Source organism: Oreochromis aureus, linkage group 2 (genome assembly GCF_013358895.1).
Source record: "Oreochromis aureus strain Israel breed Guangdong linkage group 2, ZZ_aureus, whole genome shotgun sequence".
Classification (NCBI taxonomy): Eukaryota; Metazoa; Chordata; class Actinopteri; order Cichliformes; family Cichlidae; genus Oreochromis; species Oreochromis aureus.
In genome coordinates, this window is record NC_052943.1 from 1,905,031 (window position 1) to 1,977,119 (window position 72,089).

Here is a 72,089-nt window from a genome sequence, read left to right on the forward strand (position 1 = left end):
CTTAAAGTTTAAAAAAATGCACCTCAGGTCACAATTACATGTATAGTATGAGTGAAACATAACCCGTCATGTAGTCTGATAAAACAATACATCTGAGGTACTGATTCCATCAGACACACTAAAGTGACAACTGAAAACATCCCTAAATATCCGGCCAAGACTTTAGTGCTATTTATAGAGAAAACACAGCTATAAATGTTTCCATTTCGATGTCATTGCTCAGGGCGTCATTTATTCTACCAATATAAATTACGATGCTGGGCTTTCAAACTTTAATTGAGGGTCATAGAGGAGAAAGGTGGAAGCACTTACTGTTTATAATGTATGTGTTCAGTGGACTGTGGTTTATGATACATTTTGTAACCCTTACTAAGGTGGAAGTTATATTTTGTTGACACCAGTTTCAGTTGTCAATGTTAGGAAGCATGAACAGAGCTGAAGAATTGAAACTGAAGAGCAACTTTCCCTTTTCCCATCTCATTCTGGCCTGACAGTATAACATATATCATCTCATGCCCCACAAGATGTCAGCAAGGGTGGACCTCAGGGCCACTCGCTTGCTCTTACCAGGAGCATTAAATATGGGCAAGCAAGGCAGGAAGTGCCTTGCTTAGACTGCATGCAAGTCTAAGCAAGGCATAGACCTCAATTAAAACATAATAAATTAAAAGTGATGTCTTTCTTTACGTCTCAGAACACCGGGCAATATGAGACTATAAACCTTCTCTAAATTATTGCCATCTTGCCATTGCCATCAAAACAATTCTAATATTTCTTTTTGTGGCAAAAGAATATTAGAACTACATGCCATAAGGATTCTGAGCTGTGGTGTCAGTCAGAACAAGCAAATTGTTGCCACATTCCTCTGGCTTTTGTAGTTTGCAGTCACTGCTCTACTTGCGATGGTTGCAGTGAGGGTGTGGTTGGTCTAAGATACACTTACATGTCAGATCCACTCACATATGCATATAATAATACTCATATAAGTGCAGCAACATTTAAAAGAAAATTGTGTGCAGCAGATCCAACAATGTCTTCGATTAACAACACATACTGGTTACATAGTAATTCACCAACAGCACCTATTGTACAGATCAGATATTGCAACATTCAGACAGACCAAGCAGACACACTGGCTGCGATGTTATTATTCAGAGGAGACACTGGGACCTGTCATAACAGGAACAGGACAGGTATTACTAACAATGGCTCTGTCTTTTCAAGCATCCCAGCGCACCTTGACAGCAGGATAGTGAGCCAGCATGCACAATACTGGATATATTATTATACTGCATAATGACATCTAATCTAATGGGTCCACAGTAATATAAAGTAGGGACGAGTCGATACCACTTTTTAAGTGCAGTAGTGATATTGATAAGCTGCCCAAGCATCTGCCAATGTCAACACCCATGTGATCATTTACAACCAAGATTTGAACAATGCATGTGTCTGGACAGATGTCTGAGCTTCAGATGCTCAGAACATTATCCGAGCATCAACTGTGTCAACCAAATGACTAAAGACAAGCAGCATAGCAGAAAAATGTAAATCAAATGTAAAGAAATGTTTACTGGGGGCATTTAACATAAACATGTGTACACATAGATTCGGGGTTTGAGATTCTGAAACGTGTCTCTCAGACCACCGTCTTCCTCAGGGGGTCTCTCAGTGGGTTCTGAGCATTCTTGTATAAAATCCCAGGCAGGCTTTTCTCCTCTGTCTCTGATGCTTCAGAGAAAGAAATGCTAAAACTGAGCAAAAGGGAGGATTCCACCAGTGAGACGATATGTTGCCAAGTATTATTAAGTTATATTTAATTGGATGTATAAAAGTGACTGTCCTCACATGAAGTTAAGCTAACAGTTGCTTCTGTTGGATAAAGAAATATTTTAGCAAACTGAGCGTATCAGAAGGATGTGAAGATATTTTTACACAGGCTACAGGTGTTGTGACCTATGTGTGTCTGCACAGCTCTGTTCAGATGGACTTGTTTTGTATCTAGTCACAGTGAATCTGTCATGCATGGACACCTTTATTAACCTGTATTCACTGTCTAGATAATAGTGGCTTACACATTGACCTAACAAGCAAAAGTTTCTTGGTTAGTGGAGGAGATTCCTTTGGGGTTGTGTCAGGGAGAGCATCCACTGTAAGAATCTGCCAATTCACAGCATGTGAGCTCCCTGCTCTGGTGACACCCTGTGAATAAGGGAGCACCTGAAAGTAGGATTTTATTCAAAAAATGCAAATTAGATTCCCAGATATTAATCAGAAGCAGCTGCACACAAATTAGCCATTCGTCACTTGATTCACTGAATCAGGACAGCACTGTATCCTTCACCACAGCAGGAGCATGCGACTGAAATGGTATGCTAAACCCTGAGGGCCCCAGCGACACAGTTAAACCATCTTGACGTCTTTCTTTTGTCTTTACTGATTCATTATATTTGAAAATCTGTATTTACTCTCTTTCAGTATTCTGTGTGTTGTATTTGTTGTGTTAATTTGTGCACTGGGTGAGTGGATTTAAGTTGAACTCGGCTGAATTCACTAATAAAATGGATTTGAAATGTTCTGTCAGATAAATTAGGGATGCATCATTGAACACATTAGAAATGAGCCCTTCTGGTAATAGTGTTCTGAAGGGAGTCGGTCTGAAATTCAAAATTATAATCACCCTGTTAAGAAGTCCGGTTTTACATCCTCTATTATTCTAATATAGTCTAGGTTCTTTAACATTGCAGAAGCAACATCTTCAGCATTTCTCTGAGTAGACAGAGGGATTAAAATAGTGGATCATATTGGTATTTAAGTGACAAATAAGATGTACAGTGGCATGCGGCCAATCTCTGCAATCGCAGATATTTAAAAGCCTCTGATGCTGGGAGAAAACTTGGATCGAGGGCCAGGAGACACAAAGCAGAACAAGAGACGTTTCCTTAGTGTGAGTATGACCAAGGCAGGGAAAGGAACAGGCTGAGGTCGGAGGCTTCACCAGTCACGAGACAAACAAAAAGTGACAGAACAAGAAGTTTAGATGATGGATGCAGAGTTAAAGAAAGAAACAATACCACTGAGAAAATGTAGCTAAATGTAATAAGCACACTACATGTGCTTATTACATTAGGAGGGGGGCTAAACCGGCCACAGGATGTTCGTATTGAAGAGAGAGGGAAACAAAGAATGATAGAAAGCACCTCTCGCCTGACTGTACGGTCCAGTGGATGACTGCTGCTGACAGGAGAAAGGAAAAAGCAGGACAGGATTTTCCACTCTCTGAGAAACAACAGATACATAAAAGTAAATTAATAACGCGATGGGCCATCTGTTCTTTTTGTGACCTTTTGTCCCTGTCCAAGGGATTTGAAGCCTCAGTCAGGTGCAGTTTGTTGTTGCCCCCTGCTGTAATAGTGTCGCCTTTCACTGGCCTTGTTTCTGCTGAGATTAAAATACTTTTTCCTCTCGAAATTCGCTCCCGAGGCGTTTGATTCAGGGACTGTGGGCCATCTAAGCAGTTCATGGTCTGGTCACACATCACCTCATGGTCCGCTTCATGGTCCGTGGTCTTCTGCACTTGCTTTCTCAAAACTGCAATGACCTTTAGCCTCGCACACTCCTGTCAGCAGAAACACCCCCTCCACACACACAGACACACCACCACCACTATAGATTCATTTTGTCAAGAAGGCCCTCGTGCATCCTTTCCAAACTGAATTACATTCGCTCACAGGTCCTCAAAAATCACCTGCCTCTGTCCTAGATGTAATCTCATCTCCATGTACTTCTAACATGAGAGTCACAGAAGTGAGGGCACTGTGACCTTGCTCCACTGAGTCTATAAGAGCTTGTGTATAATGAGTTCAAGTAATGAGATCTTGTTCTGCAGTGCTGTAGGACTCATTTCAACTTACTGTGGTTCAGTATGTGACGGGAATGCGTGGCAACTAGTAGGAAGTAGGCAGAAAGCTGTCACTGCTGTGGTGGCACCTCGCCTATAAACCTGTAGTCATCTGTGTCAAAGGTTTCACTACTGACTAATCTGCTGACAAGGTAGTTCATACCTACCAGCAACCAACCAACCAGTAAAAAGGCTTTGAGCCACCCTTCAGTATATTTTGCTTTTTTAAAGTTGAAACTTTCTGAAGCTCTTGAAGACTTTTCTTTGGACTTTGGCTACTTTTCACTTGTTTTCACTCCAGTTCTTGTACATTCATTTTCAGAGGAATGTCATTTAACACTGATTCTCTGAATCATAAAAAGGCATCTAACTCAGGGAATGAACCAGTTACACATTGGGTTTTAGGATTTGTTACCAACAGCCTGTCACTAAATATGCCGTTTGTTCTCCTTTTTTTGTTGAATATATGAAAAATTCAAAGTTAACACAATTTGACATGTACAAAGTTGTATTTTTTGCACAAATAAGGTGATTCCCAAAGAGTTGTTAACCCAAAACTTTGCCATTAGCTTGAAAGCAATGTGTGACCAGCGATGGTTAGTTTCAGATGTCTGCTTGAGGACTTTTTACCTCTCAGTCATAAAACGCTGATGGGGTACAGTCACCACCTCTCTGTTTGGGTGGGCAGGCGGCATGACCACTCAAGTATATGAACACTATAACTCGAGAACAAGTCAGTGTAGGTTTTTCAAACTCATACCATATCTTCTAAAAATTTCGGACCTGTTTGAATCCTGGTGACCTTAACCTCAAGGTCGAACTCAAAGGTCACGTTTTTTGACAATCTTGCCAACACAGTATTTTTGTACCTGATGTTCAGTGTTTCACTTCTCAGTCCCAGTCCAAGCTACACTTGCCGAGGTGATCGTCTAATATATTTCATCACTTCGTCACTAATCTAGGCCAGTAATGTTGTGGGGATGGAGCTGGACTCCCTTAAGGTGGTGTTGGAGAGGCGGATGTTGTCCAAGATAAAGACAATGTTGGATAACACCTCGCACCCACTCCATGACATGCTGGTCAGTCACAGGAGCATGTTCAGTGAGAGACTGAGAGTACCAAAAAGCACCACTGAACAACACAGGAAATCATTTTTGCTTGTGGCCATCTCCCTGTACAACTCATCCATCTAACACACTGTATACTGCAATAGCTACACCCTTTTTGCACACGCTCTTCTTCTTATTCAGCTATTTATCAATAAGTGACTTTTATGTATATATATATGCATGTATGTATTGTATATATTGTAGTATTTCTTACTTAGTGTATTGTCTGTCTTGTTACTGTTTGTACTGGAGCACTGTAACCAAAATAATTTCCCCTAGGATTAAAGTATTCTGATTCTGATTCTGATTGAATCTGAACGTTTGTTGGTTCCTCCCCATTTAGCATTCCCAGTAGTTATCACGCCTATGATTGGTTGCAGTTAAATGTCATTCACTTTCTATAGTCCCGGGTCGCCTGGTCACCATGAATCGCTTCCAGTGTGTACTGTTGTGGAAGTTTTCCATTTAAATAAAGCCTGCAGACGATCGGTGAGCGGTAGCTAACATTCTTTAGTCAAAGCACACAAAGAACAGACAACCAAGCTTGTGGAGAGCCTGCATGTCCACGGGACAGACGGTCAGCAGAGTCTCACCTAACATGGCTCTCAGTTAAATACCTTCTCCAGGAACAAAAGGCAGTACACAGCTGTTTCACACCTTAAGGTTCACACTCCCTTGCTACCTCCCAGAGTCCTCAAAGAGACAAAAGACTCTTCCTGTGGAGTTGTCTGTTTCCCCCCAACTTCCTAACTAGACCCCCCACCATTTGTCTTACTGTATGACTGTGAGACATGTTAAAAATCCAGTGGCACCAAGGCATTATACAATAAAATAATGTGATTAATACATAAGTAAAAGAAATTCCTATACAGTACGGAGCTTTAGCGTGGAATATTTCTGTTTTTCATATTTGGTTAAGAACATTTTGCTCCAGTGTTTCAATTTGGGACATTTGAAGATGTAACTTCAAACTCCTGACAGTGAAACTTTTCAGTAAACCAACACAAAAACACCACACTGCTTCCAACATTAGTTCTTTTTTTAAACCAATAGATGCATGACCAAAAATGTTGCACTTCTAATTTAGATACTTTAAGCTTTGAATAAACCACACTGATATTTGAACTTTTCAGTCACATTTCATATATGACACTTGTCATTTGCTACCAGAAACACTGAGAACAGAATTTTAAAAAGAAGTCATTCTGTGCTGTACAGTATTAAGTACACAAAGTACTGCTTGAGATGGTATGCAGCCAGAGAGTTTTTAGATAATGAGTTTTAAATCTCATCAGAAACTGCCTAGAATGAAAATGTGACACTGTGTCCTGGCAGACAGGTTTTGTTAAAGTTGACATCTATTCCAAATCACACAGATCAAATCCCCAGATTACCTCATCTATCAGTTTTTTCTTTTTCTATCTTTCAATCCTGCTATCAGCCTGTGGATTTGCTTACAGCTTCTTGACTTAGGATATTATTCCAATACTTTCCCAGATGCCTCCATACATGTCTGTGTGCTGTTGTGCCGAAAGGTCTCTGTTCCTTCCTCCCCAGGCTAACAGTTGGCTTCTCACTCACCACCCTTTATTTTTCTTTTTTCACATTTGCCACCTGCATTGACCAATTTACATCCCTGCCAGCAGGTTTTAGGGTTAATTAAAACGGATATGCCAGATGGTGTGAATGACAGAAATCCATTGGTTCTAGTGTAAACAGTTGGTTGTTGGTATGTTAATAGTCCCGGAGTGAAATCAACCATTTTGCCCTGAAAACAAACAAAACATTTGTAAGACAAGACAGTTTTAGAAACACTGAAATTGATTTATTAAACCACCTGAGAGATTTGATTATTAGAGGGCTGAATCCGTGAGAATGATCGAACTGAAATACCGGCTAAGATAGCCCAAGGTAACACATATTCATAAACGAGTAATGATCTAAGTTTATTTAGAAGTTTAATGTAAGAAAAAGTGGGGAAACTCTGTGCAGAGTTAAAGTGGCTGCATTAAAGGGACAGATGGGGTTAATCAAGTGAAAGCTCTTATCATTGATTTCATTCAGTGAGACCAGCTTGAACTGCAGTAAAGAAGTGTGGATAAGACAGAGCAGTACAATGAGACATTTTTAATCTATAAAGGGAAGAATAGGCTAGAAAGACTCACAACTTCACCCTACAAAATTAGATTTTTATGTCAAATACAATAGAGAAACTGCACTAAAGCTAAAAAGAAACAATACATTTTTCTTGAAGGTTGCTGTGAAACTTAAGTCTGACTACAGAACGGATTATCCATCTGCAGTCAGACTGATGCATGTTGCATTACCGTGTAACATGTTGCAAGGTAACACATCACTGTAATCACATTACATTTTTCAGTAACACAGTAATGTAACTCGTAGCACATCAGACAGACCCTTTTGTTCCTGTGCACTTGCACTGCAATCAGCTGATTTCAGTTCGTCTGCAGAGAACAGGAACAGTGGCAATAAGGACATTAATCTATATATAAGAGCACGACTATAAAGAGCAAACTGAAACAACTGCATTCCACTGCTGACAGAACTTTGGCTCTTTACACACATCTGCACGGACAACATGCTCACGCAGAGCGATTTCTAACAGCTAACAAAGGCAGTGATGAGCAGTCAGACTGGTAGCATTGTAGTTTTCATTTTTATTTGTATATTTCTGTATTTATTCTGTGAGTAGAGCACTTTGGAATCTCATAAGGCTGGATTTCAACTTTGCTTCATGTTGCTGTTTTTGTGTTCATGCATTTGTTGCTGTTGGTACTGCAACAAATGTAGCAAATCTTCTCCAAAGAGGCCAAAGAATCAATCAAAGAATCAGTTTTTGCCCGTGTGTCTTCATTTTCAAAGTCACTGAAGAACCAAAAGTTGAGCCCAGTGACTTTAATGTACAACAACAATCTCTCATGTATGCCTGAGAGGACAATCATGGCTACATGACCAGAAAGGTCTACCCAAACAGTTTCTCTTGAACTATTTTGAGGAACGACAACATGCTATGATTATGACTTATCAGGAGGTTTTTAATTATGTACTCTAAACACAACAACATAACATACTGCTGAGGACTTACTTTTCTTTGAGCTTAACTTGTGGACAAGTTTGGACCTATAAGGATGATTTGATGACTGTAACAATAAAACTGTCTTTCACTCTTTGTTTATTCTGGGACTAGAACTATTCACCTTCTCTAAACATTTTGGGGCACTCTATGATTGGACGACAGATACAGATGATACACTTGGGGAGGGAGGTGCATGTAAGACATAGGCGTCAGGTACCGGACAGACTCAAATCAAATTTAATGATTTTTTTCTTTTTCCAAAAGAAAAAAAACATGCTCTCCTTTTTTTCTTTTTTCATCCTCTCCTCTCACCCCTCACTCCTCACTTTCCTCCTTCTCTCCCACTTCTGCATGATGCTGTGAATGTTCTATAGAGTTGGGAGTGTTCTGCTAAGCTCCCCATAAACCCTGGGAACAGCAGATAAGGAGGAGGAAGACGAAGATTCCTCCTTGAGGTCTTTTCTCTCATACTCATCTCAAACCCTATGATCTCCCTCTCTGCACAGCTTCGAAGATTTTTAAACTTTCCTTTGCACTCTTTTTTCTTCTCTATTTTGTTTTTACAAATTTTTCATTGTGCAGAATTTCTCATGCATGTTTTCTTCTAACTTTGACGTCCTTTCTCTTCATATCTATGTTATCTCTTTTTCTATCTCCCCTCCTTCCCTGCATCAGTCTCCTTTACGATTGTCTCTTTCTTTTAATCTCCCCCCTCACTCTATCTTTCTCTCTGATCAGTGCAGTCGCCCTACGCTGTAAGCCATGTGATGCTTCAAAAGAGTAACAGCAACCGTTCTTTTCTCCCAGCGGCGACGTATTTCTTACGAGCAATGCTACAGTGGAAGACTTGGTAAGAGTAGGGGGAAGAAGACAGGAGAGAGCAAAGAGATGAGCAGAAAGATGAAAAGACAAAGTGACGGACAGGGAAAGCTGAGAGACAAAAAGGGAGAGGAAATCCAAAATAACAGCACAATGTATTAGAAATTCTCTCTTGTGATGATGTATTTGAGGATCACAGCAGGAGTAGCACTGAAATGTCAGCGACGTCTTTCCCCCTGCGAAAGTAACTGAATAAATCAGAAACACTCTTTAATGAGAGGCCATGTGGAGTTCAACATGATGCAGTCACAACACTATATGTCTTACAGATGCATTCTGTCCTTTACAGTGCTGTGCCCTTTGCTGCATGTCTTCTCCACTCGTCTCTTTCTCCACTTTCCTGTCTGTCTTCACTGCTTCACTATCCAATGAAGCCAAAACAATCTTTTAAAAAAGTAAAGAGGTGAGAAACAAACTCATCTATCAGTCAGGAAGGGTAACAAAGCTATTTCTAAGGCTTTAGGACTTTTAGAGCCGTCTTCTACAAATGCAGAAAACAGTGGTGAACCTTCCCAGGAGTGCACGGCCTACTAAAATTACTCGAGGAGCACACTGATGACTCATCCAGGAGGTCACATGAGGACCCAGAACAACATCTAAAGAGCTGCATGTCTCAATTGTTTCAGTTAAATTCAGTGTTCATGATTCAACAATAAGAAGGAGACTGGGCAAAAATGGCATCGTGGGTATAAATCACTGCTGACCAAGAAGATCACAAAGGCTCGTCTCACATTGGTCAAAGATCCCCAAAACTTTTAGTAAAATATTCTGTGGACTGATGAGAGAAAAGTTCAACATTTTGAAAGATTTGCATCCTGTTACATCTGGTGTAAAACTAACACAGCATTTCATATAAAGAACATCGGCCCAACAGTCAAACATGGTCATCGTAGTGTGATCGTCTGGCTTTGCTGCTTCAGGTCATCTTGCTGCAATTGTTGGAACCCTTCATTTTGCTTTCTACCACAAAATCTTGATGTCTGGCCATGATTTTGTGCACTGAAGCTCAAGCACACTTACACACATTATACAGCAAGACAATGATCTTTAACACACCAGCAAGTCCACCTTCTAATCTAATCTAAATGCTCAAAATAAAAATATAAATAGAGGTTTTGGAGGATACTAGTCAAAGTCTGAAATTAAATCTGATTGGGATGCTTTGGCATAACCTTAAACAGGCTGCTTATGTTTGAAAACCCTCCTGTTTGGGCGAATTAAAACCATACTGTAAGGAAGAGTGGGTCAAAATTCCTCTGCAGTGATGTGAAGGTCTGCCAAGGGAGTTATTGTTATTGGGTTTGGAGGGCAGTTACTTTCATAGGGTCAGGTAGGTTTGGATAGCTTGTTTCCCTTAATAAAAGAAATCATCAGGTAAAAACTGTAATTTGTATTCACTTGAGTTATCTTTATCTAATATTTAAAATTGTTAATCTGAAACATTTTAGTGTCTCATATAGAAAAGAAACCAAGAAAGCTGGGTGTAGATTTTGAGTCTGAATATTGAAGAAATGGGTTTATTTTACATTTCCTTTATTCAAATTAAAAATTCGGGCAGAGGAAGGCATCCAAGGCACCAGTTTGTCTAATTTTCTCAGTCACATCAATTCCTTGTTCACAATCAGTTTCACTATAATAAAGACCCTTTTCCATTAGTCCCTACTCGGATCAACTCGCCACGGTTACCCACAGTTTCCAGGGTTTTCCATTAGGTCATAGTTCCTGCTCGGCCGGGGGTCCAAGCGATCCGAGCAGGTGCTTAAATCGTCAAACTGCATCCAACCAACTGGCTGGTCATTTGCGTCACTCAATGCGTCACGAGAGCATCTTGTTAATGAAAATCAAAACCACCATTTTTGAAACCTGGCAACGAGGAATATGGCTACAAAAAACGACGCCGTGGTCCCGAGTCTGAAGAAAAGCACCACCAGGTCTATCCTCGTCTCGACGTCCATCTTTGTTGTAGTGTTCATGTCGCATGTTAATTAAGTCACAGGACGCTCGGACGCGTTGCTATGACGACAACCTTGCACATAATGAAGTACTCAATTGTAATGGAAAACCAGTAGTACCCACTAGGTAGTAATGGAAAAGGGGTTAAAGACAGTAATGTAAAAATGGAGTAATGTTCCAGCCTTCACATTGTCCTCTTCCCCAACCATCGGTGATGTGGCCACATCCATGTTTTATATATAGTATATGTTCTCCCTACATTTAACATCTGCATGTTAGTGACTCCCTGTGAATATGGTTAAAAAATGTATTTTGAAAAATGGAAACAAAGTAAAGAAAGTGGTCATTTGCTCGAATTACCTCCCACAAGGAGGCCGTGTTTTTGATAGCATTCGCATTCTGTTTTGTCCAATTCATAATTCTGTCTGTAAACACAACAGTCTGATAATGTTTGAGGAGTAGAGTGGGGTTGTGTTAATGATCCACTCAATTCTGGCTCACATCAACAAAGGTCTTCAAGGTCAACTTAATGATTTATTGGTCAAAGATGGACAAAAAGCTTTTAGGTTAGAAACTTTGGCTGTTACAAGTGTGGTGTGTTTTTTATAGAAAGTACCACATAAAGATTTAAAATGTCACATTCGGCCTCCGACTTCTCATTGAGCTCCTCTGATTAATCTCAGAGCCACAGTGCTAATAATGCTACAGTATATAGAGTTATAAAACTATATCTTATTGCCATTATTTGCATTGACAACATTGGCATATACATAATGATATAGAGGAATTGTAAATCTCACATTACTTTGGACCTCTGACCTCTTCTTCAAATTCAAACTTTCATAAAAAATGTTTTTATTTTTAAAACTATGGTAAAAATTCAACACATTTGACCTCAGATACTCAATTTCACATCTGCCTTTCTTTCACATTAACCCACAAATCTGTTATTTTTACTGCACTACAAACTTTTTAAAACAGCTTTAAAAATAACAAAGAAAACAAAATGAATATAAACAAATTATCATAGTAATCGCTTAAAAATACATACTCCCCAGAGAGTGAGCTGCCTTGGGAGATGTCTTGTTCTTACTGTTAACACACCCTCCTGAATCCACATTGGAAATATAAGGAACATACTAGGACGATCTCAGGAAATGTGGCAACAATCACAAAACAAAGCCTGTAAATATCTGAGCTCAACATTTTCATATGAAAACTGTGAGGTAAAGAAGAAATACAGAAAATCTATTAAACTCACGTAGCCTTTAGTGGATGCATCCTCTGTCCCCAAGGCCAGAAGTTTGAATTAAGAACAGGAAATGTAAAATAAGCCTGCATAATCTCTTTGAGTTCCTATGTCTGTGCCTAAGCATTTAGAGTCGGAAATGTCCCCTGCCTCTCTTGGAGTCAGGCTTTAAAGCAGCTCTCCAAAGTTTGACACTGGGAGGTTTAACTGTGACTGGGAAGTTGGCAGAACCATGTTGTTCTTCCCTAAAGCCTTGCTGCTGTGAGGTGAGTGTCACAGACAGAATTGTTCATTAGTAGGAGAGTCGCTGACTACACATGACTGGATTATGATGAGAGCCTGAAAAAAAAACTGGCAGGGGGAGAACCGGAGAAAACTATCAAAATTAGCTCTAAAGGAAAAAATCTGGCATTTTTTGTTAAGATAAAGTATACTGGCCCACACTAAGAATTATGAACTGCATTATGATCATCAACCAACTGAACATCAAGTTACTTTCAAGTGAAAAAAAACCTCTTGTGCAGCAAAAAGACACATGGTGTGACAGAAGGTCCTGTCAGGAGGAGGTCTGGGTTGATGGACTGACCCAAAAAAAGTCATATTTTTACTTATGTAGCCGGTGTTTCAGCCAAACTAAGACCATCACTACCTCCTAATCTTATGTGTGTGGATGTCTTTAAAACCATGGTTACTTTTGCAAGTGAAATAAACAGCTTTGCTGAAATAATAGCTTCCACTTGCTCATTCACTTAGCAATAAATGGGACGGTAGCCAACATGTTACAGTATCATTTGTTGACTTTTATTTTTTCTCTGCCACATATCCATTTAAGGATTGGATCATGAAGGCCATCTGGGGTAAAATTCTGCCAAATCAAACATACCTAGCTACCCACTGTGACAAGGGAGCAACCTAAAGTCGTTTTTAGCCTTTTTTGTCTCTGTCACAATTTCAAGAGCAGCTGAGGTGCAGACCCAAAAGTTGGAAGCAGCGAGGAAGAGTGCAGATACAGAAAACTAATTGTTTATTTAGGCGTGTTACAAGTCAAGAATTAAAATACAAAAGATAGATAAATAAAGTCCTTAACAGCAAAGGCATAAAATCTATAAAGCACATGGAAACAGGCTGAGAAACTGTACGATGCAACAAGTGACAAAGTCAGAGCTGAAGCTGTCGGTCTAACCAAGGAAAGTGAGCACAGCCGGAGGAAAGTAAGGCACAGGTGAACAAAATCTAGTCAACGGGCAAGAACAACTAAATACATCATACAAAAGACACAAAACTACCAAAATAAAACAGGAAGTGAAAACCATAATTAACTGAGAAAACACAGACACATGCATAAGCTCAACATGGTGGAAATGATGTGGTGAGATTAGACGAGGAACACTGAGAAAACTAACACAACAGGAACTATTCAATAATAAACATACATTTATACAGAAATATATCAAAGACCCGGGACCATAACAGTCATACTGTGTACGTAGCAGAGTCTGAGGCTTCTCTTTGACTGCTGTTGTATTAAAATCCCTCACTTTTAATTAACAGTTATTTCCTGTCACAGCATACCTGAGAAGCATTTTCTCGTCTATAAGTATAATTAGTTCTATGTGCCCTTTGTTTTTGCCCGTGGGCTTTCTTGTTTTGTGTGGTTTATATTTACTCTACAACTTTGAGTGTACATAACAAAATGCCCACATTTGATCTTTTTGGTAAACCGCGAGTATCACATACACACTGTTTGAACATCAGCTTTGCTCCAAACACAATCCAAAATACACCTGAAACAAAGTTTACCGGAGAGCTGTCCAAATACAACTCATTTTGGAAACCATGATCTTTGTGTTGTTGTTTGCACTCGTTCGCTGTAATTCGTTGGTCAGAGAATTTTTTAGTCTTTGACTTTTTTTTTAATTGTTTGTTTGTTTGTTTTTCAAAACTAGTTGATGAGTTTAAACAAAGCAACAGGACCAAGACAAAAAAAGGTCCTTAAACACAATAATCCACATAATGTCACAGTGTGTTTGTGTTACCAGAATAAAATATTCTTGTATCATATTCAATATTCAAGGTTGTTTCTCTACTTCCCTTTCCCACTGAGTGTCATCTTGGAATCCACGTTTTTGTTCCAGACCTTTCAAATGCAACCTTTTGTGTCTCTAGCAGAACAATGCAGACAACAACGCGCTTAAGGTTATCATCTGAATGGGCTGTCACTCCTCCAGGAGAAAGCACCGTGTGTACTTGAGAGCTTACAAAGAAAGGGTGTAAAGTGGGAAGAAAGGAACTATGACAAGCTCATTTTATTGTTCTCTCTTCTCTTTGATTATGCATTAAAAGGTCATTAAAATTCTAGTTGCAAAGGTTTACAACAGAGTCAGAGGATCATTACACATGCCTCACCCTGACTCTAGCCTTGGGTGTAGTTTTAAAAGACCGTTTTTCTCAGAAAGATTTGGAAAGATGCTTTGTTTTTTCACACCAGATAAGGAAACATGAGCTAAAACCAAATTAAACATAAGAACAAATTCAGCTCATGCTAGCAACGCAATCAGTCAGTTAAGTGATGTATACATGTGTAATACGCATGGCTAATTAGATGCTGTGACAAAGCAGGAAAAAAGTCACGAGAGGAGACATCAACTTTGGAATCCCAAAGAGTTAAATACTTCAGTTAGCTTGTCATTATGAAAACACACATGCTAAGGACAGTGGCAATGTTCGTACTGTGGGATCTTCCCGTCCAGCAAACACACGCTATCACTGAACATCTGCCAAGGAGCATCACTCTTGCTTGTGAACTATAGCGTCTGTACTTTGTGGGTGTGCTAGGCGAAAATGTATGCAGCCTAACTTTGCTGTTGTATGCACAGGTTAATTTGTAAGTCAGGACGTCCTGGGGCAGCGCTCTGCTATGGCTCGTCGGAAAAGAAAAAACATGAATCCCAACATTGAGGCCTGGAACAAACAGCTAGGTGCTAACTAATAAAATTATATTTAGCTGCACTTATTATTTTACCTTTAAAGTCATGCAATCACAGTCTTTCACAGTCTGTCTTTTCGCATCACAAAAGGTTACCTGTAAATACGCGTTAGAATAACAAGACCCATTAAATTAGTTATCAATAATAACGCTAGTGTGACAACATTTGCTGGCAAGGTTTGCACATTTTTCATGTTTAACACAGAATTTACAGCAAAGCCAAACTAAAACAATAATAAATACAAAAAAGACAGACCAACATCAGTAGCTCTATTCAGTGAAACCAAGCAGATAGCGAGACAGATGGATGCTAGCAGATAGAAAGCTGAAGGAAGAAAAGCCCACAGAGGAAGCAGAAAAAGATGAACAGTGTAGTAAAAAGAAGTAGAGATTAATGCTTTATCTGTGTTCCCAGACCCAAAAATCCCTTTTGGCTCAACATCAAGATAATTGCAGTTGCTTCTGTTTTTTCCAACCACTGCAACAATTGATTTTATACTTCAATTAATTTATATATTTCCTTGTTGTAATTGCCAACTTGTTCCCACACACCCTCTCTGGTTATCTGTACACAGAGAGGGTTTGCTCTTACGCAGAGAGAAACAGGAATGTGAATCATTTTGTCTCACTTCAGCAGTTTAGTGACTGTTGTACTGGGACGGTGGCAGACAGTTCCACTTTTGTCTCATGCAGATTGAACTAGGAAAAGGTTCAGTTCACCTGCAGCTTTTGATGTGAGCAATTTAACATGGTTTCTTCCCCCAGGATTGCCAAGAAAAGAAAAATAGATATATATCCTGATATCCTTGTGCTGGTGTTGTCCTACACCATCAAAATAATCTGATCTAGGATCAGCTGACCAATTACATTAGCAATCAGTTAGCATTAGACAAGAAGTTAGCTAATGCTATTAAAAGCAATCCTAAGCAAACCAACATGGAGACCTAAATTGTATGTATTATATGTATTAGATTTCATACATTAATCAAAAAACTATAGAAATTCGTACTATTTGTTCCACATTACAGACTTATGACATGTTAGTTGCAGTGTTGATCCTGGACCAACATTATTATGATGATGTGGGAACAACACCAACACAAGGAAACACCTGCTGTGATAGCTTAATGCCATCACATCAGAGGGTTTAAACCAATAAATGACAAATATTTTATGCAGGTAAGCTGGTTTCTGGTTCTAACGCTGTGCATGTTGATTAAGGATTGCATCCACACAAACAAAAATGATCCTAATAAATGGTTTGGTTAAAACTGTAAACAAAAGAAGTGCACTGTGAAGAGTAGCCACAAAAGGACCAAGCTGTTCTTTTACTACAAGTTTCTCTTTGTTCACAGCCATTGACATGTCGAAGAGGTTAACACGTGAGGAGCGGATTGAAATTGTGTTGATATCTAGTGAACACAGTAACCGGGTCATTGCAGCAGATTTCAATGCAAGACACCCTACGAGACCACCCATCTCCCATGCTACAGTTAGCAAACTGCTTGCTAAGTTTCGTGAAACTGGTTCAGTGTTGGATTTGCCAAAATGTGGACGCAAGAAAACTGTCACTAATGAAGAAACATCAGTGGCTGTCCACGCTTCATTCAGCAAGAGCCCACAGCGTAGCACTCGCCGCATGTCACTGGAGAGTGGCATTAGTCGAACAGCCCTTCGGCGGATATTAGCTACTCACAAATGGCACCCTTACAAACTCCAGCTACTGCAGCATCTCAACGAGGATGACCCAGATCGGCGCACAGAATTTGCAGAATGGGCAAAACAAAAATTGGAACAGGACCCTCAGTTCACGCAGAAGATTTTGTTCAATGATGAGACAAACTGTCATGGTCCTGAGTGTGACGACTCAGTGTTTTGTGTTTCTTTATAATATTCTGTGTTCTTGTTTATTCTGTTATGTCTTTGGGTTCGGTTTGCCATTCGTTAGGGTTTTGTTTTGTGCCTGCCTGCTCCCACTTCTCTGTGTTCCCTCTGTCTGTCTATGGTGTCACTGTGTCTGCTTGTGAGTCTGTCTGTTCAGTTCAGTGTCTTGTCTGGTTCTCTGTGTCTGTTAGTTTCCTGTTTTATTCTGAAGGTCCTTGTCTTATGTGAGTGTGTTCAGTTTACATTTCCCCTGCCTCGTTAGTTGTGATGTCACCCAGGTGTGCTTCCCTCCTGTCTCCCATCCCCTGATTACTGCTGTGTGTATTTAAGCCCTGTGTGTTCTCCTGCCTGTTGCTGGTTTGTCTGCGTTATTTGGTGTGTTATGGTCTGCGTAATCTCCGTCCGTCATTCTGTGTATTTCCCTGTGACTCCCTGCATCTCTGTTTCTGGTTAGTTTCTGTTAGTTTTTCCCAGTTTAGATTTTCTTAGTTTCATGCTCACCCTCGCCTTCTCTGTTGTACCCACATTTGATTAAAAAACTCACTTGCACCAGAGCTGCCGCATCTTGGGTCCTTATAATTCACACACGGCTTGCCCCAGCAACCCGTGACACAAACTTTTATGTGAATGGTGAAGTTAACAAACAAAACCACCACTATTGGTCTGACACTAACCCACATTGGATGGATCCCTCCAAAACTGTTGGAACAACAAAAGTGATGGTTTGGTGTGGTATATGGGGCACAACGATAGTGGGTCCATTCTTCATCAATGGAAACCTCAAGGCCACTGGATATTTGAAATTGCTACATGATGATGTGTTTCCCTCTTTATGCACTGAAGCTGGCACGTTCCCTGAGTTTTTCCAGCAAGATGGTGCACCACCACATTATGGGTGCCAGGTCCGAGCATTCCTAGATGAACAGTTTCCTGGAAAGTGGATTGGTCGTCGTGGGCCAGTTGAATGGCCCCCAAGGTCTCCCGATCTGACCCCTTTAGACTTTTATCTTTGGGGTCATCTGAAGGCAATTGTCTATGGTGTGAAGATACGAGATGTGCAGCACCTGAAACTACGGATACTGGATGCCTGTGCTGGCATTTCTCCTGCGGTGTTGCTATCAGTGTGTGAAGAGTGGGAGAAGAGGGTTGCATTGACAATCCAACACAATGGGCAGCACATTGAACACATTTTATAAGTGGTCAGAAACTTGTAAATAACTCATGAAAGAATAAAGTTACGTTGAAACCAAGCACACCATTGTTTTTCTTGTGACATTACCAATAAGTTTGATGTGTCACATGGCCCTCTTCCTATTGAAAAAACAAAAGTTGTATGCAAGATGGCCGACTTCTAAATGGCCACCATGGTCAGCACCCATCTTGAGGAGTTTGCCCCCTCACATATACTAATGTGCCACAAACAGGACTTTAATATCACCAACCATTCCCATGTTATTACAGTGTATCCATATAAATGGCCCAGCCTGTAGTTTGTACCCTTGTAGTGTGATGGTGCTGTGAACAAGTCTGCATTGTTTCAACAAACTGAAGGAAATGTGGAAACCTGGAGACATCTAATTTATTGAAAACAGGCACCAAGATGATTAGAACTCAATCATTGTAAAAACCTGGGCCCTAGAGAGTCTAAAAGTCCGTCGAGCTTTCTGGCTTGCCATTATTATTGATCTTTTAAATTTTTGAACTAAGAAATCCTTGAATTATTTAAAATTCTTCTCAAATCAAGTTAGAACTGCCTGTTGTGTCATTTACCATTAAAGATGGCAACTTGTATCCAGTATCTTTATGGACAGTGATGGTGCACAATGTGACTGGCAGTGGTTTATCTCTGTAACATACCAGCAGTCCGACCAGACTGGGAGCTGTGTGGCACGGTTGTCTGAACAGCAGTGTTTAAACTTATGTCTCTCAGGAATGAATTCTCTGAGGAATTAATGAACTCTCTGAGGTTGTGAGAATTACAACAGGCAAAACTCATCTTCCTTACTCTCTGGACTTGTTTTTGATAGACGTATATTCTCTGTAGTTTTTCCATCAGCTCCAGTTCAGTTTAATTCAGTTTTACTTGATATGATAAATCCAACTTTGCTGTCATGCCTTCTTCAGTAATACTTCCATGAATGGTGAGTTGGGTGGTTGTTGTCTCTGAACTAACACTCCTACAAACTTGGCTGTTAGCAGTGGTAGTGTGGCCGAGTGGTCTAAGGCACTGGATTTAGGCTCCAGTCTCTGAGGAGGCGTGGGTTCAAATCCCACCACTGCCATCACCTTCAAACTGAAGTATGATCTTGGTCTCTTATAGCAAAATGAATCATATCAGGCTGGCCTGCACAGATGTGTAGAAGTCCTCCTGTCTTTTAAACAATCCCAAACTCAGACATCCCTCTACCAGGGGGGTGCTGTGAAATACACTCTACTGTGTGTCCTGGGTTTTTCTCTCAGTTGGACATCTGTTATCAAAGGTGTTTCTGTTTGTTACAGAAAAACAAATTAACAGTGCACACCTGCTTAAAAATATTTAGAAATATACTGTACATGTGATGCAGCATCTGAAAAGACGATGCAGCCGAGCACTGACACAATTCAGAGCGACCCGACTTTCCAGTATTTTCATTGTTTACTGTCTGTAAATATTTCTGAAAACTATGTCTGACAAATGTAAATTATTCTAAAGTTTTTGATGCGTAAAATGCTAATAAACAATACATTATTTGACCTCTAATCCTTGTCCAGCAAGGTTCATACATGGAAGAAGGAAACACCACAGCCACACACCTCTGGGGGTGTAAATTGACCAGTCAGCCAGTGAAATTTGCCCCTTAGTGATGCTGTTGACCTTCCTGTCTTTAAGGCCCTTTCACATAGGACATGGCACACATCTGCATGTGCATCAACCTATCGTCCATGTTTAATTCACTGTGTAGCTGTAGGCTTCATTTGTATTTGTCAAGAAAAGGTACGTCACAGAGCGCAGCACGTGCCGTGTCCTATGTTAAAGGGCCTTTAGATAATGCTGTGTGGATTGGGACCCATCAACAGTTTAATGTAAAGCTTAGTGTAGTGGAGTTTTAATCAGAAGCTTAATCAGTGTCGTAATGATGCAAATAATGGACGCAGGTTGATATCTTCAAGTGAAAAATATGAAACGAAATTTCTATCTGCACTAGATGTTTTTAAATTTTTGAAAAGAAAAGTAAAAAAGCAGCATTTTGAACTTTAGCGAGGCTGTCACGTGCTGGGTCACAGAGGGAATTTACTTTGCAGAATGAAATGTGCTCTTTTCAGAGAAAACACTTATTTCTAAAAACTGTGACCACAGTTGTTACATGCATGAGCAGTTTGAGCTTTCATCTGTTCTATGAAGGCGTCAGTGCAGAAAGAGGGACAAAACAAGTGGTTGCAATTGCTATGGCTGATGTTTACTCTCCACTGTGCTCCTGAGCATAACTCAAAATTTAGAACAAAACAATGAAAAATTAGTTTAGAGTTGTAAAAAATGTGAATTTTCCATTTACACTGATTTTTTTTTTAGGGCTTCCAAGAGTTTCATTTGAGCTACAAACCTGTAATTCCCCATGGGTAATGTTACCACCGAGACCTTTATAGCCAATAAGCACAGGGACTCCCGCATCCTTCACAGACACAGACATCTGAGGCACACCTCCACTCTTTTTCCTCCTCGTCTCCCTGGTGGTTATCTCCTCCCCCACATTCATCTTCCCATCCTTCTCAAGGCCTTTCCCTCTAGACTCTTTTTTTCTCTTTATTTCTCTCTCTCTGCTAAACTGTCTCAGGCTGCTCGAGCCGGACATCGAAGACCACCTCTCCTCCCACACACACACACACCTTTACTCGGAGCCCACGCACACACGGCGCACGACTCCCTTTCAAGTCTTCTTTTGAGTAACCCGAGTGCATTAATATGAATATGTGTCTCATTATGCCGCATTCAAGGTGCACATTCAAAGTTATCTGCCTGCCGCTCAAAAGGAAACATGAAAAACTGGTGCTTAACACTGAACAAAGAAAAATGATCTGAAGTAAGGATGGAAGCAAAGGCTGCAAGGAAAAAAGAAAGGTAAACAACCAATATCTAAACTTTCTCTTGCTTTCATTAAAAGCTAATTTTATTATTAAATATGATATTCGGCTATTTGGTAGGGTCATATTGTTTTTATTCCTATAGATGTGTGAAAAATGTATAAAGTAAATCCAGTAGTATGTGTTTGGGTGATATTATGCACTCATCAGCGTGTTCATCTTTGTCTTCAACAAGGTGCTGGAAACATTCCTCAGAGATTTTGGTCTATGTTGACCTGCAGCATAACACGGTTGCTGCAGATTCATCTAGTATGCAAAACTCTCATTCCACCCAAATGTGCTCTATTAGTATCAAATAGTCATGTTAGCCTGCAAGAAACAGCCATCAGAAGATGGGACTGTGGTCAGACAGGGATGGATGGACATGGTCAGTAACTATACTCACATAGGCTGTGGCATTTAAACAATGCTCTTTGATACTAAAGGGCCCCGAGTGTCAGAAGAACATATCCCCCAAATCACTGCACCACCATCAGTACCAACCATCCAAGAGTTACAACAGAAATCAGACCTGGCAACATTTTTGTATACACACAAAACAGGATTGTAGCATATTTCTATCCACGAGCACTGTAATTTAATATATTATAGACTGACTATAAAGTCTGTCTATATATGCTTGGTTTAAACATATTGCCTAGAAATCATAGACAGACGTTTTTTTTCTTTAGAGGGTTAAATAAAGACCAATTTAACAGTGACTGTCGGGTCTGTAAGTGGTATATAAAACTCTCCCAAATCTCAGAAATTCAATAATATAACAATATAAATAGGAAGCCTTGCTTTCTAGAAGTAGATCATAATGGAAACGGGTGTAGTAATAAATGAACTTGACCAAGAATGGACCCCTGTGGCACACCTAAGGTCAATGGAGCAGGCGAGGTTTTTCACATTTTTTACGACAAATTTTTCTCAAAACTTGTCTGTATATATGTTACACATGTTTTATTTTCACAACAGGCTTGGTGTGTAAAGGCCTTAATGCAGAAGCTTCTGAAGTAAGCCTGGATGCTGGTGCCGTGGGCCTTTTTTTTTAACATAATTAGGTTTTAAAGTTGGCTGAGCTGCCTGCTGTTGTGTCATTCCCTGCTCATACACTGTACACTGACACGTGACACCACAAAAGTCTGCCACACTCTGCCTTTAGTTCAGTTCCCTTCCTTCATGCATATTTTTTCCACCTAATGCAAAAGTCAACCCTGGTAAATTTCTGCTGACGTCCTCATCTCTCTTATCTGAGGACCACCAGTGCAACCTGCACAAAATGCTCCCAGTTAAATCATGTGATGAGGGTTGTTCTCCAACAAAATGTGCAGGGATAATTGTTCTGGTTGGACACACTCTGCATCATTAATTAAAAGCTGAGGAATTATCAGACCATTGGTTCCAATTTGTCTTCCTGATTTTGAGGTAATGAGCCTCTTTCTTTATATTGCTCAATTTACCAGTCACACACATACTGTACACATGCGCACAAATAAACATGCCACACACACACACACACACACACACACACACACACACACACACACACACACACACACACACACACACACACACACCATTAAGTTAATTAACTAATACATCTTTTCAGAGTCCGGTCGTATATATCACAGTGGATATAAAGTTACTCACAGGAGACAAAAGACAGTGCCGGCAAAAACAAAGACTTTTCAACAAACTTATCTTGTTTCTAAGGGGAGGAGAGGAGGAGGAGTCAGGGAATGAGAGAAAATGAGACCATGGAAACAGGCTGAACCTAGCTGCCATGAACTATTATGTCTGCGGTGGAAATTGCAAATCCCAGCTGTTTCAGTAGAATGGGACAGATGGACAGAGTACAGAGGTATAGTTGGTACATGTGTGTTCTAAAATAAAGAGAATTGTGCTGATTGTAGGGATGGGGCTCTAGCTGGGGCTGTTTTCGATCAATGACTTCAAAGAAAGTACTGATGGCGAGGCAGTGTTATCCCTCAGCCTTCAGTACACAAATAGCATAAAATTAAAACTCCTACGTGATTTCCTTGTTGACATCTTTCTTGAGTTACTCTGTTCACAAGATTTTCAGAAAACCTGACCACTTAGCTTGACTTTTTTAGAAGATGCACCAATGGTATCAAATTGAAAATCCTCATTCTTGTTCTAGAGTTTCCATGTTCACAAACCTTGGTGTGAAATGTCACCCATCGACCTGGTGGGGTGACGAGAATACCCCATCAGCCATAAAAGGCTGATGACATTAAGATGAGAGGAAATTTTGAAGATGAACGGAAGGAAGAAAGAGGCATATTGGAAGGAAATAGAAAAGAAGGAAATGACTGGCCAGAATGTTTACATTTAGCAGAACATGAAAAAAAACTTGTACACTTTTGTCCAAAAACTTGCTCCAGGCAGCAGTTCTTGTCTTGTTAATTCGAAAAATAGACATAACTTGAAACATACCAAAGTAAAGCAATATCTCTCTTTCCATCTCAGACAGCACTATCACATGCCTGCAAATACTAAATACTGCAGGAAGATGTTTCTGTTTGTGTGTGTGTATAGTGGGCGTGGGGGGCTTAATCGCTTCTGCTTGCCTTTCTGTAAAAGTCACTGCACACTACTCTTCACATAAAAGTTAATTTTACAAGTACAACCCCCCGTGAACATTGCTGCAGACCAATGTTTCTTGTAGCTGATTGGTTAAAAATATCCACACACTCTAGAATATCCCTGAGAGTATAAACGAGCTGCTCCAGTGTAGCGCAACCAAGATATGAACCAAGACTTGTGAGTTCGGATCAGACTGACATTATTTCTTAAACCAACACTCTTTTCATTTGTCAACTTCAATTTAATTCAGTTCTATTCACAGTCACCTCAACTTACTTTATATTGTAAGGCAAACCCTGCAATAATACAGCATACACACATCCAAAATAATCAGACAACCCCCTGTGAGGAAGCACTTGGCAAGAGTGAGAAGAAAAATCTCTGTTTCAGCAGGAAGAACCAGTGAGGGGTAACTATCTGCAGAGACCAGTTGGGGGCGAGGGGAGGGAGACAGGACAAAAGCCACAGTGTGCAAGAAAGCCAGAGATTTATAACAATGATTAAAAGCAAAGCAGTGAACACTGGGAGTAAAGGGGAGTTAGGATGAAACGCAGACATATACTATAACCTCAAGTCACCAACATGTCCACACTGGAAACCCCCAAAATTTTGTTGAACTTTTGCAACTGATTGCTATATTTACATTTATTTTTATCAGAAATACACTGTAAGTTGCCATTATTCCATTACTTTAAGGAAAAAATGTAATCAAAAGCACTTTACAATAAAGACAGAAATTCCTACTGACAGCTCCTGCAAAAATCGCTCCGTGTTCATTTCCCACTTTTGATTATCAACAACAAGAGAACTTAGACTTAACTTCAAATGCTAAACACTGTGTCATGTATTTAGCTAAGTGTAATCGTTATATTTTCCTTCATATTTGCAAACTAACAAATGCCAACTCAGTATAATAGAGCATGCTAACATCCACAATTTGCCAGACAAGCCCACTCAGGACACAATAATACTGACGGGCAAATAATGAAAAAATAATTTCACTCGCTGGGCCCACGTCCTCATTTTAGGTTTGACAGCATTTTAGTAGGTAAAGGTGAATGCTTGGACATGAATTGAGCTGCGGTTTGGGGAAGGCCTCGAAGGGGACTGGTGACGGCTCCTGGGCCTGGCAGATCCCCGTGTACTAAACAGGAGTGAAGAAATTAAAGAATTGAGAACAAGGAGGGAGGGAGGGGCACGTAAACGAGAATGAACAGCTTGCAGAACTGGGGCAACCTATACAGATGACAACCGGAATGAGTGTGTTTTGGAAATTTCCAAAAGGGAAAAAGTCTGTTTAATATTTATTTTACATTTACAGTATGTGATTTAATTTATTTATAGTATGCGCTGTTTCACCAGCTCACACTGGATATATTTAAACTCATTTTCATGCCCACTCATATTTTGAAGCCCAATTTTAAAGGAAAAATCAACATCCAGACAAATTAAAAACTACAAACTATGAAAGTAGCTATTACACAAACTTTCATTACACCTCAACATTACAGTTTAACAGGTCATAATTCATTTTCAGGTTCCACAACTGCCCAAGTCCCAGTATAATGATCACACTGGAACCCAGATATTTTTAATGAAGCTCACTCCTCACCATGTGTAAAGGTTACCACCCCAATCAGAGACTGCCTTTCAAACTTGGCCACACATGACCAGCCGACTTTATGTCCGATTGAGATCTGATGGGAATCCACAAACAGATCCAACCGGGAAGATGAAAACTGCAGGAAATGTGCTTGTCTTTACAAGTTCATTTGGAACATTATCTCAAGTTGAAAGAGACGATCAAGGTGAGCTGACTTTGACTTTTGCTTCATCTTTATTTTCCTGATCTAACCAATAGTAGAAAGACAGAAAGGTGGTACTGCTCCCCGTGAACTCCAATAAATGGTCCTAAACCTTTTTGAATGTTGCAGGTCAACCTCAATCCTCATAATGTGACACTACTGTGAAGACAGCTTATAAAGGAGTAACATCGGGGGGCAGCAGTCCTCTAAAACTCCCTGCACTGTTTCTTTTTGGGGAGAGATCCAGCTCATCGTTGCCGATGGAAAAATGGGCCAGTGTCTCTTTTTGTCTACAAAAATGACACCCTTAGTGCATCACTCATGGATGCTTGGTCCCCTTACTCCCTATTCTTCAAATCATTCAAATCTGGGATCAGTGACGAGAAGGTAACCTGGGAGAAATATAATCTCTCCCTGTTCGTGCTCTCAGCACAGCGTATTAAATGAACTGAGTGCTTTTCAGGGAGCTTTCAATGACAACATGATAACAAAGAAATGCAGTGCAAAGGTAACAAATGCACCGACTAGCTTTTCAGCAGGACGTACTTTTAAAAAGCCTTGCTGCATGTAAACGTGAGTTTACTGTTTGTACAGAGCTGTGAGGATGTTTCTTCATTTCTTCCATTTTATAATAATCCCTCGAAAAGTGATGTTGCACAGGGGACCCAGCTGTTCATGTTTGCACTCCTGAATGTCACGTTATTTCTTCTGATAGCATAGAAACCATCTGAACATAGCAATTACTAAAAGTAAGCAGTGCCTCTTTGAGTGATCGTGGACATTAACAGAGATGCTGGTGTTAGAACTGCTGCCCTGCTTGGAAAACCTCGCTGATTCCAGCACTGTGTTTCAATCCAGTTCAATTCAATTTTATTTATATCGTGCCAAATCACAGCAACAAGCAACAAAGTTGCCTCAAGGCGCTTTTCAGCCTTTCTCTAAAAGAAGATGATCCCAGTTGTGGCACAAATGTACACTCCTCTAATTTTGTTCCCACAGTCTTCTATTGACAACAAAAAGAGTTCAACATTGGATGTGAAGGTAAAAACTAAGTAAGTTATTTCTGACATTGTACATTATTGTGCTCAGCACAAAGGACATCTCTGAAAACATATTTTCATGTTTCTCTCAAGAATTATCAATTTTGTATAGTGTGTTCATCAGTAGAAACACAGGCAAAAAGAATGAGTGATGGGTTCAAGGACTTTCCCCCCTGCAGCAGCAGAAGAGACCCTGCAAAAGAGCTGCTTTGTTGCTGGAGATGGAGAGTATTTACTGGCTCTAAAAACAACTATAAAGCAAAGCACTTCTGTCTTCTTTTAGACCAGTCTGCAATAACAGAAGGCACTAAAATCAAGAACATCAGCTTTCATTTAGTGAAACGTGGGACCACAGCGGTGCTGCCACTGGTGCCAGCGTCAGCTGGATGATTTCTGTCCTCCTCCCACACAGAGCAGGGAAACACCAGGTGTTTGTGGGCTTTGGAGGCAAAGTTGCTGCGATACTCTTGTATATGCAGAGACAAGTATAATGCAAGTCTGTGAGCATGTTTGCATGCATATTAATTAACATGTGGATTCTATTCTGGTTTTGATAACATTTAAAGTGTTTATAAAATATAGCGGTATAAACTTGCTCATATTCAGAATTAGTTTGAACCGACAGTTCAGCAACCACTTTGACTTTTTGCCCATCATCTGGTCAGTTTCTATAGCAAACACTCATTTGGGTGTTTCCTTGGCATTTACCACTCTCACAGTTTTCATTTCAGTGTTTACCCATGCATAAGTAACCAGTTATTACTACAAGCTGTTTCTTTATTTTAAGATAATCTTACTATTGTCATATGGTTCATTAAAGGGTTTTTATCCATCCACAAATTGGTACCTTGAGTTTTGACTGTTTGGTAACCACATAGGCAGCAGAGGATCACCCAGATTAGCATACAGGAAGTGGCAATAAAACAGATAATCTGGCTGGAAGAAAAAAATTACCTATCACTCTCATTTCCTGCCCTCACCCTAAACCAGACTTGGGGAGGCTCCCCCCTCCCCGAGTCTGGTTCTGCTGGAGGTTTTTCCAGTTAAAAGGGATTTTTCCTTCCCTCTGTTGCCAGGTGCTTGTTGTTGGTAGCATGATATATGTTTCAGACATTCAGGGACTTCATTCAGTCTGTCAAACTACAAAGCACATAAATTCAGGCCACAGCGATCCCTGGTGTTTAAGGAATTAGGAGTGAAGCAGCTATCATGAAGAAGCAGGATGAATGCAAATGCAAAAACTAAGGCCTTCATTTAGTTAATTAGTCATGAAGCACCTCTAAAACAACATAGACCCTATATAGAGTCAGATATTATGTCTGATAGCTCTTTATCTCTGCCTTTAGAACAGTTTAATTTGCTCTTAAAAGCTCTTAATTAATAGATTTAGTAAAACTCAAGGGAACATAATAATTGATGGGTTTGTGTTATGTGAGGGAACCTAAAAGTTAAATCTGCCCCATGAAAAATATTTAATTTGAAAAAAATAAACAAAAAATAAACAAACAAAGAATAAATTATGCAGTTGAGAAAATCTTCATTCTATGTGACTTCTTCCTTAATTTGCAGATTGTTACACATTACATCACTCGTTTCAACGAGCAGTAGACAAGTCTGAACTCAATCCACAAGAAGGACAGAAGAACTTTAATGTCACCCACTGGTTTCTGGAGTAGAGCTCTCTGGTGCCTGAAAGTAGCCTATCAGACCAGAGTCAAGTGAAAGGGTGAATGCTGGTTTCTTACTGGGTAGTTATCACAGAGACACATAGTAGAATTTCACTCACTGAAACTGGATCGTAGGGTTTTTGCAGGGTTTGTACCTCACAGTGGGCCATATTATTTGTCAGATACATTTTATAAAAATGTTTCAAAAGACACCATGAATACAAAAAGAGTGCAGCAAGCTAATTCTCGAGAAAGAGGAGAAGCAGATAAGATAAAGGCCTATAGAGACCAAAACTGTTTATTTCAGTGCTGAAGTCTTTGGGAACTGACTCACATTAGGAGTCAGCCACAGGAGGACATCAGAGGAACTGCAACATCAGCACTGACTTCATTTTACAGTCCTTAAAGTTTAAGCTTGGATTTAAGACACTGCCCCCAAAAAACATACCCAGATTTTTTTTCGACTCCAAATCAAGAGGGTTACTGAAAGTACAGACTCTCTTTATTACTCCTATTAACCCTAATGCTAATTTAGCTAATATCGCTGGCTACATACAAGTATCTGAGGCAAATAATAGATGAGTTAATGGGCTGTAATTACTGAGGTAATTTAAAATACATTACATGTGTGATGAAAGGGCATTAAAGTGGCAAAACCCTCTCAAGTCCAAGTCATTCAGTCTCATTGTCTTGACAGAGAAAATGAATCGGAATAGCACACAACTCAAAACAGCTAACAACAGTTTGCATCTTCATTCCATGTGCAATCAGAAGCATTTTGAATGCATTCATTGTTTTGTTTTTTATGTTGCCATTTAAGACTTTTTTCAAGACTTTATCCCAGAGACTTCCTGATGGAGGTCTAATAGAGTGCAATGATTCCACCGTCAGATAAACTAAGGCAGGGTCTGCACTTTAAAGATGGTTTTTGTGAAGCCAGATCTGTGCAAAAAGTTGCCCGATGGCCTTAACTTGACCCCTGGCTGAGGGTTTAAACGTTGACTTAACAGACAGGAAGGAACACTGAAAAGGGTTATTACAAGCAGAGCATACAATCATTCTTTCTCTCGCTCACACACACACACACACACACACACACACACACACACACACACACACACACACACACACACACACACACACACACACACACACACACACACACACACTCCAAAGAATGAGTCTCTTGTAAAGGCTTACGATCCCCAGTGATACCCATTCATCGAAGGTCAGCCCACGGTAGATATGATGGGATTAGATTGAGTAGCTTATCTTGCCATGAAAATGTAATTCTAGAGCAAACTGTTACACAATAGCCGTCCTTACACATAGATATGAAATGTGCTTGTGCTTTATTGTAGCAACCCACAGACCATGTCCTTTAAATACACATTATATTACGGAACCCTTCCGTACTAGAAGGCATTCAGCACAGAGTGCTCTAGGATATGAAATTAGGATGTAATATGATTAGGAGAGGATGTAATACAATACGATTAAATTTGATGGAGTGAGATCAAGCCAAAAAAAAAGAACAGAGGGAGGGAAAGGAAAAGTCTAGATTCATCCCTACATTTTTCTGTGCTGTGATGAGATCAGGTTATTCTATTAACGCTTTAGTGATGACAGCTTTACAATGCCGTCTGTTGGCGCTCAAACTCAACTGAACGCAGGAGATAAGAGTCTGAGCCGCTGCTACTGTTGCATCCCTGCCTGGATCTCACTCACGCTCTCTCTCTGGTCTCTGATTTGAAAGTGGATTTATAGCCAAGCGATAAGTAGACTTTTATTTGCTCTCTCTCTCTGTCATTCTCTTTGTCTCTCTCTGCATGCATGTCTCCTCTTTCCACATTCTTAACTTGTTAGATTCTCAACAATCTGAAAAACGCTCCTCTTCAGACAGCAGCCTGCTGCTATATCTTCTGCTTAGTCCTTTACTTTCACGCTCTCTCGTACTGGTTTCTGATCCTTGACTGGACTGGGAGACAGGAGATAAGAGGTAAGGCTCGACTCCTGCTGCTAGATCCTGGATCACTCGCTTTGCTGGATTTTCCCTGTTTTGCTTTCCTATACAGGAAGCAGAAATAAGATGCCCACTGTGTGTCTCGAAGAAGAACTACCTTTTATTGTCCCTGTGCTACAACAGAGGAAAATCAGAAGCCTCTAATTAGGTTTAATCAGGACTCCATCACTCATGTGCAACATAAAGATTTATACACTAATGACTTCTGTTCATCTTTGGTGAACTACTTATTCCACTCAGTGAAAAGTTACAAATGAACACAGGGTCAAACTCAGTTCATCATGGAGACAATAAACATTATAGATTCTGAAATTAATGTGTCCAACTCCCAGCTATGCACTAACTCCGCCCCTGTGAATATTAACCTGAGTGCCTCAAACACTCAGATGACAGCTGTGGGCTGAAATATAGCAAATCCCCACTGTGATGTGAGTCTGGTCCAGACCGGCTTTGCCATCTGAATATATGAACAGTGAGAAACCAGAGGTTTGGCAGTGACCCCTAGCAGTGAAAATTTGACACATTATAAGGAAAAAGGATGCTCCTGCATATCTTATAAAAAAACATAATGTACCGTTCTGTCATTGTCCAGTGTTTATGCATTTGTACATTTTGATTCTGGTTTATTTAATATTCTCAGATTTAGTGTATATCCCTGACTCTGGTTCTATTAGTTGTTTTTCTGCTTTGTGTTCTATTTGTAATTTCTGGTCTTCTTCTTGTTCTGTTTCCAAGCCTTCCTTGTGTTCCACGTTCCATGTAGACAGCCTTGTCTTCATGTTTGTTTGACTCTTGTCTCCGCGTTCGGTATTCCATTCCTGTCTGTTTCTCCACCGGTCTCAGTGTCAAGCCCGTGTGTCTTAATCTTGATGTCTGATGTTATTGTACTTATTTATTTTGTCAGTCTCTCATCCGATGTCAGTGTTTTCATTTTTGCTTCCCATTTCCTGTTAGTCTGTAGTTCCAGCTGTGTTCCCTCCTGTTTCCCATCCTGTCATTATAAAAAGCCTCCTACATCAGCTGGGTGCTCAGGCGAGCCGCCCCATTCTCCTGCGTCTGCTGGTGTCCTGCCACCACCTGCTTCAGAGTATGAACCTGAGACAATGGGTCCCTGTACAGCCCCAGCCTGCCTCAGTCAGAGGTCCGCACTCCCCTGTCCTGTCGGAGCCCCTCAGGTGAAGCAGGACCCAAAGGAGCACGTCTCCAATGTTGGGCTCCAGTCCTGTCGCTCGGTGGGTCTTCTTCATCATTGTCGACCTCCAGACCAATTCTGCCTCAGCTTCCAGAACTACCCCACCTCCCAGTCAGCCTCCAGATCGCCATCACCCACACAGCTGGTCACGAGGACATCCTGCAGAGCTAATCTGTCTGCGCCGACGGCTGCATGGCCAGCTTCCTGAACTGCTTCGTCTCCACCGCCAGCCATGCAGCCGGCCTCCTGAACCGCTTGTTCTTTGTTTTGGACTCTTGTGCTCCTTGTTTTGGTGGTTTTGCTCTTGTATTACTTCCAGCTGTGTTCCCTCCTGCTTGCCTCTCCTTATTCTGTGTGTGTTTAAGTTCTCTGTCTTCCTCTTCTCAATGTCACGTTGTTCTTGTTTGCTGTGTTTCCCTTTGCTCTATGGTTCCTAGTTTCCTCCTGGCCTGAGTTTTCGTATTTTTGTATTTAGTTTGAGTTTCTAAGTACAGCAGTAAAGCTGCCTCCTTGAGTTTATTCCCCTGCCTCTGAGTCCTGTATTTGAGTCCCACCCTGCTGTATCTGACACTTTCTTTTGTATTTACAGAATTAAACCAGCTCTTATTATGGCTGTCTTGGCAGTACTTCCGATAAAATTTACTATTCAACCATAACTATAAAAAAACTTCATAAACATAACAGCAATACCAAAAACGAAGAAGAAGAAAAACAACAAAGGATCATAACAAGGACTGGAACAGCTACCAACGCTGTTTCAACGCTAACATAAATTTCTTTTCTTCCAGAGCAAAGCCTTCCTGGTGCTCTCCAAGGCATGTGACTCCATGCACTGGTCCTTTGTAAGCTGTGTTTACTTGTATGTTAGTCAAGGCTAAAGCACATGGACATGGCTCTGCCCTCAGCAGCGTGAGCCACTGGCCGTTTCTTCTACACATTTTTCCACCAAGGTCAGGGTGTACCCATACAGCATTTCAATTTGCCACGTTGATATGGTTTACGTAACACTTTCAATTCAGTATCTACTCTATCAAACAAACACTTTCTAATGACCTACAAGACTGAACTGGGTCTAAACAATAAACAAGTGTATGGCGAGAGAAAGAGCGGCTTTTTCCTCCCTCAGGCTACTCTGTGGAATATAAACTGTTTAAAACTGGCTGTACTGTTTTTAGTTTGCACTCAACATGCTTTCAAGGACATTCGCCCAGAGGAGAACCGGCTGTTTCTAAGGTGTCACTAATAGATGATGTACGCTTTAAAAACAGGTGCAAAATGTAACTATATCTCACGTAAACATCCTATCTGATAGGAAGTAGTCCAGTAGAGAAGATTTGTTTGCTCAGGTGGCATTTACACCAGCAAACCAGTGAGACACAAAACCTGTGTCTTTATAACTGAACCTCAAAATACACAAAGTGTATTATTTTTCACATATATATTATTTTTTAATAACAAATTCTAAGCTCCCATTCCCAGTTTATCTGTTTCAGTTCTGATCCAATGCCTCTGCTTATTTATTCCTGTACATATGATACGTTTTGTACAGGAATAAATAAGATAGGTTGGTTATGACACCAGGTAACTGTAAAAAAAACAATCCAGCCCTCCCTCAAAAAAAACATAAATTAAAGGGCAAAATCATTTTGTAATATAAGTGCAAACAGCCGACACACAGAAGCAGAGCTTGTGAGATGCCGTACAATAAAATATACTGTCAGGATAGTAACGCAGTAAGGGTTTTTGGACATAAATATATTTAGCATGAAGTGCCTGGACGTACAGTGATGTGTGGACAGAGTTTTGTGCCAAAGAGAACCACACAGTGCAGCCAGTTGTCGGCAGGTGGGTGGTCTGTGGGCAAAGTAACAAACAACCACATTCAGCAACTACTAATCGGCTTCTGCTTGTATAAACAGACCCTCTCTGGACCTGAGAGGAGGGTGCCAGTGCCCCCTGTGGTGCGGCGAATTGCTCCAGTAAGTGGACCAAGTGGGCCTGAGCACCGCCATTGTTGGTATTTTTGCCACTTTGGCTTTTATTCTGAAAATCTCCTTAGGTGTTACTGGGTAGGATAACAGATGTTGTACTGGCTCAGTTGATGTTGTGTTATGGGCGAATCCCCCACTTATACTAAGTAACTCCTGAATTAAAGCATTTCACATTCATCTTACACATGATGAGTAAAAACACACCTATGTTCAATTTAGTTCAATTTTGCTACCACAGCTGAATATCTATATACAGATATCTTCTTATAAATATAAACAATTTATCCCTTTATTAGATTTTCAAAATTTATGTGAATTCTTTAAAAATGAATGACAAGAACGAACTGCACTGTGGATTTCATCTTATCCAGGTAACTTCAGGGTTAGCCCTGGGTTTCCTACACTATGAAGACAGTGCATTACTTACTGGGCTAAATCACCATGGTAACTTACACTGTACACCTAATCTGCTCCAAACCAGGTTGTGTCCTAGATTAGATATCAACAGGTATGAAATCACCACCTACTGACTCATCACTTCTCCGGAAAATATCATTGCACCATTGCTGGAACATTCCTTATACCTCCATCTGCAGACTGTATTAGGATCTAGTCTTTATCCCTAATGAGCATCAGTAATAACAGTGGATTATTAGATGTAACGTTTTGCTTGATTTTTCTGTTTGTTGCTGAATTTTTCACCACTACTGACCCATGCAGGGAGCAATATTAACAATGTCTTGGATAAACTAACCTGAGCCAGTAGGTTTACTGATACAGCTCACAATAATAATAAATCAGCTTTAACCTAAAATAGAACTCCTTACTGATTTCAAATGCTTAGATGATGTTCAAGGTAGAAATATTATGTCTAAAGAGAGGATTTTCTCTTTGAAATTCACCACACCACTACATTTTTGCCAAAAGACACAATTCCATTTCAAAAGTGTCAGTATTGTAAGATAAGCAGTCATGATGACACTGTACTCTTTGTTGGAAACCTCCAATCACTTTGCCATGGAAGATTCTGTTTCACACAGTATGTATCCCATCCTGGAATAAAACACTTAACACTGGCTGCAGACAAAGACAGCAGGAACTTGTGCATCAATCACTGCTAATAAGCTGCCTTTATGGCAATGTCTTTGCTTCTGTAGAGCAAATGACAATATTATTATTATTAAAGGTTATCTTACCATACAGCGCCAAAGTGCACACAACCCAAAAGCTTTAAGGGTTAGTTGAGGAAATAATAAGAAGGAATGAAAAGAAATATTTGGAAGACAGCCGATACATTTAAAGACAACATTCATGAGTAATGTTTTAATATGGACACAGTAGGATATAGTGCCAGCCGTATGTTAGAGAAAACTGTACAGCGCTGTTGTGTGATGCAGCCTTTTTCACTGAGGTCACCTTGCTTGCAGGTTTTGGCTTTTCTCCACTCAGTGTTTGGACTTTGTCAGGTAGTAGATCATAGAAAAAAATATCCCCTCTAGTACATGTGACCTTACAGAGCAGGTAAAGGTGCTGGTGAGACAAGAAGGCCATTCAAGTGTTAGGTTATGAAACTATTTTACACAAATACATGCAAAGAACACTGAATCTCACTGGTAAAGAAACTAACTCACATCAGAGCACAGAAGACCCAAAATTACTTATTAATTCTAAGGATTATTTTACAGTAATATGAGGTCTGCGTGTCGCAGTTGTCAGTTAGTCTGCTTGAACTGTAGCTTAGCTTTTGTTTCTACATCTTTGCGCAGTGAGTAAAGGCCCCGTTTCTCTGTTTACACTCTATAGTCCTGTGAAAAACTAAGTACACCACATTATTTAATCATTTATAGTCTGACTCTTTTCTTTTTAAGCCATTCACTTGTGGATTTGCTAGACTGCTTGGCCATATGTATTCAGTCTTTTCTAATAGCACTGTCCTAAACTTTAACATTGAACATGTTAACCGAGTCCTGAAAAGTCAGAGATCTAGCTCTTGGTTTTGTTTTGTTTTTTAATATTCAACTAAAGAAATGGGAATAAATGTTGTATCTTTGCCACAAACTGTAGCAAAGTCCAGAAAGGTACGTGCACTTCATGTAGACGTAACTCTGGTTCATCCCTTGAGTTAGATGCTTTTTTAGGCTTGAATGATTCGTAGATCAGTGATAAGTGTTTAACAAACAAACAAAAACCATTCCTGTAAAACTGTCAGGTGGAAGGACTTTACTGAACAAATAGCCAACATCCAAAACAAATTCTAAAAGAACTTCAGAAACCTTTTTAGAATTATTACTCAAAACCTCTTCAAACAATTACAAGAAAAATGGCTCCCTGGAAGTCAAATACAAAGACATGGACTACTAATAACTATTTTACAGAGTGCTGTACATATATAGGATTTCCCTATAATGAGGTATGCTATTTGCACCATCTTTGTCAGACAGTGGTGAGAGTCAGAGACGCCAAGGCACAGAAGAAATCAAAAGAAAAAGCAGTGAGAGAAACAAAATGAGAGAGGATAAGGAACGCTGCGCTCCTACCCAGGATTCTCCTGCATCGAAAATCCTGTTTGATGAAGCACCAGTGCCTCACTAATCCAGGACCTCTGATAATGGAGGTCAGTGAAATCCAACGAGTAAAAAAAGAGAAACAAAGGCAGCTGTTTTCCTTTCAATACTCCTATCTGACCTCTGTCTTAGCTGATATCCTGAAAAGAAAGCCCTTCATTAATTTACAGAGTACTGCTAACTCTAAGTTAAGTGTACACTTTTGTTCAGGCGGCTTTAGCAGTGGGAAAACGATGTTTTGCTGATAAGGTCTAATACCAACTTCTTCAAAGGAAAGTTTGGGGCTTACCTGAGGAGGTAGAAGTTTCTCGAGTGTTGATAGAGGGATATCACGTAAAGCCAAGATCTCAGTTTTCACTCACTGTTTCAAAGATTCATAGAAACAACTTTCAGTGTTCACAAGATGGTAAAGTACTGAGCCTGGAGTGCACATACTGTCACAGCTGGGGTATGGATTACCTTTGCAGTATGTTAACTGTAATCATTGTTACTTTAAATATTTATTCTTTTAAAGCATATTGAAGATCTTCCCTCAGTCCATCTTAAATGAGATTTGGTGTAGAGACGATGGCGATGCTTCTTCTGGAGCATGGTCGCTTTAACCTGCATATGTAGCTGTGAACTGTGTTCACAGCCTTCTGGAGGTGTTGCTACGCCCATGCAGCGATTTCCTTGACAGAATGATGTTTTGAATGCAGGGCTTGAATATTGACCTTTTCCTTGCACACAGAGATTTCTCCAGATTCTTGGAATCTTTTGATCACATCATGTTTTGTATATGATGAGACATTCAAAGTCTTTTTTAGTGAGAAACATTAAACTGAAACTGTTCCACAAGTTGTAGAGCGGCCCTTTTTTCAGATGGGCGAATCTCTGCCCATCTTCTAAGAAACTCACATTTCATGACTGGATAAAAAATCTTTTCTTTTTATATCCTGTCATGTTACTAACTTTTTGCAACTTTGTAGGTTAATTGGCAACATGGTCTTCCAGCTGTTTCTTTTTTGTAGTACTTACCTTTCCAGGCGTTTGTTGCCCCCATCCCAACTTTTTTGAGATGTGTTGCTGCAATTTTGCAAATCATTCCATTCTATTTTATATCTACACATTTTAACATACAGCAGGGAAGAAATGCAATCAGCATGAACATGTGTCCATGCACCACCTTTGACTTTAATGAAATTCAGTAGATTTTGTTTAGCTGACAAACAAACACAGAAAACATATTTTCACCTTGTAGTAGAGTAAACATTCAAATCAACATTTAATCACTCAAGATTGTAAAAATGCGCATTTTATGGTAATGGCATATAACGTTCTGTATGTTGATGGAGTACATGTGCTATACAGTCAGAGAGCAGCAGGACGCCATTGTAGAATCAGCATACCACCGAATCAGCAGTTTTGTGTTGTTTTTTTGTTGTGTGACTGAACTGCTCAGATTGAGCATTAGCTTGTAAGCCTTTATATGACAAATTGTGGTCTAAATGTTATATAAAAGCGATTTTCAAATCTCCAGGGTTATTCTGTGTTTCTGTAGCTTTCATTAGCATTTTTCATTTGGTAGACACGTTTGACATTTTAGATCAGATCTTTAATGATCTGTTGTCCGAATTCTCTCAGACACAGTGATATTTTATTAAAAGAAAAATGAGGTTCATCAATGCAGAGCTATCTTGAAAACAACACACTGACTCTACTAAATCCTTGAAGAAGAAGAAGAAGAAGAAGAAGAAGAAGAAGAAGAAGAAGAAGAAGAAGAAGAAGAAGAAGAAGAAGAAGAAGAAGAAGAAGAAGAAGAAGAAGAAGAAGAAGAAGAAGAAGAAGAAGAAGAAGAAGAAGAAGAAGAAGAAGAAGAAGAAGAAGAAGAAGAAGAAGAAGAAGAAGAAGAAGAAGAAGAAGACGAGCAGTGTGTTGCAAAGTGTTGCATTTACTTATGAAAAACAAATGACTAGATAATATTGTTGGACATCCCAGTGTCCAAGAATTGGGTGCATAAAACATAGAGGTCTGGGTGTGAGTGAGTGATTGGATGCTGTGTTTTTCCTCCGTGGGGTCATAAAGTTAAATGCAATAACCAGCATCATAAAGACTGATCGCAGGAAATCAGACTTCCCTGAGGCTGACACACAAACACACAGAGTGCAGGGTGATCCATCACAGTGGTGCCACATTGTACTGCATGCAGCAGGTAATAACTGCCATTCTTACAGTCTGTTATTGTGGAAGAAAATCGAATATTAGGGGAGTAGGTTTGCTAAGAGATACTTCATAACAGCCCTTTGACAGAATATCAGAAGTGACTTTGGTTTAAGATCTTTAAAGGGGTAATCATTACCTGATAGGTAGCAAATCTGGAACTTGATCAAATGGCACGAACGTTAATTCAAAGTATGAATGACACACTGGTGCAGACACAACATTAAAGAAGGCACAAACCTTCATAAGCTGTGTTATGTATTAAGGCACCTTAATTCAACTTGTTAAATTGACAGGCAGGTACTTGCGGTTACTCTGGAGCTCTGAGAAACTTACTGAGTATTATCAACTGAGACTGTGAAATTCTGAAAGCCGCTGTGCAATTTTTAAAGGAAGTCTCCTTGAACAGCAGGGCTTGGCTCCTAGCACTCTTGCTATATTTAAACAGCTCCCTGGAAGTCCTGTTCCGACCACTGTGTGAAAACGGTGAGCCTGCGGCAGGGGTGAGCAATGATTGTGCTGGTGTGGCCATTCAGGGCAAAGTTAAGATCATTTGTGCTGAACGCTCGCCCTCAGGTGCCCGAGGATGTTACTTATCGTAGTGCTCTGGAGTCGAGTTGCCTCCTTCTGTCTTTCAGACAGCAGGCTCTTATATAGGCTAAATACAAAGATCAAATTTAGTTTTAGCTCCTTAACATGTGCTTCTTAACATCTCTTTAACAAAAGTAATTGGACAGTTGACTCAAAGGCTATTTCATGGGCAGGCAGTTCCTTCGTTGTTTCTTTATCAGTTACGCAGATAAAAGGCCTGGAGTTGATTTGAGGTGTGGTGCTTGCATTTGGAAGATTTTGCTGTGAACAAACAACATGCAGTCAAACGAGATCTCAGTGCAGGTGCCATCCTTAAGCTGCCAAAACAGAAGAAACCCATCTGAGAAAGTGCTACAATATTAGGATTGGCAAAATCTGCAGTTTGGTACATCCTGAGGAGCACTCGTGAACTTAAAAACCTGGACATTCATGGAAGACAACAGTTGTGGATGATCACAGAATAATATCACAGCAGAGGCAGTGTGATGGCTTGGGCGTGCATGGCTGTCAGTGGCACTGGGACACTAGTGTTTACTGATGATGCAACACTGGACAGAAGCAGCCGAATGAATTCTGTGTTCAGAGACATGCAGTCAAATTGATTGGGTGGCATTTATACATAGATGGACAATGACCCCAAACACACAGCCAAAGCAACCCAGGAGTTTATTAAAGCAATGAAGTGGAATATTCTTGAATGGCCACCTGATCTTAACCCAAAAGCTGAAAGTCTGCTGTTTACATCCGTCATTTATATTACTGAGATCTTGTGGTTGCAGTTGGCTGTTGTCACTGAGCACTGTTTGTTTGTACTGGAAACTGTAGCCGTCTCCATTTTACAGGCATGCAAAAGACCCATGGCCTCTCACAGTCAGAATCATTCCCCAGATAAGGTTCTAAAACAGGGGTACACACAGGAGTACGTACCTTTTGAGTCCTATACTCCTCAGACCCTACTCTACCGAAAAGTCTTCGATCAAACTCTTAGAATAAAGTCTTAGAGTCTTAGAATAAAGTTTCTAAAAGAATTTAAAATCCATCTTACAACTGACGTACAACTGACTCTTGGTGGTGCTGTCACTTGGTGTTCGCTCGCTTTGTGGTAGAGTATCACTTCCTGTTCCTGCTCAAACACAGTGGTGTTTCTGAGTAGCTTTTCTGCTTAGCAATTTAATTTAAATCTTTTGATACATTCCTTTTTCATAGTATAATCTTAACGTGCTTCATCTGAATCACCCTTTCTGTGTACTCACTACCTAATTTATAGCCAAAGTATTCACTCACTGTCTCTGTACTGTTTCGCTAGCTTAGCTTAGCTCGTAGCCGACTCGTTAGCACCATGGCTACTTCACCTGTCCCTCCTGCACTTTCCTGCTCATTGTGTCAGATGTTTAGTTACTCCTCGGCCTCCTTTAGCAGTAATGATACCTGTAACAAATGTAGCATATTTGTAGCTCTGGAGGCCAGGATTACTGAATTGGAGACTCGGCCCGCACCCTTCATTCACCCGTAGCTAGCCAGGCCCCTGTAGCTGGTGCAGCCGAAGATAGCATAGGCCCCGCTAGCTGTTCCCCGGCAGACCCCAAGCAGCTGGGGAAAGAGGGCGGCTGGGTGACGGTGAGGAGGAAGCATAGTCTTAAACTGTATGGGCTCAAAATGTGGTCATAAATATTTTGTACTTGTAAATCAGTTTTGTACTTGTAAATCAGTATTTGTATGTGTAAAAAGAATTTGTGCGTGCGTAAAAAAGATTTGTATGTGTAAAAAAGATTTGTGTGTGGACTTAGCCAAAAACCCCCTGCAAGTTACAAGTGCAATTTTGACCCTATTTTTCTTCCTGTCATCTGATTGGTCAATGTCATGTCAATCACAAATGTAACAATCAATCAGAGAACAGATGGGTTTGGCTGTCGGAGGGGCACTTTTTTTGAACTGCAGGTCCTTGAAGGGAATAAATGCCCTTTTACATGCCAACCCAGCGTTTTCCTTCATCACCACGAAGGAAAACAGTCTGTGGTTATGTGTGGTCGTCCGAGTTTGGTGATTTTTGTGTCACAGGTCTACGTGCTTTATACAGGGACTTCCACAGCCTTTTCAACAGCGCTGCGGACCGCGGGGGGGGCAGTGTTTTGGAAATGACAGTCTTCATTACAAAGCTTTCTTCGTTATGAATTAGCATACATGTTTTTATTGAACATTTGAAGAACTAGCAAAAAACCAGAAACTGTTGTAGAGGACATAAAGTCAGAGATAGAAACGACAAGGAGCAGGTGCATCTAGTACAGGTAGAGCTGCTGCAAAACCCACAGAGCTCAGCAGCCAGCGCAACAAATTCTGGATCCTTTGCTTTTAGTTAGCATTAGCAGCACATCCTGCGTCCGATGTGAAAGGACCTTTATGCTGCGCACTGTGACTCACAGCAATGGTCCCGGGTCAGCCCTGACTTTGTGTTAAACTAATCCTAAAGTAATAATGGTATTTCTAACCACTGACATACCACAACTTTATCCTTTCAACAGCTGCTGAAAGTAACGGGACCTAGCTGCTATCGGATATTTATATAGAGATCCTCCAGCTTCAAACTGTATTACCCTTCAAGGACCTGCAGTTCAAAAAAGTGCCCCTCCGACAGCCAAACCCATCTGTTCTCTGATTGGATTGTTACATTTGTGATTGACATGACATTGACCAATCAGATGACAGGAAGAAAAATAGGGTCAAAATTCGTACTTGTAACTTGCAGGGGGGTTTTTGGCTAAGTCCACACACAAATTCTTTTTACACATACAAATCTTTTTTACGCACGCACAAATTCTTTTTACATATACAAATCTTTTTTACACAGGCACAAATCTTTTTTACACATACAAATCTTTTTTACGCACACACAAATTCTTTTTACACATACAAATCCTGATTTACAAGTACAAAATATTTATGACCACATTTTGAGCCCATAAAACTGAAGCCCCAGGTACACCACCAACCTGTTCATGTGTCTAACCGTTTTTCCCCACTCGGCGACACACCCGCCGGGGGTCAAACTCTGGTAATTGGCGATTCTGTTCTCAGACATGTGAAGCTAGAGACACCGGCAACCATAGTCAATTGTCTTCCAGGGGCCAGAGCAGGCGACATTGAAGGAAATTTAAAACTGCTGGCTAAGGGTAAACGTAAATACAGTAAGATCATAATTCACGTCGGCAGTAATGACACCCGGTTACGCCAATCGGAGGTCACTAAAATCAATATTGAATCGGTGTGTAACTTTGCCAAAACAATGTGGGACTCTGTAGTTTTCTCTGGTCCCTCCCCAATCAGACCAGGAGTGACATGTTTAGCCGCATGTTCTCCTTAAATTGCTGGCTGTCTGAGTGGTGTCCCAGAAACGATGTGGGCTTCATAGATAATTGGCAAACCTTCTGGAGGAAACCTGGTCTTGTTAGGAGAGGCGGCATCCATCCCACTTTGGATGGAGCAGCTCTCATTTCTAGAAATATGGACCAATTTATTAAACCCCCAAAATATGACTATCCAGAGTTGGGACCAGGAAGCTGAGTTGCAGTCTTACACGCCTCTCTGCAGCTTCTCTCCTCCTGCTACCCCCAAAAACCCATCTCCATTGAGACTGTGTCAGCTCCCAAAAGACAAAAACAAACCAAAAACCGGCAATAAACAACTTAAACATAAAAATCACAAAGAAAGAACAATACAGTATCCACATCTGAACCAAAGAGTAAAACAGTGAAATGTGGATTATTAAATATTAGGTCTCTCTCTCTCCAGTCTCTGTTAGTACATGACTTAATAATTGATCAACAAATCGATTTACTCTGCCTTACAGAAACCTGGTTGCAGCAGGATGAGTATGTTAGTTTAAATGAATCAACACCCCCGAGTCATTCTAACTACCAGAAACCTCGAAGCACAGGCCGAGGGGGCGGTGTGGCAGCAATTTTTCACACCAGCCTATTAATTAACGAAAGACCAAGACAGACTTTTAATTCATTTGAAAGCCTGATGCTTAGCCTCGTCCACCCCAGCTGTAAAACTCAGAAACCAGTCTTACTTGTTATCATCTATCGTCCACCTGGGCCTTACACAGAGTTTTTATCTGATTTAGTGCTCAGCTCAGATAAAATAATTATTGTGGGTGATTTTAACATCCATGTAGATGCTAAAAATGACAGCCTCAACATCGCATTTAATCTGTTATTAGACTCAATTGGCTTCTCTCAAAATGTAAAAGAACCCACCCACCACTTTAATCACACTCTAGATCTTGTTTTAACATATGGCATAGAAACTGAACATTTAACAGTGTTTCCTGAAAACCCTCTGCTGTCTGATCATTTCCTGATAACATTTACATTTACAATAATTGATTACACAGCAGTGGAGAGTAGACTTTATCACAGTAGATGTCTTTCTGAAAGTGCTGTAACTAAGTTTAAGAATATAATCCACCCACTGTTATCATCTTCAATGCCCTGTACCAACATAGAGCAAAGCAGCTATCTGAACGCTACTCCAACAGAGGTCGATCATCTTGTTAATAATGTTACCTCCTCACTACATACGACTCTGGATACTGTAGCTCCTGTGAAAACTAAGGCCTCAAATCCAAAGTCCCTGACTCCGTGGTATAATTCTCAAACACGTAGCCTAAAGCAGATAACTCGTAAGCTGGAGAGGAAATGGCGTGTCACAAATTTTAGAGAGGATCATCATTTAGCCTGGAGAAATAGTTTGCTGCTTTATAAGAAAGCCCTCCATAAAGCCAGAACATCTTACTATTCGTCACTGATTGAAGAAAATAAGAACAACCCCAGGTTTCTCTTCAGCTCTGTAGCCAGGCTGACAAACAGTCAGAGCTCTACTGAGCCAACAATCCCTTTAATGTTAACTAGTAATGACTTCATGAACTTCTTCACAAATAAAATTTTTATCATTAGAGAAAAAATTACCAATAATCATCCCACAGATGTAACATTATCTACAGCTACTTTTAGTACCATCAATGTTAAGTTAGACTCTTTTTCTCCAATTGATCTTTCTGAGTTAACTTCAATAATTAATTCCTCCAAACCATCAACGTGTCTTTTAGACCCCATTCCTACAAAACTGCTCAAAGAAGTCCTGCCATTAATTAATGCTTCAATCTTAAATATGATCAACCTATCTCTAATAATCGGCTATGTACCACAGGCCTTCAAGGTGGCTGTAGTTAAACCTTTACTTAAAAAGCCATCTCTAGACCCAGCTGTCTTAGCTAATTATAGGCCAATCTCCAACCTTCCTTTCATATCAAAAATCCTTGAAAGAGTAGTTGTCAAACAGCTAACAGATCATCTGCAGAGGAATGGCTTATTTGAAGAGTTTCAGTCAGGTTTCAGAGCTCATCACAGCACAGAAACAGCTTTAGTGAAGGTTACAAATGATCTTCTTATGGCCTCTGACAGTGGACTCATCTCTGTGCTTGTCCTGCTAGACCTCAGTGCAGCGTTCGATACTGTTGACCATAATATCCTATTAGAGCGATTAGAACATGCTGTAGGTATTACAGGTACTGCACTGCAGTGGTTTGTATCATATCTATCTAACAGACTCCAATTTGTACATGTAAATGGAGAGTCCTCTTCACACACTAAGGTCAATTATGGTGTTCCACAGGGTTCAGTGCTAGGACCAATTCTATTTACATTATACATGCTTCCCTTAGGCAGCATCATTAGAAGACATAGCATACATTTTCACTGCTATGCAGATGACACTGTTAAGGGTTCAATGTTGAGAGAAGAATCCATAAATGACCACAGATCCGGTCCGGTGTGCAATTAGACAGTATTTTAATAAACACATGTGTGAGTTCAACAACCCAATCAGTGTTGAACTGTCTTTATCATATTCAGACAACTGTTTTATAGGGTTAAGATAGTACAGCCCCCTTTCCTGTTACTAGGCAGATTTAAACAAAGCATACGTCAGCCTAAACCACAATGACTTTTAACATAGAACATCATCTCCGTGTCGACGGCTGATGCTTCCTGTCTCCATCCTCGCTGTCGCTTATCTCTGGGACATCTGGTGTTCCTGGAACAGACTAACACGTACACCTCGACTTTGCAGCCATAGCAAAACGTATTTCAACTCTTGCCTACTAAATGAGTCTCTCTAATTTGTGTGTGCGTGCACGTGCAGGGGCGCGTGCATGCTGTGTACTGCGTACGTGTCATGACCTCTCACTATTTGTGTCTGTATGTATATGTCTCGCCCTTAAATGCTCTCTTTGCTTTCAGTTTCACTTCTGCACCAGCCTGCAACTTCAAAGACATATAACTTCCTGTCCCTGCAGTCTACACAGAAACACTGAGATCATAGCAGCATTAGAAAAGCATTTAAAATTATGTATTCAACTCAACAGTTCGACGTGGTTATAACTGGAATTGTAATAAAGACTGATATAATACCAATATATTTGAACATCTGAATGCATCTGTGAAAGCAACATCACTATTAACCTGAAACGGTAATGATGATTATCAAAATAGCAGCAACTAATAGCAGGAAAATATTTCTATTCCTGACAACACGCAGCTCTATCTATCCATGAAGCCAGGTAACACACACCAATTAGTTAAACTGCAGGAATGTCTTAAAGACATAAAGACCTGGATGGCCGCTAACTTTCTGCTTCTTAATTCAGATCAAACTGAGGTTATTGTACTCGGCCCTGAAAATCTTAGAAATATGGTATCTAAGCAGATTCTTACTCTGGATGGCATTACCTTGGCCTCCAGTAATGCTGTGAGGAACCTTGGAGTCATTTTTGACCAGGACATGTCCTTCAACACACATATTAAACAAATATGTAAGACTGCTTTCTTCCATTTGCGCAACATCTCTAAAGTTAGAAATATCCTGTCTCAGAGTGACGCTGAAAAACTAGTTCATGCATTTATTACTTCCAGGCTGGACTACTGTAATTCATTATTATCAGGATGTCCTAAAACTCGCTGAAAAGCCTTCAGCTAATCCAAAATGCTGCAGCAAGAGTCCTGACAGGGACTAGAAAGAGAGACAGATTTCTCCTGTTTTGGCTTCCTTCATTGGCTTCTTGTTAAATCCAGAATTGAATTCAAAATCCTGCTCCTCACATACAAGGTCTTAAATAATCAGGCCCCATCTTATCTTAATGACCTTGTAGTACCATATCACCCTATTAGAGCACTTCGCTCTTGCACTGCAGGCCTACTTGTTGTTCCTAGAGTATTTAAAAGTAGAATGGGAGGCAGAGCCTTCAGTTTTCAGGCCCCTCTTCTGTGGAACCAGCTTCCAGTTTGGATTCAGGAGACAGACACTATCTCTACTTTCAAGATTAGGCTTCAAACTTTCCTTTTGCTAAAGCATATAGTTAGGGCTGGACCAGGTGACCCTGAATCCTCCCTTAGTTATGCTGCAATAGACGTAGGCTGCCGGGATTCCCATGATGCATTGAGTTTTTCCTTCCAGTCACCTTTCTCACTCACTATGTGCTAATAGACCTCTCTGCATCGAATCATATCTGTTATTAATCTCTGTCTCTCTTCCACAGCATGTCTTTATCCTGTCTTCCTTCTTTCACCCCAACCGGTCGCAGCAGATGGCCCCGCCTCCCTGAGCCTGGTTCTGCCGGAGGTTTCTTCCTGTTAAAGGGAGTTTTTCCTTCCCACTGTCGCCAAAGTGCTTGCTCATAGGGGTCATATGATTGTTGGGTTTTCTCTGTATTTATTATTGTGCTATCTACTGTACAATATAAAGCGCCTTGAGGCGACTTTTGTTGTGATTTGGCGCTATATAAATAAAATTGAATTGAATTGAATTGAATTGAATCTTACTCTGATGCAGTCTAATACTAAATAAATAATTAAAAGTTCTTAAGAGTAATTCACCTTGTATTGTTCCCGGCAGCTTAACTTTTCAACCACTTGTTCTGCACTTTTTATTTCCCACCAGCAGCTGCTATCTAAAGACACCTGCAAAATGTCAGTGCAACACAGACCAAGCATATTACAGCCACTGTTCTCGGTGTTTATGTCACTGTGACCTCATTATAATGGCTGGATGGACCCGACTCTTTGGGTTGGTTCTTTTTCTGTATTCATATAAACCGCTGCAGCTAAACAATCTAAGAGGAGCCTCTGTGAGACGCTTTAGATTGGAGTGTCCAGTGGATGGCAGATGTGTGGGTGGGGAGCTGCCTCGCCTCTGTCCTGCAAGAAACAATTTTGTCAGTGTTTGAGACTGTTTATTTATTATATATTTATTATATGGTCTTAACTTTGGATATTGTCCCTCACACCAAGCAGAGAATGCAGAGAAAAGTTCCTCTGCGAGACTCTGCAGGTTTGTGTTTTCCAGGGGTGAGAAGAATTTCTCAGAGTGGGATAGAGACTTGACAAACGGAGAAAGAGTGATTGGCGTGAAAGCCTCTTAAAGGATTCTGAAAGAATGAGATGCAGATGACAACTGAGAGTGAAACTCTGCAGGCAACAGTGAGGCAAATGCAAACACACAAACTGGCATCGAATCTCATCTCTTTCACCTTCACGCTGACTTAAACTTCAGCAGCTAATGAAGATAGAAGCTGCTTCTTCAGCTTTACTAATCAATATGAAGACGTGTGCGTGTGTGTGTCTCTGTGTGTTCATCTGTGTGTGCACGAGTGTGGTTTGTGTTCTTAAGCTTGAATATATCTGTGAGAAAATGTTTTCTTTTTCACCTCAAGAGCTTCTCTGCCTCGGTGGCTGCAACAACAACTCATTCTTCACACAGTGAAGACCGATTTCAACGAGTTTTGTTGCAACTTCACTTCACTCGTATCATATCCTTACATGTCCCCTCGATGTCCATGTTTAACTGCTTAAAAATATGCAAAAAATGACAACAAATGAAACTCTTAAGGCTCCAAAAGTTGATTCTGTTCATCTGGACGTAGCGTTTTGTGGGAGAAACGTTTCGTCACTCATCCAAGTGATAAGAAGTCACTTTTTGGCCAATTTTGTCTTTTTTCTCTAAATTTATGACCTTAGTCTAAAAAAAGAGTTCTCTCCAGTTCGACCTAACTGTCGCATTAATGACACAATAGCATTAAGCTGTGGAAATTCATCTCACTTGTCTTAGTGGTAATCTGGTTGAGCTGTGGTTCATGCTGACGTGTTGAACAGATCCACTAAACAGTTGCTCCATTAACCCAAACTCTGAGTTTAGGGCTTTGCTCAAATGTTAAAGCCGAGTCATCCATCCAGTTATATCCAGCTAGATCAAGCAGGTAGATATATATAATTAAATATACAGAGACGTCACCCAGTCAGGCCCAGTATTAGCATCAACATATTTAAATGAGTGGGCACAAAGTTCATATCAGCTAATGCTAGCATACTTGGTTAGCATGCTACTGAGTGTGTTTCATCCTAGCTAATTCTAATTATTAATGAAATTCTATAATTAACATGGAAAACTTGAGTTTTAGTTACTAAAACTAAGACACACACGCCTGCACAGGCCTTTATAACACAACACGCTGTATCGTTTGTCAGATATCTGACAATGATAGGCTGCAGCTGCCTGTGTTAGCACACCTGTCAAAAAAGCAGCAGCTAACTTTAGTCATTAGCAAAGGCTTAGAAGAGCTGCAATTTTTGACACTTCCACCTTAAATTGCAGGTTGCTGCTGGGTTGAGATTAGAGTATTGTGTATCTGTTCTGTAATATTACAGGTTATCTACTGTAAAAGGCTTCTCCTCACCATGAAGTGAAGCACATATCAGGTTGTTTTAAAAGTCCAAACCCAACAGAAATTCCACAGAAATCCTGAAGAGGAAATCTGATGAGCAGATGTTATATTATATATTTCTACAAAAACATTTCATCAGATGTTTCTTATTATTGCTTTCTCATATATTTTTCTCCTCCTTCAACACTGCTCTCTCTTCCTTCATCTCATCCTCTTCCTGCTCACCTAAAGCCTCATATTCTGAACCAAAGTCAGGGCTGAAACTCAGATAAACATGCATATTTATCCACGATATTATTCCACTACTGATTTTTAGCATAACAGTTATTTGGCTTTCCTGTTCAGAAGCTAACATTGTTCAGAAGCTAACGCAGAGCTAACAGTCACACTTTAACTCTGCGTATTTTATTGTCACATTTCTATTTTTTATTTCTGATTTAGTGCTAAAGAAAAACTCTGAACTATAACTCTTAGCTCATCCAGTTTGCTAATTAGTCCTTTAACTGTGAACTATAAAAAGGTATTTGTGCTTTAACTATGGCCCTGCTATTGTTTGTAAAATCCTTCACTGGTTCTCAATCCAGACTTGTTCAGATTCTGACCCAAAAACTCATATTTCAGTGATTTTTAACAACATGTGCCTGACTAATTTGCAAAGTAAAGGAAAATGTTTAAAATGTGCCTCTCTATCAGGAATCCTGAGCAGAGTATGAATTGCTTTGTGCCTTTTGAAAGCCTCTCCTCCTTTGGGCCAGCTGCACTGATAGAGCAGTATTGGTACAGAAGGATATTTTTCCATGACGCGATCTAGCAGAAAAACCCCAGAACAAAGGACCACTTAAGGAGGGGGTGAAACTTTACAAGGAAAAATAAAAAATTTACTGAGACTAAAATACAGTGTCATTCAGGGGATTGGAGAATCATAAGAGCCTGTGAAGTCAGTCGACTGTGTTAGATGGTTAAATAGTCTCTTTTTGCTCCCTTTGGTGATAATGCACTGCAAGTCTCAAGTAGAGCAGACACCACCCACTCATATTGCAACTTTATTCAGAGCACTTTTAAAGGTCCCTCTTAATCTTTACATTCATCTGAAGGAAACAGATCTAATGGTTACTCTTTGTGCACAGATAGCTGAAATGGGTCATTTAAATTAATTCAGTTCTACAAGTTCAATCAGTTTCATAAAAAACATGAAAAGCTCCATCAGACCCTCCTACCAAACCTTCCTCTGTGTTTCCATCCAAAGCACCAAGTAAGCAGGGCCCTGACCACATGCAGCTCCATTTGTTTACTCATATTTTCCTGTAATATTTTTTAACTGCAATCACTGAAATGATTTAATAGAGATTGCTCTGCTTGAATTGTAATGTTTTAATCCTTGTTTATTTGATGATTCTTACCAGGAATAGACTCTACATGTATCTGGCAATATGATGTATAAGCAGGCAACCGTTTTTCACTACTTTCAAGAAGTCATATCAGATGAAACACACACAGGGTGTGTCCCAATTCAGATATGTACACAGGCCGGATCCTATGACTGTGAAAGCCACGAACGCTGGAAGCAAGCGGCTGTTAAATGGGACAGTCTAGCCTTGTGTCGCAGGCAGGACTCAAACACACTGAGAATGCAGTTCACTGAATTTATTTACAGTAAAAAAAATATTCACAGTGTCTGTCTTGATGCCTGTTCAATCGTCCAGGTGAGGAAATCCCAAAGAGCTGATTCAGTTCATCCGGACGTAACTCGCTGGACCAACACATCAAATTCACCAGGGAGGACATGAAAAGCAGCAGGTTAGCCTTCTTAGACTGTGAGACTTCCATCAGTAACGGGGGACATTTAAAAATTGAAGCTAAGGTTTGACTCTCATCATCCACTGGAGCACAAACTGGGCGTCATCAGGACGCTACAACACAGAGCGAACACCATCCCCACTGACACAGCGGCCAGGGAGGCAGAAGAACATCACACCAAGAAGGCGCTGAGTAAATGTGGTTATCCCAGCTGGACATTTTTTAAACCCGGGAAGGCGCCTGAAGAAAGCTCCAGGCAACCCAGGAGAGCAGAAGGATAACTGCTGACGAAGCGAAAACCTGTAGTGATCCCATATGTGTCAGGAGTATCGGAACAGCTGAGATGCATTTTCTCTAAACATCGCGTCTCTGTGGCTTTTAAACCCCAAAACACGCTGCGCCAAAAATTGGTCCACTCCAAGGATCGGGTCCCCCGACACAAACAGAGTAACATAGTGTACGCTGTTAAGTGCCAGGAGGATTGAAGGATTTATACATCGGGGAAACCAAACAACCTCTGACGAAGCGGATGGAACAACACAGAAGAGCAACCTCATCAGGCCAGGACTCTGCAGTCTATTTACACCTACAGGCCAGTGTCCTCAACTTTATGGTTTTTACAGTGTCTTTCAAAAAAGGGAAAACTTCCACAGTCTCTATGTACAGCATCCAGACCAATGTTCCTATACAGGGAGTGCAGAATTATTAGGCAAGTTGTATTTTTGAGGAATAATTTTATTATTGAACAACAACCATGTTCTCAATGAACCCAAAAAACTCATTAATATCAAAGCTGAATGTTTTTGGAAGTAGTTTTTAGTTTTAGCTATTTTAGGGGATATCTGTGTGTGCAGGTGACTATTACTGTGCATAATTATTAGGCAACTTAACAAAAACAAATATATACCCATTTCAATTATTTATTTTACCAGTGAAACCAATATAACATCTCCACATTCACAAATATACATTTCTGACATTCAAAACAAAACAAAAACAAATCAGCGACCAATATAGCCACCTTTCTTTGCAAGGACACTCAAAAGCCTGCCATCCATGGATTCTGTCAGTGTTTTGATCTGTTCACCATCAACATTGCGTGCAGCAGCAACCACAGCCTCCCAGACACTGTTCAGAGAGGTGTACTGTTTTCCCTCCTTGTAAATCTCACATTTGATGATGGACCACAGGTTCTCAATGGGGTTCAGATCAGGTGAACAAGGAGGCCATGTCATTAGTTTTTCTTCTTTTATACCCTTTCTTGCCAGCCACGCTGTGGAGTACTTGGACGCGCGTGTGATGGAGCATTGTCCTGCATGAAAATCATGTTTTTCTTGAAGGATGCAGACTTCTTCCTGTACCACTGCTTGAAGAAAGTGTCTTCCAGAAACTGGCAGTAGGACTGGGAGTTGAGCTTGACTCCATCCTCAACCCAAAAAGGCCCCACAAGCTCATCTTTGATGATACCAGCCCAAACCAGTACTCCACCTCCACCTTGCTGGCGTCTGAGTCGGACTGGAGCTCTCTGCCCTTTACCAATCCAGCCACGGGCCCATCCATCTGGCCCATCAAGACTCACTCTCATTTCATCAGTCCATAAAACCTTAGAAAAATCAGTATTGAGATATTTCTTGGCCCAGTCTTGACATTTCAGCTTGTGTGTCTTGTTCAGTGGTGGTGCCTCTTTCAGCCTTTCTTACCTTGGCCATGTCTCTGAGTATTGCACACCTTGTGCTTTTGGGCACTCCAGTGATGCTGCAGCTCTGAAATATGGCCAAACTGGTGGCAAGTGGCATCTTGGCAGCTGCACGCTTGACTTTTCTCAGTTCATGGGCAGTTATTTTGCGCCTTGGTTTTTCCACACGCTTCTTGCGACCCTGTTGACTATTTTGAATGAAACGCTTGATTGTTCGATGATCACGCTTCAGAAGCTTTGCAATTTTAAGACTGCTGCATCCCTCTGCAAGATATCTCACTATTTTTGACTTTTCTGAGCCTGTCAAGTCCTTCTTTTGACCCATTTTGCCAAAGGAAAGGAAGTTGCCTAATAATTATGCACACCTGATATAGGGTGTTGATGTCATTAGACCACACCCCTTCTCATTACAGAGATGCACATCACCTAATATGCTTAATTGGTAGTAGGCTTTCGAGCCTATACAGCTTGGAGTAAGACAACATGCATGAAGAGGATGATGTGGACAAAATACTCATTTGCCTAATAATTCTGCACTCCCTGTAGATTCCACTCCATCTTTAACTCGATAGTGAAACAGACTTCTCTCTCCAACTCACACACTCAAATCCTCTTTAAAGAAAACTGGGCAGACTCATGGGCAGAAGAGGCAACGGTGAGAGGCGCACGCACAGACACAGGTGAGCAGACGGGACGGAGGCGAGTATCTACATCCACTGGTTTAACACTCAAGCATCGACTGAAGGAATGTCCTCGGTATTTGAAGGGAGCCGACTGATCACCAGGTGAGGAGCAGGTGAGTTGATTACAGCAGGTGAGTTGATTACAGCAGGTGAGGTACGGTTACCGCACACACACACACAGACAGGTACAGTGAAAAATACATGTCTTGATTTTTTTTTTAAGATCTTTGGTCTGTGTGTAAATTTACTGGAAAGCATCCAAAGTTGATGCGAGCTCATTAAAAGCTTATTTATTTTGTCATTTATATTTCAGATTTTTACTGTAGAAAGAATTTGAATGTGGGACTATTAACTCTTCAACAATGAGGGTTGATTTTCAGCTGAGCAGGGCGTCTCTGGCAGTGCTGCTGAATCTGCTTAAGCAGGGTTGGAGATATGGACAGGGTGTAACAGCTGACGTCCTGGTTTTTCTTTTCTGGCTTGCAAGTGGAGCGTCCAACAGAGTTGTGTCAGGGATGCCTCATTACACTCTTCATTACAGAGTCACAGAGGATGTGGTGGCCTTTCACCAGCAGGTCAGCCACCTACCTCAGACCCCTGAGGACCGAGATGTCATGGCTCATGGGTTTACAGAGCTGGTCCAATCATCCCCATCCCTATCAAGCCTCTGAGCGGCCTGATATTCTACTCTACAGGAACAGCAAACTGTTCCCCTCTATTACGTTGCAGGTGGTTTGTGACCATCAGAGCTGCCTCATCAGCACGTATGTGGGTTAGCCTGGGTCTATTCATAACTCCAGGGTGCTCCACCACAGCCCTTCATCTAGGCCATTTTATCCTCACAGATGGAAGGCGCCCATGCCTCCAACATCCATTCCCCCTCATCACTCCCTACAAGAGATTAAGGTGGGAGCCCAACGTGTTAACAGTCATCATTCCAGGGCATTCTCTATTATTGAGCAGTCTTTTGGAATAATGATGACCAGGGTCCAGGCCATCTTCCTACCAGGTGCTGGAGGTGCACCAGCCCCTTTCCCTTATGTCAAGCATTATATAGTGGCGTTGTTTTTAGAATAGTGAAAATTTAAAAAAAAAAAAAAAAAAAAAAAAGAAGGCAACTTTAATATATCTGCATAGTACTAACATTCAAGCATGGTTACATATTATGTTAACAGCATTCTGTATGCAGCACTTCCTGTCAGGCCTGGTTCAAACAGTCTGTTCCTCCTGGGACACACTCAGGTTGGAGTTTTTAATAGGTGTCTTTTTTTAAATATCCATGTTTTTCCTGCTGTGTTGTTCTTTGTTATATTTACACATTTTCATAATTCATGTGTTCAAAAGATTCTTTATGTTGTACATGGTTAAAATAGGCTGTGTAAATAAAATACATTTATATTACAATTTACTTTATGTTTTTTTTTATTTATGTACATTTCAGTTTTCCACAACAATCTGTCCATTCTCTGTCTTGTTTCCTATGTCCTTGTCTCCTCTCCTCCATTTATCTCTGCAACCTTATGTCCTCTCTGAGTCCCGTAGTTCATCCTCTCTGTCTCTGTCACCCTTTTTTTCCTGGTCTGTTGCTCTGGATGGCCCTCATCCTCCTCTGAGTTACCCACTGCTGAACCTGGCCTGCACTGTCTTCATGGATGAATGCTATTATGTCTGGAGGTCTGCTGTTTCTGCCACTGCCACCATTGTAGGGAAAAAAAATTAAACGAATAACAAATAAAACTGAACAGATTTGAACTGAACCAGTTGCCAGTCTGTCGATGGGCTTTTGCTGTATTTCTAAGCTGTTACATTTGTAGTTTGTAAGAGCGCATTCCTCCAGTCAGTCATCCTTAAGTTGTGTCCAATTTGCCAACTTTTTACGTATAGTTTTTGTTTTATTCCAGTTAGTTTTGAAATCATTGTTTTTAGTTATTTTTGAGGAGTCAGAAATCAAAATATCCAAGAGACGCTTCAAAGAAGCAAAGGTTTCATCGGTGATGTGAGAAAGAAAAAGATGCAAGGTAATGTGCTTTTAATTGCATGACGCACATGAACTGTGGATACATGTTTATTATTAGCTGTTTGCTGTTAGCATGTCACAGCTGTCTCTTCACATTATTGTCTTCCCAAAAACCCTTCACTTGTGTTTTGTGAGCTTTTGCAGCATTTTGCTATTTGCTTTTCCTTCTTTGCAGTGGATTTGACTTCTCCGAGCCACTGTATAAAAAACAAGTCAACTCAGTCTAGCAAAAAATGACTTTTGAGTTCACGTGGGACACAAGCCCCAGGTCCTTGAGTGCAAGGCAGGACTTGCACTCAAGGATCCAGCACAACCTCATCTTTATGAGCTTTCATCATCTACATTTGCTTTGACTACAGAACGAGCTCTGCTTTGATATTTCCCCTGATTTGCACAGCTATGACATTACAACAACATGAAAAATAGTCATCTGATGTTGAAGGTGATATGAGATATTCTTCCTGCTGTGATCCAAGTTTATTTCTGAACTATGCAGTTTTTGCATTATAATGAACATTTCTTCATGGGACTCTGCAGAACTTAAAAGTAAAGTTTTGCTGTATGTAGCTGTGTGTTTATAGTTAACTGGCTACTCATTGTTTAACTGAAATTTGCTATTTTATTCTGCTTCCATGGAGTTTGCAGGTGATGGTCATTAGGACAGAAATTTCCCCAGACCTGCTGCTGTTTTACCCGGGGGGTACTTATGTTGCTTTGTAAAGGCTGAAGTCAGGGAACACAAGCCTCCTGGGTAAACAGCACCCAGCGGAAATCTGTGACATGATTGGGTGCAGTTTTGTGTCTCTGGCTGTTTTTAGGCATCCTTGGCTCTATAGTTGCAGAGTTGCACACCAACATACTTCCTTTTGATATATTTGTACAGCAGCGATGCAGGCACTTATATTTATTTTCAAAATGTGTTATTTTAAACATGCTAGCTTATTTCTCAATCGCAACAGTGTTTAATGAGGGGGGAACGAAGGAACAGTTGTACACTAATGCTCTGTGACTCTAACACATTCATCATATCTGTTTTGTAATATCTCCAGTTTGGTGCATGTGTCCCCATCTCCTACTCGCATCATTTCCTGTCATTTCTCTGCAGACTACAAACTCATAAAGACACAGATTCCTTCAGAGATCATTTTATCTGAAGCTTTTTTTTTAGTTGTTAGCCATGCAAACAATTAACCTACTGGAACACTGATTAATTTCCTCGGGAAGCTTTTTTTTTATTGACATTGGCTACAAACTGCACATCTAATTTGAATTCTTGACACTTAGGATCCCGTGTTACCATTCATCATTTCATCTCCACCACATCTTATTAGAAGAGCTTGGCACCTTTATCAAAACATGGTCTGCACGCGTGACACCCCTTTCTCTCTGTGGAGACTGAAAACTTTCCATAAAAGAATTTAATCACACTATCACTTCCTATCTCTTCCTGCCTGGATCTCATGAAAATAAAAAGAGACACTCCTCTGTCCTCTAGGCCTGCTTCTCCCTCAGGGTGTCACGAGTGTTCAGAGGCCTCAGTGTTGGGGATGAAAACATAAAATTAGATTTTAAATGTCCTAAAATTTGATATTTTTTTTTTCACTCCCTGTCATTTTCAGCAGTCTGAAAAGAAAAACACCGCTCACTGAAGGGACAGTTTTACTAGAGTAAACTGATTTAACCATTTTAAAGAGGAGGTACATGCAGATGTTGTCACAGTTGCAGAAGCAGACTGCATGGAGTGAGGAGGAGGAGCCAAGTGCAGACACGCAAAAACAAAACTTGATTCTAACAGAAAACGAGCCGTTTATTAAGGCTGAACAGGACAAAAACAAAGATAAACAATAAGCTAAACTGGGGAAAACTAGAAAAAAAACATGAAATATCCTAAACATCAGTGTCAAGTCGGCGTCTCTGTGTTATTCTTCCTGTTTTACTTTGACGGTCCCTTGTCTTATGTCAGTGTGTCTAGTTTTGCTTCACCCTGGTCTCGTCATGTTGATTGCTCCCAGCTGTGCTTCCCTCATGTGTCTCATTTCCTCGTTTCCCTCAGTGTATTTTAGCCCTGTGTTTCTGTCAGTGTTGCGTCGTCCCCTCTTCATGCTGTGTGTTTCTCTCCATGCTCCCTGTGATTCTTGTCTTTAGTGTCTCGCTTTAGTTTCCAGTTTCTAGTTTAGGTTTGCTTTGCTTTTGCACTGCAATAAAGCAGCTTTTCAAGTTTATTCGTCTGTCTTGTGTTTGGTTCCGACATGCTTCCTGCCACACAGCTGTATCATGACAGAAACAAGACACAAGGACTCACACACATAAACAGTGACACACAGAGGGCAAAGACACAAGGGGAGCCTAAATGTAGAAAAGCTAACATAGAATAAACTCAGGATTACCAAATGAGCCTTAAATAATAAACCATAATACAAAATTACATCAACAAGAAACTCAAAATGCTGGGTCAAACCACCCAGGACCCTGACAGATGTAAGAACGAGCCATTTTACATTTTCCTGTGTTGTCCTGCATAGACTGGGAAAACAATCAGCAACCATAAGTGAGCAAATGTGTTATCAATAATAATAGATATAGCATTAAGCTAGTAGTAAAGCCCTCGTACATTTGATATTTGTTGTAGCATGCTGTATTAAATGCTGGGATGACAAGGGACTTATGACACTTTTACAGTGGTTAAAATGGTGAATTATTATAGCAAAGTCAGCATGAAGGCAGCATATGCACAAAATCCATCCATCAGGCTTCAGACTGCTCTAAACGGTCTGCTTCAGACAATTTCTTGTAACTCCTGGATTTGTGATGTCAGTGAAAACGGACCTTCTGTCATTTGGAGCACAGAGCTCATGGGTGTGGTCTTGTTTGTGAGGGGCAGCCAATCATTGGGGACTGCTGGTACAAGGGTTACTGAGTACAGAGATCAGCCGAATGAAGAATGCTGCATGTCTGAAGAATTTACAGAACAAAATGAGACATGTTACAGTCAGCAGGACTTGACAGATAAACTCACCTATAACAGGAGCCAATAGGGGAGTTTGCCATAGACGTCTGACTCGTGTTTGTAACCAAAAAGTCGCCCCTCTGCTGGCCATTTGAAAGAATGCAAGTGTAAGGCACTTGGGCCTCAGATTACACAGAACACCAGATACCATCATGGCGTATTTCAGTGACAGCTGTGACATTATTCTACCATTAAAACGCATCATTTGACTGATACACTAGTAATGTGTAATTTAGTCATTTCCAAATAGAGCAATAAAACAACGTGGACCTCGAGGGTTGTGCCAGTTATTTGAGAAAAAATGTTAGGAGCTTAGAAAGAAATGAGTGCAAGATAAAAGCCAGAGAGGAAAGGGACATTTTTTGCCATCAGCCCAAGACTAAAGTGTCTTATCCGTCTCTTCATGTGGGCTATTTTTACTTTCCCCCTTAATCCCTTGCTCTTTAATGAGGAGGATTGGATTCAAGGTTGGTTTTTTTTTAACCTTTCTTGGAGGTGACAGACGAAGGAAAACCACTTGTTCAGAAAGTCCAACCATATTACCACACTTGTTAGTCATACGCAGACACACGCACATAAGGCCATGCAATCATGCACACACACACACAAAGATATAGCATTGATACAAATGCACACTACTGCTGCTAAAATGTATTCTGTGTCCAGCAATGTGAATACATGCATAAGTAATGTATCTCTGGCTGTGGATATATGTCAGTCGTCTCTATTAGTATTCAAATGTCATAGCTTTATTTTTGTGTGTGTGTGTGTGTGTGTGTGTGTGTGTGTGTGTGTGTGTGTGTGTGTGTGTGTGTGTGTGTGTGTGTGTGTGTGTGTGTGTGTGTGTGTGTGTGTGTGTGTGTGTGTGTGTGTGTGTGTGTGTGTGTGTGTGTGTGTGTGTGTGTGTGTGTGTGTGTGTGTGTGTGTGTGTGTGTGTGTGTGTGTGTGTGTGTGTGAAAATGGCAAATGTGTGCTTGTCTCTTTCTATATATAAAATCAAACATATCCCCTTGCTCCATTAAGCCTGTGATTAGCCTCAATGACAGACAGGAGTAAGCTTAGGACTAACTCTGCTCGCCTTGATCAAAGACACACACACACACACACACACACACACACACACACACACACACACACACACACACACACACACACACACACACACACACACACACACACACACACACACACACACAGCCATTTATTACATTATGGATTACAAGTTCTCTCGCTTTAGACAGAGCAGGGCTCAAAGAAAACAACAGGACTCCCTTTAATCTGTACAGCGCAAATCAGTAATCTGCAGCATGAGATTAAAATGTAATCGGCCAACAGCGGCAGTGGAGTGCCTGCTGATATATTTCTTGTGAAATGATGAAAAAAAGAATTCACGTCAGCGGAGGTTGTTGTTATAAGTCAGAGTGAAAGGGGAGAAAATAAAAGTGAGAGAGCACTGTGGGGTAGGTACACATATAACAGAGTGAAATAACCAAAAGCAGTAACACAAAAGCGTAGCTCTATGGCAGTGAACCTACGGCGTGTGCTCTGATTAAAGCTTTCTGAGCTGAGCTGAGGAAACACTGATTGGCCTCCTCATGAATATTTCCCTGCATGTTAGCTAAACTTTCTGTGGAGTATTTGATTCGATTCCTAAAATGAAGAACAATGTGAAGTAGCGTTCTATGAAGCCATTTCTAATATAAACTCTGGACAGTTTAGGTAGGCTCAGGGATTATTTACACAGTTGTCCTTTCTTCACATGTACAGCTCAGGAAATAGTCTGCTTCATATGAATTCACACTGTTAGTAATACTTCATGTGGTTTAGCTCAGGGAGCTGCTTGGATAGATCATGCAGGACGCTAGCAGTGAATGCACTAGAATATGAGCACACTCCAATATCACACTAGTATTTTTAGTCAGTGTTACTGGCAGCAGTCTAGTGCAAAGTCTAGTATCCAGTCCAACTGCACTGGACATTCAAACATGCAGCTCTGAGGCCTAGAAAGGTCTGAAGCTGCAGTGAAGACAGCTTAAGACATTTGTTAATCCTGCTTTTATGGAGTTAAATCAGGGCCATAATGTTTGTGTAGTTAAAAGAAAAATTTGAACTCCATAGGGGCTTTCAGTATGGAAGTTGGCAGTAAGGGAATAAACACGTAGGACCTGCTGTAGTGTCTTGTCTTTATTTCCTATCATTCACACAAAGTTTGTTCACATTCTACACACCATCATTCTCACTTTTTGTCAGACTTGTGGAAAGTTCACCAAATGAGTCATCATTGCCAGAAACTCTAAAACCACCCCCACGTGAATCGGGGTCCTAATGTGCAGTATGCTTGACCGGTGATGCATGGCACCAATATGCATGAGCCTCGAATAAGCCCACTGTGGGCCTATTCATGTTGTTTGTAAGTTGTAAGACTCACAAAGATTAAAAAGAAGAAGAAGAAAATTTGTCAGAATAATGTTTGCAGGACTGAGACACTGTGTAAAGCACACTGCAGTAGAAAGATAAAAAGAAGAAGTAGTGCAGATGATTTTCAGGTACTGAAAGAAACAGAGTGTGGGTTGAGGATTAGAGTATAATTTCAGGGACACTTTGTTCTCATAGTAGTAAGTTAAACTGTCTGTGGGTGGTGATAGATTTTATTAGAATTCACAGGGAAAACAGTAATATATGATCAGATAAGATAAGATTGGCTTTATTACTACCAGTTGGGGAAATTCACAAACATAAACATCAGCCTTGATTCTTCCGTGGGTGTGCACTGATTGGCTGCCTCGCTTTTCACAGAAAGATTTTAGATGATACAGATTTCTATGACCAATGTGGAATCACACAATTAAAGAGTTTAAAACTAAATCTACCTGAGTACCACCAGAGTGCTCTCAAATTGACCTCACTACATTACCCATATGGAAGAAAGACTTCTCTCTCATTATCACACATTTGGAATTACAGCAGAATATGGAGGACTGTGTAGGACGGCTGTTTGTCCAACCTTTGTCCATTACAAGACCTAAAAAAGAATTAAGAAAACTCACGTTCATAATCTTGATGTCTCCAAACACAGTAATCCAATCCAGCATCTCTATCACCATTGCACACGCACAAATGTAAACTAGTAAAACTAACCTAAAAGTAGCTAACCCTGTATCAGGTTTTCTCTGGGACCTTCTGGGTGACAGGAGGTTTGTTGGAATCAGCAAGTCTTGGATCAAAAATCACTGTTGCCTTGCCTCACCTAGGTCACCTTTGCAGTAGTTGCAGATGGTCAGAAGGACAATTAGGTGATGCATTGATTGCACGTGTGTCTCTTCATCTTTTGGGCTAGAATCCCACTCCAGAAAAGACCCTTCACAGGCCTGGTTGCCATTGATTAGTGCAACACCGCAGGAAGCCTTTCTTCTGGCTTTTCTCTCGCCAATCACAAATCCAACGATTTCACCAACATGGAAGTTTCTCTTATTCTCCTTTTGTCTTTGGAACACCAGACATGAAATTCTTAAATCTTTGTCTTTCTTCCTCTGTCAGCCCATCCTGACTGTTATTATTATTATTATTATTATTATTATTATTTGCTAATCCACATCTGACAGATTTGTAGAAAATTAAAGAATCAAGTCTGAGCTTTTATAGCACGATGAACAAATGACACAAGCTTTTATTTGACTCTCCCGAGGCATGCCAAGCTTTGGAAATTTTACATCATTCCAGATAATATCAGTCTACTTCTGCCCAGGGCTTCTGGGAACTTGACACAGCTGTCATTTGGCATTCATGTATTGTAAACCAATATAAAACATCCCACGTCTTGTGTACAAATCATCTCAATCATCTCTCCATTCAGAAAAGCATAATTTGTGATAAAACAGCAAATGTAAAACTCACAAAGATTAAAAAGAAGAAGAAGAAACTTGGCCAGAATAATGTGTGAAGGACTGAGACACTGTGTAAAGCACACTGCAGTAGAAAGATAAAAAGAAGAAGTGCCGATGATTTTCAGGTACTGAAAGAAAAGTGTGGGTTGAGGATTAGAGTATAATTTCAGGGACACTGTGTTCTCATAGTGGTAAGTTACCTTGTCTGTGGGTGTTGGAGTTTATTAGAATTCACAGGGGAAACAAAATGACTGTCGGCTGCTTCCTCATCTGTTCTGTCGTCATCATTTTCATTGTTCTTCCTTCAATTCTCTTATTTCTTCTCTCCATACCTTATGCTTAATCCTAATGTTTTAACGAGAACACCCAGTATCTGTGGTAACAACACTGAAAATGTTTGATTTCCGTCTGTAGACTAATTGAAACATAATATCAAAAATGTGCCTCTGTGAAGCTTTCGTGTGAATGTTGCGTTAAATATTCCTGTCTAAGTGAATGTAATTGAGTAAAATTTCAAAAGTAAACATGACTATTAGCTCTCAGATATGTCTGTGTGTAGGTGTGTGCATTTACACCCTTCACTCTAAAATCCTGATTTCCAAGTATGTTTTGCTGATGGAAGGAGGAGAAAAGAAATTCTGATGGTTAATGTTTTTTCTCTGCTGGCTAAAGATGATCATTATATTTGTACAACTCAGCAAACATGCCCAGTTGGGGATGGGGATATACGTATATGTGCCCCTCACTTCATGCTGGTGCCCGCAGTGGGCGGCATGTTTTTCCTCTGTACACAGGCTTACTGTGTGCACACTCTACTCATACTCTGTGTGTAGTTTGTTTGCAGTTTATGGGTCAGTTTCCCTATTTTGTTTTTTTTTTGTTTCCCTAGTTTCCCTATTTTGACCTCAATGCTTGTTTGGAGAACCTCTCAGCTATGAGGGGAAAACCCCAGCTCAGTGTAGCAACACATGACTGGGGTACAACCCTGCCAGTCAGCCAGTCATGTTAGCTCCTTTTTCCATTTTTAGAGTGGGATGGTGAGGCCAGTTTCTTGTGGAGTCTTTAACAGGAGTTTAACCCTCTAGAACTAACAGACACGGCACATCCAAATCAAAAGACCGATTAAAAATGAGCTAAAAGCAAGACGCAGCCTCACCGAGTCTGTAACAGTTCACTTATGTGGATTTGTTTGACAGTTTGATTCTTATAAGTGCTAAACCATAAAAAAAATATGCTGAAGTCTAAAAAGTAACCATTCTTATGTTGTCTATGTTGTGGATAGATCTTACTGTAAATAACACAGAAGCTTTTTAGATGTTTTATGATGCGATAATGATACTGTTAAAGTATGTAAAATAGTACATATAAAAGCAAAACTGTTCTGTATCACATTTAGTGTTACGCATATTTTAGGTCATCTTGGTAGATATTTGGGACTCAGGTATTTGTTTTAGTTTGATATTACAAAGCACCATTTGCTAGCAAGCGTTGGTGCTGCTTTCCCAAAGTGTGGGGTAGTGTTAGTATATATGCTGACTTGGACTTCTGAGGGTTCACATTTATGAGCAGTTTCAAGTGGCTGCAGTTCAGAAGGTGGAGCAGCTCATCTCCTAATTCCTGGTTCAATCCCTGACTGCTCCAGCCTGCATGCCAAACTGTCCAAGGTACTGAACCCCATGTCGTACTCCAATGCATTCATGTGAATGTTGTAGAAATCACTCAGGTAGAAGAAGCATAGACAACAGTGCTTGTATGAATGGGTTTGAATTAGTGAACGAGACATGTTGTATGAAGTGCTTTAAGTGCTCAGAGTAGACGACTTCCACATAATACAATACAATACAACTTTATTTATATAGCACATTTAAAACCAACGGTATACCAAAGTGCTTCACAATAAAACAGCAGGTAAAAACATAAATAATATAAGACAAAGTACTGAATATGCTAACAGGTCGATGGCACTAATTACGCAAGAATTAGGTGAATATCAAATCAAACTTGGGTATTAAGTAGATGAAGATATATAGGAAGATAAAAGGTTAAATAAGTGAGTTTTTAATTGTCATTGAAATGATTGGATGGAGTCAGACATGCGAATAGCAATGGGAAGGTTGTTCCACAGGTTAGGTGCAACCAGGGCAAACGCACGGTCACCTCTGGTGAGAGTAATTGGGCTGATGTCACTCCTTGCCCTTAAGCAAATAGTTCCATATAAAAACATTTACCATTTATTTGTATCATTCATAAACCACAGTCATTCAAAGAACAGACAAAAAATAATCATGTATAATTGTGTGCATAAGTGACACGCTTCCAACCGCCTCCATCAACCTTTCCTAGTCTACTTGAGCACTCAGAGCACTTTCTTACTACAAGCCTCATTCTCATAATCACACACCTACAAAGAAAGCACTTTTACCCCAATATTCACACATAAATACACTCCAGTGGATGCACTAGGGGAAACTCTGGGTTGAGCATCTTGCCAGGACCCCGGGATCGAACCACCAGCCTTCTGGTTAGCACTGCCACAGCCCCTGACCACTTGACTGCACTCACTCTGAAACTGCTGATTGCAAAGCACCTGCCACAAAAAGCCCAGTGAAGATCAACATTTCTCATTTTATGCTCACCGTGACTCATTTTGAAAATGGTGAATGACAGTTTTTATAGACAGTTTTCACTCTAATCAGATGGCACACAAGAAAAATAAGGCCTCACTGGTCTTATTTAAATTCTGCTGTCCATCATCAGTAGGTGGACTGCACAGGAGGCGATTAATCAAAACTTTCTAAGAAAATACAAAAGTGCTACTTAATGCAAAGGGATTAATTTAAAAAACAAGAGGAGTATTTTGACAGTTTCCAAAAGCTTTTAGAATGTAACACAAAAAACTCTTTTAGTGACAGCAGAAAACATTTTGTTTGCTTATGTTATGCTTCAGTTGTGCAATTAGTCATAGCTGTTATGTGTGGACAGAATGCAAATGAAACAATCAGGTTTAATTCGTCTTTGAGACTTTTGACATTTGATAATAGACAGTGGACAAATATCCTATACATGCACAGAGCATCCACCTGCTCACCAGTGACTTAGTGTTTAGTGTTAGCGATGGGTTAGGTTCACATCGACCTATTTACCTGGAATTTTCACCTCTATTAGTTTCCCAAACAGAAATCTCAAAACATAAGGCCAATGTATGGAAGAGTACTCGTTTGCATCTTCTTGTTTCTGAAACTGTGCTGGCTTAGTATGTATGCAGTCTAACCCTAATCCTGCGTCTACGAGGTTTGTTGGTGATGAGCGATTAAATGTGTAGAATTCAGTGGTTGTGCTGATTTACAACAAATGTGTCTTTAAAAAAGACTTGATAGTGGAATTGACTGAGATCATGTTGAAGAGTTGTAAGAAAAGAAAACATCTCAACTGACACCTTATGTTATGGTATGAAAATATAAAGATATATTCTCTATATTCTGTCGAGAACTGGACAAGAAAGGTTTCGGCTATGAAACTTGGAAGTACTATGAATTCTCAAAGATTTAGGCCTCTTTGTGAGTCATTATGGGGTTTTTGACGAATTTTTCTTAAAGGCAGCACACTCCGGTAGATCGACAGAAGACCCTGCCTTTCTCCCCTGGCTACAATCTTCTGCTCCGGTTAGCCATGCTGCAAAGAGCCTTGGTCAGGTCCAAGATTTAGTGGAACAGGTGATGGTGAACAGAGAATAATGCTTCCTTCTTTCCTGGCTGGAAAACAGCGCGGGTAAGAAACCTATAGAGGCTTAAACTAGGATGAGCCCCGATGGCAGGGATCAACCCAGAAAGGTGTGCACATACCCAACCAATGGGTCATGAGAGCTCCATTTAGATTGATTTGCTGAGGTTAAGGAGTATGAGATTTCTTCGGACTCCTGATTTGTCTGCTCGGTTTGTCTGCTGCTTTGGAGATGGAGATCCCTAAAGCCTTTCAAAACACCTCCTGAAACCTGTTATGTTAACCAGCAGCCCCCAACCTTTTTTGCGCCACAGACCAGTTTATGTCCAACAATATTTTCACTGACTGGCCTTTAAGGGGTCGCGGATAAATAAAACAAAACAAAACCAGTACCGGTACCAAAAAAAGATTTATTCATAACACCCAGGGAAAGACCCAGGGAAACCGGGTTAACGATACAAAAATAACAATAAAAAAACGATAAAAACCCTGAAAACCATACATTTCACACCCAAGTCTCAACTCTCACGGCCCAGTACCAAACGACTCATGGATCAGTACCGGTCTGTGGCCCGGGGGTTGGGGACCGGTGATGTAAACTATGCACTCTATCAGAAACTATGTCAACAGGAATGCCATGATAATAAAATAGCACGAAGTTTAGGAAGGGGAATAAAATTAGTTGCCTCAGACAATAAGTCTATAAGAGTGATTATTACCATGTTATTACCTGACAAGGGTACACCGTGAGTCTAGGACTAGGACACAGTCTAGGACTTTGTGAAACCAGGGTCTTGAAGCGAGATCGATCAACTGCAGACCAGAACAACAAACGACGGAGGCACCAGACAAGTGCAATCAAACGATGAGTTTATTAACACAGGAGAGGAAATATCAGCATATGTCTTCCTCTGACAAAAATACACTAGATTCTGGTTTTATAGCATAGAGGATCACGCCCCCACATACACATCAATACAGGTCAAAAATACATTGTTTACAGACAAGGGTACATCATGTACATCTTAATAACTATAAACAGTCATATAACTTCTCTTTTCTATAACACCTGCCTTTTAAGGTAATAAACTTCAAGCTTAAGGGTCTTTAAGGGCTAATAATGGACCCTCGTCATCAATCACTAAGTAGACAGAATTGGCGCAGGTCTCAAAAAGAAGCAGAAGACACTTGGGCCTTCGCTCAGGCCTGCTACTAGATTAATATGTGTATTGTAAGCATGCATGCAATTAACCTGCTATGTTCTCATCTTCCCTCAACATGTATCACCTGGACACTCTCACCAGTGAAGCTTAAAACCCTCTTGGATGGAACATCAACTCTAAACGTTAATGCATTTATCTTATGATAAATGCATGATGTGCTTGTTTAATTCAATTCAATTCAATTGAATCTTTATTGGCAGACTTCATGTCCATAAAAACAAGACAGAAACACACACACCACCCCAACAACACAAGGTATAAACCATTAAATATATACATATATATATATATATATATATATATATATATATATATATATATATATATATATATATATATATATATATATATATATATATATATATATATATATATATATATATATATATATATATATATATATATATATATATATATATATATATAAAGCATTTGTAAAAATATAAAACCATAATATACATAAAACACAATTACTTAAAATAAATCAATAAATACACAAACGCTTTAACCAGTGCCTTCTCAGACTGGATGAGTAATGGGAACCACTCACTATCGGATCTGTGAGTGCTAAAATTATACTGTTACTCGAACTATCCAGTCGTTCTCTAAAATTGTACATTAACTTTCTTAAAGTTAATACATAAAACACAATTACATTGAATTGAATTGAATTAAACAAGCACAGATATGCAAGGTGTATAAAATGAACTCTACCTGTGAATAGAATGAATGTGATGACAAACATATTCAATGCAATATGAACGCTGTAAGAAATATTACTGATAAAATAATACTGTAAAACATGTTCTTAATGCATTTATCATAAGGCAGATTATATGGTAGCAATAAAAGAATCTCTGAATCCTAACAGTCTGCTGGGGATAGAGACCCTGGAAACTTGACAAAAAACTACTGAGAAAGAGCATCTGGTTTCCAAGGCCCTGGGTGGTAGGGCCTATATCACCCAAAGAACAAAGTCCACCAATCTTGGCAAGAGTCAAATCTCTCAGGCCACATAAGACAAAAATGCACCAGAGCAGCTTGCTATAGGCTTAGAGCGCTGCTATAAAACCCCAACATCTGAGGCATCCACTTCCACAGCGAACTGAAGGCAGGTGAACAGGTGCAGATGTATATTCCTCCAATGAACACTGAAACATACCAGCTTCTGAAGACCAAACAAAGGGAACAGAGATTGAAGTGACTTCTGTTAAAATGTCAAAAACCTTTCTGTAGTCTCTGATAACCGCAATATAAAAACTGGCAAATCTAAGAAGCACTAAAAGTCTTTGCATGTGGAAGGAGCAGCCCAGTTTATTACTTCTTTGACTTTGCCAGTGTTGATCTCACCTCCTCTCCAATATGTAGCCAAAGAATGAAACAGATGAAGCATGAAATTCACATTTCTCTGCCTTTACACGGAGCTTGTTTTCCAGGAGTCTCTGCAACACCTTTCTTACATGCTGCTTGTGCTCGTCAAGGTCCTTGGAAAAGATAGGCATAGCATCTAAATACACACAAACAAACAGATTCAAATAGTCTCTCAAAACATCATTTATCATGGGTTGGAAAGCTGCTGGAGCATTTGTGAGGTCAACTGAGAGGTGTGTTAATGGCTGTCTCCCACTCATCGCACTCTTAATTTAAAATGGATGATAAAAAAAACAGATGATAAGCATGTCTCAAATCCAACTTAGCAAAATGGCTCATAAACTGAACTAAGGGGAGAAGTTTTTCAGCCCTTCTTTGCAGGAAGTTGTTGGGTAGTGATGGATCCGGATGTGTGATTTGGCACAGGGATGGCTGGAGTAAAAGGTTGGGTCATGTTGACCAAGCATGGCACCTTGATTAGCTAGAGCATTCTGGACTTTAAGTCCACTCAAAACTATCATGATGGATAGCATTAAAGGCTGTGCGATATGACAAAATGTATTGGATGACAAAATTAAAACATCCATCGTTTCTTATTATACGCTATTGTTTGTTTCGTGATGTCGCAAAATACACTTTTTACAGCTAGTTTTTCATCGTTGGGATGGTCACCACAAGGATGCAGGCACAGAGAATACCAGCATGACCAGTGAAGATGAGACAGAACCAGGCAGCTCCAAACAGATGGACCAGTCCAAACACCTCTGCAGCATGGACATGGTTTGGTTATGAAAAGTCTGACACAGACCAGAAAACTGTACTATCTAAATTATGCAGGAAACCGGTCCACATCTCAAACTCAAACCTGACAAACCTCTTCTACCACTGATGCAAGAATCGTGAAAGAGTAAGGAGAGAGTTTACGGATGAGAAGCAAAACGAGCCGTCAGGTGCTCAAAATAAACCTCAAACGTTAGAACAGGCTTTCCCCCGCAGCACGCCGTGTAATAAATACTCACAAAGAAAATGGCGGCCGTTACAACTTATATCTAAAAAAATATTGTTTCATGCATCGGTCAAAACACTCGACTCCAGGTACACGACGCCCGGCTGGAAACACTTCACACAAGTTGAGTTGCAGAGATTCACAGAGTTTACAGAAAAAGCACTGTTTTATGATATATGTCATTATTGGGATGAGAAATGTCACATCAGGATATGAGATTCTGGTCATATCGCACAGCACTATTAAAAACACATTTTTATAAAAAGTAGACTAGGCTGAATTAACACGGGGTGTGCAATTCATCATATAGCCCTTAATGGTAAAATAGAGATAAAACAGATGAACAGTCTACTAATAATGTCAAGGTTTGCCTTATTTGGTCCATCCGCTGTGGTCACACTGCACAGGGGGTGATAAATCAAACCTTAATGGTAGAAGGGGGGGTACTGCCATTGTTTTGTAATAGCTTGTGAATAGCTACGAAATGTAAAAACCTCTCCTGCTGATATGTTTGCTGGGGTCGGTGCTGCTCTGCTATTAACACATTCCTCTCTTATAAACTGAATCTTAACAGCGGAAAGGCTGTAAATAATACTCATTATTTCTTTGAAGAGTCAACAGTATGTGCATGGATAGACGGTCAGTGGACTCAAAGATTTAGTCAAATAATGTGATGTTCACGATCATTCCAACTATTAAAGTTCCCAACTTTGAAAACCATTTGTGTGGCAAGTGTCTGCTTTGATGCATGAATCACCTCCCATAATGTTGACATGCTGTATACTATGCAGAGAAACATTTCAGACAAAGCGTTTTACACAACAACCCACGTGCTGGCCCCGGTGGGTGCAGATACATTAGAACATTTGGTTGTATGTCACAGTATTGTCCCTAATCTCCAGAGGCTAATTACACATTATTAGCATCCAATTAGCAAGTCACAGAAGTGACTGGTGCTTAACAAGGGAAAACCAGATTGGCAACTGTTCTTCCTATTGAAGGCTTTTGGGAATCAGTGTGCTAAAGAGGGCTGTTATGTACTTAAAGCTTCACCAAAGGAACTGCCTTAGTTTAAAATGGCTTTATGAAGGAAAATTTTAGCCTTAAATATCAAGACAGCATGTGTTGAGAATATAATGAATTGATCACTTATTGAAAGGTGGGCACCTTGATTCGTATTCGATTCATATTCAAAATATGACCTATGCTGACCGTCATAGGTAGACCGAAAGAGCAAAGAATGGAGACGTCTCACTCGAGGCTTTTTTGTTTGAAATCAAGTCACTTTGACTTGACTTTGGGTCATATTTGGACAATGCCACAATTTTTGAATCTGCACACCACCACAGAGGAATTTAAATCTAACAATCAAGATTTGACTGATTGAAGGTGTCAGCTTAAATTCAATAACAGACTTTTTTTATTTATAAAACCCAATATTCAGTCTCTGGAGTAACTGGGACATAATTTAAATTTTCAGTCCAGTTCTGTGTAATTTGGCATAATTCAGCCTTTTCTCCATGATTCCCATTCTTAAAAATGGTCACCCCTCCACTCAGGCCACTTCTGATGAGGCTTCAGCAAACAGTAGATAAATTAGCTGAAGCTTAAGTTCCTATAAGGTCTTTGCTGATTTTTTGCCTGTTTCCTAAGCACATAACTTTGGAAACAGGCATTACTTTCAGTGTTGTTCGTCTGCTGTCGATAGTGTTTTCAGTTGGGCACCTTTTCATGTTTGAATGATTCACAGGTCAGTGTTAAGTAGCTTAACAACCAAAAATCAGACGATTCTCGTCTGAAAATGGTCATGTAGAACGACTGCGCTGAAAATGAGTGAAAAAGTAGCCAATGTCCAAAGAACAACTTTGAACGATCTTCAGCGATCGTTCATTTAAAAATGAAAAGGAAGTCTGGCTTCTTGGAAGACAAATAGAGAAATGGCTCGAGACTTTTGGACGGTACTGTGTGATGCCAAGGCTCATTTTTATTTTAGCAAATAGATTTTTTATCTGCCAGCACAATTTCTTTATGGGAATACACCAAAGCGTAAATGTATCTGAAGCCTCACTTTCTCATAAAAAACTGATTTTCTACTCGAAGAAAGATGGACGCTCATTGAACACACAGGAAAGACATTTTTTAGTTTCTGAATTGCTTTTGTTCAGATGAGTTTTCCCAGTTTCTTGTCATTATCACAACTTTGTGACCTCATGCCCCAAAAGCCTGGCGAGAAATACTAGAACTTTTGCCTCCATAGCAGCTGCTGCCTAAATCCACAGCCTTAGGCTGCTTAGCCACATCAGCTCTGCTTCCAAGTCATCATTTGCTTTGACACCGCAACAGCAATAGGTGAAGCCAGCTCAGCCAGGACAATTTTGGAAGTGGGTGCTTATTTGTCTTAAAAAAGGAAGAGCCCTGCTGGCTGACAGTTTTCCCCATTAGCAACGGATGGTTGTGATCGATCCACCCATGGGTTAGAGGCCCTGCACGCTTCCACAGCACCACTCTGCTCCAAGAAAGAACGTGGGTTTAACAAGGAAAGATTATCACATGGTCATATCATGATAGTGTTAAATGTGTCTGAGTACTGCCTTTGAAGTGAGCCAAGACTTGGCAAACATCTTTGTGTATTGACATGTAGGCTGAGGCATTTTTACTGGCATATTAAAAAGTTTGCAAACTCTTTTCTACTTTCTAGCCAATTTTGCCATAAACTGCCATTTCCATGCTGGCCTCTCTTAAAGCCCACCTTCTTTTCACCACATAATTAGGGGAGCCGGCCTGCTAATATCGTCTAACAGCAATCCTAATCAACATTAAAAAGTTGCCAGACTTGGTCGTTGAATGTGCCACGGGCCTCTCAAGGAGTGTACACATACACACTTTGAAGTCTGCAGGGTCAGCAGCATAATCCTTCTTGTCACAATTCAACGTATATTTTGCTCTCAAGTGGAAAGAGGATAAGTTTACAGTATGTATGATTTTGGACTGAATAAGAGCCATCACTCCTCCAGGAAACTCAAAAGTAAATTACAGCCAAATGCATGCTCTCCAAAATCTATCTCCCTC

The 72,089-nt window shown here is 40.3% G+C and overlaps 1 non-coding gene across 1 annotated transcript; it reads left to right on the plus strand.

Moving 5' to 3' along the window:
- Nucleotides 1-19,258: 19,258 nt before the first annotated feature.
- On the plus strand, nucleotides 19,259-19,340 carry trnal-uag. Its single transcript has one exon. It is a non-coding gene; the product is annotated as a tRNA-Leu (tRNA).
- The last annotated feature ends 52,749 nt before the right edge of the window (nucleotides 19,341-72,089 follow it).